The 72,089-nt window shown below is 50.8% G+C and overlaps 1 protein-coding gene across 1 annotated transcript; it reads left to right on the top strand.

The window, feature by feature from the left end:
- Positions 1-19,203: 19,203 nt before the first annotated feature.
- On the top strand, positions 19,204-39,132 carry LOC142783986 (uncharacterized). Its single transcript, XM_075882600.1, has 5 exons — positions 19,204-19,212; positions 38,155-38,368; positions 38,441-38,602; positions 38,675-38,836; positions 38,909-39,132. Exons 1-5 carry the CDS (start codon positions 19,204-19,206, stop codon positions 39,088-39,090), a joined length of 729 nt encoding a protein of 242 aa, XP_075738715.1. The 3' UTR covers positions 39,091-39,132.
- The last annotated feature ends 32,957 nt before the right edge of the window (positions 39,133-72,089 follow it).

Below are 72,089 nucleotides of genomic sequence, written 5' to 3' on the forward strand. Positions count from 1 at the left end.
TCATCAGAACATATCTTCAAAGCTATCGGCGCAAAGAAAAAAGCAACACGCCACTCCCGGGAGGGCTCGAACCTCCAAATTTTCGGTTAACAGCCGATCACGCTAGCCAATTGCGCCACGGAGACAGTCCTGCTCCACTCACACCACCATCAGAACATATCGCCAAAGCTATCAGCCCAAAGAAAAAAAGCGCCGCACCACCTCCGAGTGGACTCGAACCTCCAACCTTTGGTTAACAGCTGATCGCGCTTGCCAATTACGCCACGGAGACAGCCGTGCTCCACACTCACTACCATCGGAACATATCTTCAAAGCTATCAGCGCAAAGAAAAAAGCAACACACCACTCTCGGGAGGGCTCGAAACTCCAACCTTTCGGTTAACAGCCGATTCAGCTTGTCAGTTGCGCCACGGAGACAGTCTTGCTTCACTCTCACCACCATTAAAACATATCTTAAAGCTATCAGCCCAAAGAAAAAAAAGCGCCGCACCACCACCGGGTGGGCTCGAACCTCGAACCTTTCGGTTAACTTCCGATCGCGCTGGCCAATTGCGCCAAGGAGACAGTCGTGCTCCAATCTCACCACCATCAGAACATATCTTCAAAGCTATCAGCGCAAAGAAAAAAACAACACGCTACTCCCGGGAGGGCTCGAACCTCCAACTGTTCAGCCAATCGCGCCACGGGGACAGTCCTGCTCCACTCTCACCACCGTCAGAACATTTCTTCAGAGCTATCAGCCCACAGAAAAAAAAAGCGCCGCACCACCACTGGGTGGGCTCGAACCTCCAACTTTTCGGTTAACAGCCGATCACGCTAGCCAATTGCGCCACGGAGACAGTCCTGCTCCACTCTCACCACCGTCAGAACATTTCTTCAGAGCTATCAGCTCAAAGAAAAAAAGCGCCGCACCACCACCGGGTGGGCTCGAACCTCCAACCTTTCGGTTAACAGCCGATCGCGCTAGCCAATTGCCCCACGGAGACAGTCTTGCTCCACTCTCACCACCTTCAGAACATATCTTCAAAGCTATTACCGCAAAGAAAAAGCAACACACCGCTCCCGGGAGGGCTCGAAACTACAACCTTTCGGTTAACAGCCTATCGCGCTAGCCCATTGCGCCACGGAGACAGTCTTGCTTCACTCTCACCACCATTAGAACATATCTTCAAAGCTATCAGCCCAAAGAAAAAAAAGCGCCGCACCACCACCGGGTGGGCTCGAACCTCGAACCTTTCGGTTAACTTCCGATCGCGCTAGCCAATTGCGCCAAGGAGACAGTCGTGCTCCAATCTCACCACCATCAGAACATATCTTCAAAGCTATCAGCGCAAAGAAAAAAACAACACACTACTCCCGGGTGGGCTCGAACCTCCAACCTTTTGGTTAACAGCCAATCGCGCCAGCCAATTGCGCCACGGAGACAGTCCTGCCCCACTCTCACCACCATCAGAACATATCTTCAAAGCTATCAGCACAAAGAAAAAAAAAGCGCCGCACCACCACTGGGTGGGCTCGAACCTCCAAACTTTCGGTTAACAACCGATCGCGCTAGCCAATTGCGCCACGGAGACAGTCGTGCTCTACTCTCATCACCATCAGAACTTATCTTCAAAGCTATCAGCGCAAAAAAAAAGCAACACACTACTCCCGGGAGAGCTCGAACCTCCAACTGTTCAGCAAATTGCGCCACGGGGACAGTCCTGCTCTGCTCTCACCACCGTCAGAACATTTCTTCAGAGCTATCAGCCCAAAGAAAAAAAAGCGCCGCCCCACCACCGTGTTGGCTCGAACCTCCAACCTTTCGGTTAACAGCCGATCGCGCTAGCCAATTGCGCCAAGAAGACAGTCCTGCTCCACTCTCACCACCTTCAGAACATATATTCAAAGCTATTACCGCAAAGAAAAAAGCAACACACCGCTCCCGGGAGGGCTCGAAACTCCAACCTTTCGGTTAACAGCCAATCGCGCTAGCCAATTGCGCCACGGAGACATTCCTGCTCCACTCTCACCACCATCAGAACATATCTTCAAAGCTATCAGCCCAAAGGAAAAAAAGCGCCGCACCACCACCAAGTGGGCTCGAAACTCCAACCTTTCGGTTAACAGCCGATCGCGCTAGCCAATTGCGCCACGGAGACAGTTCTGCTCCACTCTCACCACCATCAGAACATATCTTCAAAGCCATCAGCCCAAAGAAAAAAAGCGCCGCACCACCACTGGGTGGGCTCGAACCTCCAACTTTTCGGTTAACAGCCAATCGCGCTAGCCAATTGCGCCACGCGACAGTCCTGCTCCACTCTTACCGCCATCAGAACATATCTTCAGAGCTATCACCCCAAAGAAAAAAAAGCCCCACACCACCACCGCGTGGGCTCAAACCTCCAACCTTTCGGTTAACAGCCGGTCGCGCTAGCCAATTGCGCCACAAAGACAGTCCTGCTCCACTCTCACCACCAGCAGAACATATCTTCAAAGCTATTACCGCAAAGAAAAATGCAACACACCACTCTCGGGAGGGCTCGAAACTCCAACCTTTCGGTTAACAGCCGATCCCGCTAGCGTATTGCGCCACGGAGACAGTCTTGCTCCACTCTCACCACCATCAGAACATATCTTCAAAGCTGTCAGCCCAAAAAAAAAGCGCCGCACCACCACCGGGTGGGCTCGAACCTCCGACTTTTCGGTTAACAGCCGATTGCGCTAGCCAATTGCGCCACGGAGACAGTCCTGCTCCACTCTCACCACCATCAGAACATAACTTCAAAGCTATCAGCGCAAAGAAAAAAGCAACACACCTGTCCCAGGAGGGCTCGAAACTCCAACCTTTCGGTTACCAGCCGATCGCGCTAGCCAATTGCGCCACGGAGACAGTTCTGCTCCACTCTCACCACCATCAGAACATATCTTCAAAGCCATCAGAACAGAGAAAGAAAAAGCGCCGCACCACCACTGGGTGGGCTCGAACCTCCAACCTTTCGGTTAACAGCCGATCGCGCTAGCCAATTGCGCCACGGAGACAGTCGTTTTCCACTCTCACCATAATCAGAACATATCTTTAAAGCTATCAGCCCGAAGAAAAAAAAGCAACGCACCAGTCCCGGAGGGCTCGTACCTCCAACCTTTCGGTTAACAGCCGATCGCGCTAGCAAACTGCGCCACGGAGACAGTCGTGCTCCACCCTCACCACCATCAGAACATATCTTCAAAGCTATCAGCGCAAAGAAAAACGCAACACACCACTCCCGGGAGGGCTCGAAACTCCAACCTTTCGGTTAACAGCCGATTCAGCTTGTCAATTGCGCCACGGAGACAGTCTTGCTTCACTCTCACCACCATTAAAACATATCTTAAAGCTATCAGCCCAAAGAAAAAAAAGCGCCGCACCACCACCGGGTGGGCTCGAACCTCGAACCTTTCGGTTAACTTCCGATCGCGCTAGCCAATTGCGCCAAGGAGACAGTCGTGCTCCAATCTCACCACCATCAGAACATATCTTCAAAGCTATCAGCGCAAAGAAAAAAACAACACGCTACTCCCGGGAGGGCTCGAACCTCCAACTGTTCAGCCAATCGCGCCACGGGGACAGTCCTGCTCCACTCTCACCACCGTCAGAACATTTCTTCAGAGCTATCAGCCCACAGAAAAAAAAAGCGCCGCACCACCACCGGGTGGGCTCGAACCTCGAACCTTTCGGTTAACGTCCGATCGCGCTAGCCAATTGCGCCAAGGAGACAGTCGTGCTCCAATCTCACCACCATCAGAACATATCTTCAAAGCTATCAGCGCAAAGAAAAAAACAACACACTACTCCCGGGTGGGCTCGAACCTCCAACCTTTTGGTTAACAGCCAATCGCGCCAGCCAATTGCGCCACGGAGACAGTCCTGCCCCACTCTCACCACCATCAGAACATATCTTCAAAGCTATCAGCACAAAGAAAAAAAAAGCGCCGCACCACCACTGGGTGGGCTCGAACCTCCAACCTTTCGGTTAACAACCGATCGCGCTAGCCAATTGCGCCACGGAGACAGTCGTGCTCTACTCTCATCACCATCAGAACTTATCTTCAAAACTATCAGCGCAAAAAAAAAGCAACACACTACTCCCGGGAGAGCTCGAGCCTCCAACTGTTCAGCAAATTGCGCCACGGGGACAGTCCTGCTCTACTCTCACCACCGTCAGAACATTTCTTCAGAGCTATCAGCCCAAAGAAAAAAAAGCGCCGCCCCACCACCGTGTTGGCTCGAACCTCCAACCTTTCGGTTAACAGCCGATCGCGCTAGCCAATTGCGCCAAGAAGACAGTCCTGCTCCACTCTCACCACCTTCAGAACATATATTCAAAGCTATTACCGCAAAGAAAAAAGCAACACACCGCTCCCGGGAGGGCTCGAAACTCCAACCTTTCGGTTAACAGCCAATTGCGCTAGCCCATTGCGCCACGGAGACAGTCTTGCTCTACTTTCACCACCATCAGAACATATCTTCAAAGCTATCAGCGCAAAAAAGCGCCACACCACCACCAAGTGGGCTCGAACCTCCAACATTTCGGTTAACAGCCGATCGCGCTAGCCAATTGCGCCACGGAGACAGTCGTGCTCCACTCTCATCACCATAAGAACATATCTTCAAAGCTATCAGCGCAAAGAAAAAAACAACACACTACTCCCGGGTGGGCTCGAACCTCCAACCTTTCGGTTAACAGCCAATCGCGCCAGCCAATTGCGCCACGGAGACAGTCCTGCCCCACTCTCACCACCATCAGAACATATCTTCAAAGCTATCAGCACAAAGAAAAAAAAAGCGCCGCACCACCACTGGGTGGGCTCGAACCTCCAACCTTTCGGTTAACACCCGATCGCGCTAGCCAATTGTGCCACGGAGACAGTCGTGCTCTACTCTCATCACCATCAGAACTTATCTTCAAAGTTATCAGCGCAAAGAAAAAAGCAACACACTACTCCCGGGAGAGCTCGAACCTCCAACTGTTCAGCAAATTGCGCCACGGGGACAGTCCTGCTCTACTCTCACCACCGTCAGAACATTTCTTCAGAGCTATCAGCCCAAAGAAAAAAAAGCGCCGCACCACCACCGGGTGGGCTCGAACTTCCAACCTTTCGGTTAACAGCCGATCGCGCTAGCCAATTGCCCCACGGAGACAGTCGTGCTCCACTCTCACCACCGTCAGAACATTTCTTCAGAGCTATCACCCCAAAGAAAAAAAAAGCGCCGCACCACAACCGGGTGGGCTCGAACCTCCAACCTTTCGGTTAACAGCCTTTAGCGCTAGCCAATTGCGCCACGAAGATAGTCCTGCTCCACTCTCACCACCATCAGAACACATCTTCAAAACTATTACCGCAAAGAAAAAAGCAACACACCACTCCCGGGAGGGCTCGAACCTCCAACCTTTCGGGTAACAGCCGATCGCGCTAGCCAATTGCGCCACGGAGACATTCCTGCTCCACTCTCACCACCATCAGAACATATCTTCAAAGCTATCAGCCCAAAGGAAAAAAAGCGCCGCACCACCACCAAGTGGGCTCGAAACTCCAACCTTTCGGTTAACAGCCGATCGCGCTAGCCAATTGCGCCACGGAGACAGTTCTGCTCCACTCTCACCACCATCAGAACATATCTTCAAAGCCATCAGCCCAAAGAAAAAAAGCGCCGCACCACCACTGGGTGGGCTCGAACCTCCAACTTTTCGGTTAACAGCCAATCGCGCTAGCCAATTGCGCCACACGACAGTCCTGCTCCACTCTTACCACCATCAGAACATATCTTCAGAGCTATTACCGCAAAGAAAAATGCAACACACCACTCTCGGGAGGGCTCGAAACTCCAACCTTTCGGTTAACAGCCGATCGCGCTAGCGTATTGCGCCACGGAGACAGTCTTGCTCCACTCTCACCACCATCAGAACATATCTTCAAAGCTGTCAGCCCAAAAAAAAAAGCGCCGCACCACCACCGGGTGGGCTCGAACCTCCGACTTTTCGGTTAACAGCCGATTGCGCTAGCCAATTGTGCCACGGAGACAGTCCTGCTCCACTCTCACCACCATCAGAACATATCTTCAAAGCTATCAGCGCAAAGAAAAAAGCAACACACCTGTCCCAGGAGGGCTCGAAACTCCAACCTTTCGGTTAACAGCCGATCGCGCTAGCGTATTGCGCCACGGAGACAGTCTTACTCCACTCTCACCACCATCAGAACATATCTTCAAAGCTGTCAGCCCAAAAAAAAAGCGCCGCACCACCACCGGGTGGGCTCGAACCTCCGACTTTTCGGTTAACAGCCGATTGCGCTAGCCAATTGTGCCACGGAGACAGTCCTGCTCCACTCTCACCATCATCAGAACATATCTTCAAAGCTATCAGCGCAAAGAAAAAAGCAACACACCTGTCCCAGGAGGGCTCGAAACTCCAACCTTTCGGTTACCAGCCGATCGCGCTAGCCAATTGCGCCACGGAGACAGTTCTGCTCCACTCTCACCACCATCAGAACATATCTTCAAAGCCATCAGAACAGAGAAAAAAAAAGCGCCGAACCACCACTGGGTGGGCTCGAACCTCCAACCTTTCGGTTAACAGCCGATCGCGCTAGCCAATTGCGCCACGGAGACAGTCGTTTTCCACTCTCACCATAATCAGAACATATCTTTAAAGCTGTCAGCCCAAAGAAAAAAAAGCAACGCACCAGGCCCGGAGGGCTCGTACCTCCAACCTTTCGGTTAACAGCCGATCGCGCTAGCAAACTGCGCCACGGAGACAGTCGTGCTCCACCCTCACCACCATCAGAACATATCTTCAAAGCTATCAGCGCAAAGAAAAACGCAACACACCACTCCCGGGAGGGCTCGAAACTCCAAACTTTCGGTTAACAGCCGATCGCGCTAGCCAATTGCGCCACGGAGACAGTCCTGCTCTACTCTCACCACCATCAAAACATATCTTCAAAGCTATCAGCCCAAAGAAAAAAAAGCGCCGCACCACCACCGGGTGGGCTCGAACCTCCAACGTTTCGGTTAACAGCCGATCACGCTATCCAATCGCACCACGGAGACAGTTCTTCTCTCACCACCGTCAGAACATTTGTTCAGAGTTATCAGCCCAAAAAAAAGCGCCGCACCACCACCGGGTGGGCTCGAACCTCCAACCTTTCGGTTAACAGCCGATCGCGCTAGCCAATTCCCCACGGAGGCAGTCGTGCTCCACTCTCACCACTGTCAGAACATTTCTTCAGAGCTATCACCCCAAAGAATAAAAAGCGCCGCACCACCACCGCGTGGGCTCGAACCCCCAACCTTTCGGTTAACAGCCGGTCGCGCTAGCCAATGGCTCCACAAAGACAGTCCTGCTCCACTCTCACCACCAGCAGAACATATCTTCAAAGCTATTACCGCAAAGAAAAATGCAACACACCACTCTCGGGAGGGCTCGAAACTCCAACCTTTCGCTTAACAGCCGATCGCGCTAGCGTATTGCGCCACGGAGACAGTCTTGCTCCACTCTCACCACCATCAGAACATATCTTCAAAGCTATCAGCGCAAAGAAAAAAAGCGCCGCACCACCACCGGGTGGACTCGAAACTCCAGCCTTTCGGTTAACAGGCGATCGCGCTAGCCAATTGCGCCATGGAGACAGTCCTGCTCCACTCTAACCACCATCAGAACATATCTTCAAAGCTATCAGCCCAAAGAAAAAAAAAGCGCCGCACCACCACCGGGTGGGCTCGAACCTCCGACCTTTCAGTTAACAGCCGATCGAGCTAGCCAATTGCGCCACGGAGACAGTCGTGCTCCGCTCTCACCATCATCAGAACATATTTTCAAAGCTATCGGCGCAAAGAAAAAAGCAACACGCCGCTCCCGGGAAGGCTCGAACCTCCAAATTTTCGGTTAACAGCCGATCACGCTAGCCAATTGCGCCACGGAGACAGTCCTGCTCCACTCTCACCACCATCAGAACATATCGCCAAAGCTATCAGCCCAAAGAAAAAAAAGCGCCGCAGCACCACCGAGTGGACTCGAACCTCCAACCTTTCGGTTAACAGCTGATCGCGCTAGCCAATTACGCCACGGAGACAGCCGTGCTCCACACTCACTACCATCAGAACATATCTTCAACGCTATCAGCGCAAAGAAAAAAGCAACACACCACTCTCGGGAGGGCTCGAAACTCCAACCTTTCGGTTAACAGCCGATCGCGCTAGCCAATTGCGCCACGGAGACATTCCTGCTCCACTCTCACCACCATCAGAACATATCTTCAAAGCTATCAGCACAAAGAAAAAAAAGCGCCGCACCACCACTGGGTGGGCTCGAACCTCCAACCTTTCGGTTAACACCCGATCGCGCTAGCCAATTGCGCCACGGAGACAGACGTGCTCCACTCTCATCACCATCAGAACTTATCTTCAAAGCTATCAGCGCAAAGAAAAAAGCAACACACTACTTCCGGGAGAGCTCGAACCTCCAACTGTTCAGCCAATTGCGCCACGGGGACAGTCCTGCTCTACTCTCACCACCGCCAGAAAATTTCTTCAGAGCTATCAGCCCAAAGAAAAAAAAGCGCCGCACCACCACCGGGTGGGCTCGAACCTCCAACCTTTCGGTTAACAGCCGATCGCGCTAGCCAATTGCCCCACGGAGACAGTCGTGCTCCACTCTCACCACCGTCAGAACATTTCTTCAGAGCTATCACCCCAAAGAAAAAAAAAGCGCCGCACCACAACCGGGTGGGCTCGAACCTCCAACCTTTCGGTTAACAGCCTTTAGCGCTAGCCAATTGCGCCACGAAGATAGTCCTGCTCCACTCTCACCACCATCAGAACATATCTTCAAAGCTATTACCGCAAAGAAAAAAGCAACACACCACTCCCGGGAGGGCTCGCACCTCCAACATTTCGGGTAACAGCCGATCGCGCTAGCCAATTGCGCCACGGAGACATTCCTGCTCCACTCTCACCACCATCAGAACATATCTTCAAAGCTATCAGCCCAAAGGAAAAAAAGCGCCGCACCACCACCGGGTGGGCTCGAAACTCCACCCTTTCGGTTAACAGCCGATCGCGCTAGCCAATTGCGCCACGGAGACAGTTCTGCTCCACTCTCACCACCATCAGAACATATCTTCAAAGCCATCAGCCCAAAGAAAAAAAGCGCCTCACCACCACTGGGTGGGCTCGAACCTCCAACCTTTCGGTTAACAGCCAATCGCGCTAGCCAATTGCGCCACGGAGACAGTCCTGCTCCACTCTTACCACCATCAGAACATATCTTCAAAGCCATCAGCCCAAAGAAAAAAAAAGCGCCGCACCACCACTGGGTGGGCTCGAAGCTCCGACCTTTCGGTTAACAGCCGATCGCGCTAGCCAATTGCGCCACAGAGAAGGTCGTGCTCCACTCTCACCACTGTCAGAACATTTTTTCAGAGCTATCACCCCAAATAAAAAAGCGCCGCACCACCACCGCGTGGGCTCGAACCTCCAACCTTTCGGTTAACAGCCGGTCGCGCTAGCCAATTGCGCCACAAAGACAGTCCTGCTCCACTCTCACAACCAGCAGAACATATCTTCAGAGCTATTACCGCAAAGAAAAATGCAACACACCACTCTCGGGAGGGCTCGAAACTCCAACCTTTCGGTTAACAGCCGATCGCGCTAGCGTATTGCGCCACTGAGACAGTCTTGCTCCACTCTCACCACCATCAGAACATATCTTCAAAGCTATCAGCACAAAGAAAAAAAGCGCCGCACCACCACCGGGTGGGCTCGAACCTCCAACCTTTCGGTTAACAGCCGATCGCGCTAGCCAATTGCGCCACGGAGACAGTCCTGCTCCAGTCTCACCACCATCAGAACATATCTTCAAAGCTGTCAGCCCAAAAAAAAGCGCCGCACCACCACCGGGTGGGCTCGAACCTCCGACTTTTCGGTTAACAGCCGATCGCGTAGCCAATTGCGCCATGGAGACAGTCCTGCTCCACTCTCACCACCATCAGAACATATCTTCGAAGCTATCAGCCCAAAAAAAAAAGCGCCGCACCACCACCGGGTGGGCTCGAACCTCCGACCTTTCGGTTAACAGCCGATCGCGCTAGCCAATTGCGCCGCGGAGACAGTCGTGCTCCGCTCTCACCATCATCAGAACATATCTTCAAAGCTATCGGCGCAAAGAAAAAAGCAACACGCCACTCCCGGGAGGGCTCGAACATCCAAATTTTCGGTTAACAGCCGATCACGCTAGCCAATTGCGCCACGGAGACAGTCCTGCTCCACTCTCACCACCATCAGAACATATCGCCAAAGCTATCAGCCCAAAGAAAAAAAGCGCCGCACCACCTCCGAGTGGACTCGAACCTCCAACCTTTCGGTTAACAGCTGATCGCGCTAGCCAATTACGCCACGGAGACAGCCGTGCTCCACACTCACTACCATCAGAACATATCTTCAAAGCTATCAGCGCAAAGAAAAAAGCAACACACCACTCTCGGGAGGGCTCGAAACTCCAACCTTTCGGTTAACAGCCGATTCAGCTTGTCAATTGCGCCACGGAGACAGTCTTGCTTCACTCTCACCACCATTAAAACATATCTTAAAGCTATCAGCCCAAAGAAAAAAAAGCGCCGCACCACCACCGGGTGGGCTCGAACCTCGAACCTTTCGGTTAACTTCCGATCGCGCTAGCCAATTGCGCCAAGGAGACAGTAGTGCTCCAATCTCACCACCATCAGAACATATCTTCAAAGCTATCAGCGCAAAGAAAAAAACAACACGCTACTTCCGGGAGGGCTCGAACCTCCAACTGTTCAGCCAATCGCGCCACGGGGACAGTCCTGCTCCACTCTCACCACCGTGAGAACATTTCTTCAGAGCTATCAGCCCACAGAAAAAAAAAGCGCCGCACCACCACTGGGTGGGCTCGAACCTCCAACTTTTCGGTTAACAGCCGATCACGCTAGCCAATTGCGCCACGGAGACAGTCCTGCTCCACTCTCACCACCGTCAGAACATTTCTTCAGAGCTATCAGCCCAAAGAAAAAAAGCGCCGCACCACCACCGGGTGGGCTCGAACCTCCAACCTTTCGGTTAACAGCCGATCGCGCTAGCCAATTGCCCCACGGAGACAGTCTTGCTCCACTCTCACCACCTTCAGAACATATCTTCAAAGCTATTACCGCAAAGAAAAAAGCAACACACCGCTGCCGGGAGGGCTCGAAACTCCAACCTTTCGGTTAACAGCCTATCGCGCTAGCCCATTGCGCCACGGAGACAGTCTTGCTTCACTCTCACCACCATTAGAACATATCTTCAAAGCTATCAGCCCAAAGAAAAAAAGCGCCGCACCACCACCGGGTGGGCTCGAACCTCGAACCTTTCGGTTAACTTCCGATCGCGCTAGCCAATTGCGCCAAGGAGACAGTCGTGCTCCAATCTCACCACCATCAGAACATATCTTCAAAGCTATCAGCGCAAAAAAAACAACACACTACTCCCGGGTGGGCTCGAACCTCCAACCTTTTGGTTAACAGCCAATCGCGCCAGCCAATTGCGCCACGGAGACAGTCCTGCCCCACTTTCACCACCATCAGAACATATCTTCAAAGCTATCAGCACAAAGAAAAAAAAAAGCGCCGCACCACCACTGGGTGGGCTCGAACCTCCAACCTTTCGGTTAACAACCGATCGCGCTAGCCAATTGCGCCACGGAGACAGTCGTGCTCTATTCTCATCACCATCAGAACTTATCTTCAAAGCTATCAGCGCAAAGAAAAAAGCAACACACTACTCCCGGGAGAGCTCGAACCTCCAACTGTTCAGCAAATTGTGCCACGGGGACAGTCCTGCTCTACTCTCACCACCGTCAGAACATTTCTTCAGAGCTATCAGCCCAAAGAAAAAAAAGCGCCGCCCCACCAGCGTGTTGGCTCGAACCTCCAACCTTTCGGTTAACAGCCGATCGCGCTAGCCAATTGCGCCAAGAAGACAGTCCTGCTCCACTCTCACCACCTTCAGAACATATAATCAAAGCTATTACCGCAAAGAAAAAAGCAACACACCGCTCCCGGGAGGGCTCGAAACTCCAACCTTTCGGTTAACAGCCAATCGCGCTAGCCCATTGCGCCACGGAGACAGTCGTGCTCCACTCTCATCACCATCAGAACATATCTTCAAAGCTATCAGCGCAAAGAAAAAAGCAACACACTACTCCCGGGAGAGCTCGAACCTCCAACTGTTCAGCAAATTGCGCCACGGGGACAGTCCTGCTCCACTCTCACCACCATCAGAACATATCTTCAAAGCTATCAGCACAAAGAAAAAAAAAGCGCCGCACCACCACTGGGTGGGCTCTAACCTCCAACCTTTCGGTTAACACCCGATCGCGCTAGCCAATTGTGCCACGGAGACAGTCGTGCTCTACTCTCATCACCATCAGAACTTATCTTCAAAGCTATCAGCGCAAAGAAAAAAGCAACACAATACTCCCGGGAGAGCTCGAACCTCCAACTGTTCAGCAAATTGCGCCACGGGGACAGTCCTGCTCTACTCTCACCACCGTCAGAACATTTCTTCAGAGCTATCAGCCCAAAGAAAAAAAAGCGCCGCACCACCACCGGGTGGGCTCGAACCTCCAACCTTTCGGTTAACAGTCGATCGCGCTAGCCAATTGCCCCACGGAGACAGTCGTGCTCCACTCTCACCACCGTCAGAACATTTCTTCAGAGCTATCACCCCAAAGAAAAAAAAAGCGCCGCACCACAACCGGGTGGGCTCGAACCTCCAACCTTTCGGTTAACAGCCTTTAGCGCTAGCCAATTGCGCCACGAAGATAGTCCTGCTCCACTCTCACCACCATCAGAACATATCTTCAAAGCTATTACCGCAAAGAAAAAAGCAACACACCACTCCCGGGAGGGCTCGAACCTCCAACCTTTCGGGTAACAGCCGATCGCGCTAGCCAATTGCGCCACGGAGACATTTCCTGCTCCACTCTCACCACCATCAGAACATATCTTCAAAGCTATCAGCCCAAAGGAAAAAAAGCGCGGCACCACCACCAAGTGGGCTCGAAACTCCAACCTTTCGGTTAACAGCCGATCGCGCTAGCCAATTGCGCCACGGAGACAGTTCTGCTCCACTCTCACCACCATCAGAACATATCTTCAAAGCCATCAGCCCAAAGAAAAAAAGCGCCGCACCACCACTGGGTGTGCTCGAACCTCCAACTTTTCGGTTAACAGCCAATCGCGCTAGCCAATTGCGCCACGCGACAGTCCTGCTCCACTCTTACCACCATCAGAACATATCTCCAGAGCTATCACCCCAAAGAAAAAAAAGCGCCACACCACCACCGCGTGGGCTCAAACCTCCAACCTTTCGGTTAACAGCCGGTCGCGCTAGCCAATTGCGCCACGCGACAGTCCTGCTCCACTCTTACCACCATCAGAACATATCTCCAGAGCTATCACCCCAAAGAAAAAAAAGCGCCACACCACCACCGCGTGGGCTCAAACCTCCAACCTTTCGGTTAACAGCCGATCGCGCTAGCGTATTGCGCCACGGAGACAGTCTTGCTCCACTCTCACCACCATCAGAACATATCTTCAAAGCTGTCAGCCCAAAAAAAAAGCGCCGCACCACCACCGGGTGGGCTCGAACCTCCGACGTTTCGGTTAACAGCCGATTGCGCTAGCCAATTGCGCCACGGAGACAGTCCTGCTCCACTCTCACCACCATCAGAACATATCTTCAAAGCTATCAGCGCAAAGAAAAAAGCAACACACCGTTCCCAGGAGGGCTCGAAACTCCAACCTTTCGGTTACCAGCCGATCGCGCTAGCCAATTGCGCCACGGAGACAGTTCTGCTCCACTCTCACCACCATCAGAACATATCTTCAAAGCCATCAGCACAAAGAAAAAAAAAGCGCCGCACCACCACTGGGTGGGCTCGAACCTCCAACCTTTCGGTTAACAGCCGATCGCGCTAGCCAATTGCGCCACGGAGACAGTCGTTTTCCACTCTCACCATAATCAGAACATATCTTTAAAGCTATCAGCCCAAAGAAAAAAAAGCAACGCACCAGTCCCGGAGGGCTCGTACCTCCAACCTTTCGGTTAACAGCCGATCGCGCTAGCCAATTGCGCCACGGAGACAGTCCTGCTCTACTCTCACCACCATCAAAACATATCTTCAAAGCTATCAGCCCAAAGAAAAAAAAGCGCCGCACCACCACCGGGTGGGCTCGAACCTCCAACGTTTCGGTTAACAGCCGATCACGCTATCCAATCGCACAACGGAGACAGTCCTACTCTCACCACCGTCAGAACATTTCTTCAGAGTTATCAGCCCAAAAAAAAAGTGCCGCACCACCACCGGGTGGGCTCGAACCTCCAACCTTTCGGTTAACAGCCGATCGCGCTAGCCAATGGCGCCACAAAGACAGTCCTGCTCCACTCTCACCACCAGCAGAACATATCTTCAAAGCTATTACCGCAAAGAAAAATGCAACACACCACTCTCGGGAGGGCTCGAAACTCCAACCTTTCGGTTAACAGCCGATCGCGCTAGCGTATTGCGCCACGGAGACAGTCTTGCTCCACTCTCACCACCATCAGAACATATCTTCAAAGCTATCAGCGCAAAGAAAAAAAGCGCCGCACCACCACCGGGTGGGCTCGAAACTCCAACCTTTCGGTTAACAGGCGATCGCGCTAGCCAATTGCGCCATGGAGACAGTCCTGCTCCACTCTAACCACCATCAGAACATATCTTCAAAGCTATCAGCCCAAAGAAAAAAAAAGCGCCGCACCACCACCGGGTGGGCTCGAACCTCCGACCTTTCAGTTAACAGCCGATCGCGCTAGCCAATTGCGCCACGGAGACAGTCGTGCTCCGCTCTCACCATCATCAGAACATATTTTCAAAGCTATCGGCGCAAAGAAAAAAGCAACACGCCGCTCCCGGGAGGGCTCGAACCTCCAAATTTTCGGTTAACAGCCGATCACGCTAGCCAATTGCGCCACGGAGACAGTCCTGCTCCACTCTCACCACCATCAGAACATATCGCCAAAGCTATCAACCCAAAGAAAAAAAAGCGCCGCACCACCACCGAGTGGACTCGAACCTCCAACTTTTCGGTTAACAGCTGATCGCGCTAGGCAATTACGCCACGGAGACAGCCGTGCTCCACACTCACTACCATCAGAACATATCTTCAAAGCTATCAGCGCAAAGAAAAAAAAGCGCCGCACCACCACCGGGTAGGCTCAAACCTCCAACCTTTCGGTTAACTTCCGATCGCGCTAGCTAATTGCGCCAAGGAGACAGTCGTGCTCCAATCTCACCACCTTCAGAACATATCTTCAAAGCTATCAGCGCAAAGACAAAAACAACACGCTACTCCCGGGAGGGCTCGAACCTCCAACTGTTCAGCCAATTGCGCCACGGGGACAGTCCTGCTCCACTCTCACCACCGTCAGAACATTTCTTCAGAGCTATCAGCCCAAAGAAAAAAAAGCGCCGCACCACCACTGGGTGGGCTCGAACCTCCAACTTTTCGGTTAACAGCCGATCACGCTAGCCAATTGCGCCACGGAGACAGTCCTGCTCCACTCTCACCACCGTCAGAACATATCTTCAAGGCTATCAGCGCAAAGAAAAAAAGCGCCGCACCACCACCGGGTGGGCTCGAACCTCCAACCTTTCGTTTAACAGCCAATCGCGCTAGCCAACTGCGCCACGGAGACAGTCTTGCTCCACCCTCACCCCCATTAGAACATATCTTCAAAGCTATCAGCGCAAAGAAAAAAGCAACACACCTGTCCCAGGAGGGCTCGAAACTCCAACCTTTCGGTTAACAGCCGATCGCGCTAGCCAATTGCGCCACGGAGACAGTTCTGCTCCACTCTCACCACCATCAGAACATATCTTCAAAGCCATCAGCCCAAAGAAAAAAAAGCGCCGCACCACCACTGGGTGGGCTCGAACCTCCAACCTTTCGGTTAACAACCGATCGCGCTAGCCAATTGCGCCACGGAGACAGTCGTTCTCCACTCTCACCATAATCAGAACATATCTTTAAAGCTATCAGCCCAAAGAAAAAAAAGCAACGCACCAGTCCCGGAGGGCTCGTACCTCCAACCTTTCGGTTAACAGCCGCACGCGCTAGCAAACTCCGCCACGGAGACAGTCGTGCTCCACCCTCACCACCATCAGAACATATCTTCAAAGCTATCAGCGCAAAGAAAAACGCAACACACCACTCCCGGGAGGGCTCGAAACTCAAACCTTTCGGTTAACAGCCGATCGCGCTAGCCAATTGCCCCACGGAGGCAGTCGTGCTCCACTCTCACCACTGCCAGAACATTTCTTCAGAGCTATCACCCCAAAGAATAAAAAGCGCCGCAACCACCACCGCGTGGGCTCGAACCCCCAAACTTTCGGTTAACAGCCGGTCGCGCTAGCCAATGGCGCCACAAAGACAGTCCTGCTCCACTCTCACCACCAGCAGAACATATCTTCAAAGCTATTACCGCAAAAAAAAATGCAACACACCACTCTCGGGAGGGCTCGAAACTCCAACCTTTCGGTTAACAGCCGATCGCGCTAGCGTATTGCGCCACGGAGACAGTCTTGCTCCACTCTCACCACCATCAGAACATATCTTCAAAGCTATCAGCGCAAAGAAAGAAAGCGCCGCACCACCACCGGGTGGGCTCGAAATTCCAACCTTTCGGTTAACAGCCGATCGCGCTAGCCAATTGCGCCATGGAGACAGTCCTGCTCCACTCTCTCCACCATCAGAACATATCTTCAAAGCTATCAGCGCAAAGCAAAAAACAACACGCTACTCCCGGGAGGGCTCGAACCTCCAACTGTTCAGCCAATTGCGCCACGGGGACAGTCCTGCTCCACTCTCACCACCGCCAGAACATTTCTTCAGAGCTATCAGCCCAAAGAAAAAAAAAGCGCCGCACCACCACTGGGTGGGCTCGAACCTCCAACTTTTCGGTTAACAGCCGATTACGCTAGCCAATTGCGCCACGGAGACAGTCCTGCTCCACTCTCACCACCGTCAGAACAATTCTTCAGAGCTATCAGCCCAAAGAAAAAAAGCCACGCACCACCACCGGGTGGGCTCGAACCTCCAAAATCTCGGTTAACAGCCGATTGCGCTAGCCAATTGCCCCACCGAGACAGTCGTGCTCCACTCTCACTACCGTCAGAACATTTCTTCAGAGCTATCACCCCAAAGAAAAAAAGCGCCGCCCCACCACCGGGTTGGCTCGAACCTCCAACCTTTCGGTTAACAGCCGATCGCGCTAGCCAATTGCGCCACGAAGAGAGTCCTGCTCCACTCTCACCACCATCAGAACATAACTTCAAAGCTATTACCGCAAAGAAAAAAGCAACACACCGCTCCCGGGAGGGCTCGAAACTCCAACCTTTCGGTTAACAGCCGATCGCGCTAGCCCATTGCACCACGGAGACAGTCTTGCTCCACTTTCACCACCATCAGAACATATCTTCAAAGCTATCAGCCCAAAGAAAAAAAAAGCGCCGCACCACCACCGCGTGGGCTCGAACCTCCAACCTTTCGGTTAACAGCCGGTCGCGCTAGCCAAATGCGCCACAAAGACAGTCCTGCTCCACTCTCACACCAAGCAGAACATATCTTCAGAGCTATTACCGCAAAGAAAAATGCAACACACCACTCTCGGGAGGGCTCGAAACTCCAACCTTTCGGTTAACAGCCGATCGCGCTAGCCAATTGCGCCACGGAGACAGTCGTGCTCCGCTCTCACCATCATCAGAACATATTTTCAAAGCTATCGGCGCAAAGAAAAAAGCAACACGCCGCTCCCGGGAGGGCTCGAACCTCCAAATTTTCGGTTAACAGCCGATCACGCTAGCCAATTGCGCCACGGAGACAGTCCTGCTCCACTCTCACCACCATCAGAACATATCGCCAAAGCTATCAGCCCAAAGAAAAAAAAGCGCCGCACCACCACCGAGTGGACTCGAACCTCCAACCTTTCGGTTAACAGCTGATCGCGCTAGGCAATTACGCCACGGAGACAGCCGTGCTCCACACTCACCACCATCAGAACATATCTTCAAAGCTATCAGCGCAAAGAAAAAAGCAACACACCACTCTCGGGAGGGCTCGAAACTCCAACCTTTCGGTTAACAGCCGATTCAGCTTGTCAATTGCGCCACGGAGACAGTCTCGCTTCACTCTCACCACCATTAGAACATATCTTCAAAGCTATCAGCCCAAAGAAAAAAAAGCGCCGCACCACCACCGGGTAGGCTCAAACCTCCAACCTTTCGGTTAACTTCCGATCGCGCTAGCCAATTGCGCCAAGGAGACAGTCGTGCTCCAATCTCACCACCATCAGAACATATCTTCAAAGCTATCAGCGCAAAGAAAAAAACAACACGCTACTCCCGGGAGGGCTCGAACCTCCAACTGTTCAGCCAATTGCGCCACGGGGACAGTCCTGCTCCACTCTCACCACCGTCAGAACATTTCTTCAGAGCTATCAGCCCAAAGAAAAAAAAGCGCCGCACCACCACTGGGTGGGCTCGAACCTCCAACTTTTCGGTTAACAGCCGATCACGCTAGCCAATTGCGCCACGGAGACAGTCCTGCTCCACTCTCACCACCGTCAGAACATATCTTCAAAGCTATCTGCGCAAAGAAAAAAAGCGCCGCACCACCACCGGGTGGGCTCGAACCTCCAACCTTTCGGTTAACAGCCGATCGCGCTAGCCAATTGCGCCACGGAGACAGTCCTGCTCCAGTCTCGCCACCATCAGAACATATCTTCAAAGCTGTCAGCCCAAAAAAAAGCGCCACACCACCACCGGGTGGGCTCGAACGTCCGACTTTTCGGTTAACAGCCGATCGCGCTAGCCAATTGCGCCATGGAGACAGTCCTGCTCCACTCTCACCACCATCAGAACATATCTTCAAAGCTATCAGCCCAAAAGAAAAAAAGCACCGCACCACCACCGGGTGGGCACGAAATTCAACCTTTCGGTTAACAGCCAATCGCGCTAGCCATTTGCGCCACGGAGATAGTCCTGCTCCACTCTCACCTCCATCAGAACATATCTTCAAAGCTATCAGCACAAAGAAAAAAAAGCGCCGAACCACCACCGGGTGGGCTCGAACCTCCAACATTTCATGATGAAGAACGTACTCACTCTTCCAACATTTCGTTTAACAGCCAATCGCGCTAGCCAACTGCGCCACGGAGACAGTCTTGCTCCACCCTCACCCCCATTAGAACATATCTTCAAAGCTATCAGCGCAAAGAAAAAAGCAACACACCTGTCCCAGGAGGGCTCGAAACTCCAACCTTTCGGTTAACAGCCGATCGCGCTAGCCAATTGCGCCACGGAGACAGTTCTGCTCCACTCTCACCACCATCAGAACATATCTTCAAAGCCATCAGCCCAAAGAAAAAAAAAGCGCCGCACCACCACTGGGTGGGCTCGAACCTCCAACCTTTCGGTTAACAACCGATCGCGCTAGCCAATTGCGCCACGGAGACAGTCGTTCTCCACTCTCACCATAATCAGAACATATCTTTAACGCTATAAGCCCAAAGAAAAAAAAGCAACGCACCAGTCCCGGAGGGCTCGTACCTCCAACCTTTCGGTTAACAGCCGCTCGCGCTAGCAAACTCCGCCACGGAGACAGTCGTGCTCCACCCTCACCACCATCAGAACATATCTTCAAAGCTATCAGCGCAAAGAAAAACGCAACACACCACTCCCGGGAGGGCTCGAAACTCAAACCTTTCGGTTAACAGCCGATCGCGCTAGCCAATTGCCCCACGGAGGCAGTCGTGCTCCACTCTCACCACTGCCAGAACATTTCTTCAGAGCTATCACCCCAAAGAATAAAAAGCGCCGCACCACCACCGCGTGGGCTCGAACCCCCAACCTTTCGGTTAACAGCCGGTCGCGCTAGCCAATGGCGCCACAAAGACAGTCCTGCTCCACTCTCACCACCAGCAGAACATATCTTCAAAGCTATTACCGCAAAGAAAAATGCAACACACCACTCTCGGGAGGGCTCGAAACTCCAACCTTTCGGTTAACAGCCGATCGCGCTAGCGTATTGCGCCACGGAGACAGTCTTGCTACACTCTCACCACCATCAGAACATATCTTCAAAGCTATCAGCGCAAAGAAAGAAAGCGCCGCACCACCACCGGGTGGGCTCGAAATTCCAACCTTTCGGTTGACAGCCGATCGCGCTAGCCAATTGCGCCATGGAGACAGTCCCGCTCCACACTCTCCACCATCAGAACATATCTTCAAAGCTATCAGCGCAAAGAAAAAAACAACACGCTACTCCCGGGAGGGCTCGAACCTCCAACTGTTCAGCCAATTGCGCCACGGGGACAGTCCTGCTCCACTCTCACCACCGTCAGAACATTTCTTCAGAGCTATCAGCCCAAAGAAAAAAACAACACACTACTCCCGGGTGGGCTCGAACCTCCAACCTCTCGGTTAACAGCCAATCGCGCCAGCCAAATGCGCCACGGAGACAGACGTGCTCCACTCTCATCACCATCAGAACTTATCTTCAAAGCTATCAGCGCAAAGAAAAAAGCAACACACTACTCCCAGGAGAGCTCGAACCTCCAACTGTTCAGCCAATTGCGCCACGGGGACAGTCCTGCTCTACTCTCACCACCGCCAGAAAATTTCTTCAGAGCTATCAGCCCAAAGAAAAAAAAGCGCCGCACCACCACCGGGTGGGCTCGAACCTCCAACCTTTCGGTTAACAGCCGATCGCGCTAGCCAATTGCCCCACGGAGACAGTCGTGCTCCACTCTCACCACCGTCAGAACATTTCTTCAGAGCTATCACCCCAAAGAAAAAAAAAGCGCCGCACCACAACCGGGTGGGCTCGAACCTCCAACCTTTCGGTTAACAGCCTTTAGCGCTAGCCAATTGTGCCACGAAGATAGTCCTGCTCCACTCTCACCACCATCAGAACATATCTTCAAAGCTATTACCGCAAAGAAAAAAGCAACACACCACTCCCGGGAGGGCTCGCACCTCCAACATTTCGGGTAACAGCCGATCGCGCTAGCCAATTGCGCCACGGAGACATTCCTGCTCCACTCTCACCACCATCAGAACATATCTTCAAAGCTATCAGCCCAAAGGAAAAAAAGCGCCGCACCACCACCGGGTGGGCTCGAAACTCCACCCTTTCGGTTAACAGCCGATCGCGCTAGCCAATTGCGCCACGGAGACAGTTCTGCTCCACTCTCACCACCATCAGAACATATCTTCAAAGCCATCAGCCCAAAGAAAAAAAGCGCCTCACCACCACTGGGTGGGCTCGAACCTCCAACCTTTCGGTTAACAGCCAATCGCGCTAGCCAATTGCGCCACGGAGACAGTCCTGCTCCACTCTTACCACCATCAGAACATATCTTCAAAGCCATCAGCCCAAAGAAAAAAAAAGCGCCGCACCACCACTGGGTGGGCTCGAAGCTCCGACCTTTCGGTTAACAGCCGATCGCGCTAGCCAATTGCGCCACAGAGAAGGTCGTGCTCCACTCTCACCACTGTCAGAACATTTTTTCAGAGCTATCACCCCAAATAAAAAAGCGCCGCACCACCACCGCGTGGGCTCGAACCTCCAACCTTTCGGTTAACAGCCGGTCGCGCTAGCCAATTGCGCCACAAAGACAGTCCTGCTCCACTCTCACAACCAGCAGAAGATATCTTCAGAGCTATTACCGCAAAGAAAAATGCAACACACCACTCTCGGGAGGGCTCGAAACTCCAACCTTTCGGTTAACAGCCGATCGCGCTAGCGTATTGCGCCACTGAGACAGTCTTGCTCCACTCTCACCACCATCAGAACATATCTTCAAAGCTATCAGCACAAAGAAAAAAAGCGCCGCACCACCACCGGGTGGGCTCGAACCTCCAACCTTTCGGTTAACAGCCGATCGCGCTAGCCAATTGCGCCACGGAGACAGTCCTGCTCCAGTCTCACCACCATCAGAACATATCTTCAAAGCTGTCAGCCCAAAAAAAAGCGCCGCACCACCACCGGGTGGGCTCGAACCTCCGACTTTTCGGTTAACAGCCGATCGCGTAGCCAATTGCGCCATGGAGACAGTCCTGCTCCACTCTCACCACCATCAGAACATATCTTCGAAGCTATCAGCCCAAAAAAAAAGCGCCGCACCACCACCGGGTGGGCTCGAACCTCCGACCTTTCGGTTAACAGCCGATCGCGCTAGCCAATTGCGCCGCGGAGACAGTCGTGCTCCGCTCTCACCATCATCAGAACATATCTTCAAAGCTATCGGCGCAAAGAAAAAAGCAACACGCCACTCCCGGGAGGGCTCGAACATCCAAATTTTCGGTTAACAGCCGATCACGCTAGCCAATTGCGCCACGGAGACAGTCCTGCTCCACTCTCACCACCATCAGAACATATCGCCAAAGCTATCAGCCCAAAGAAAAAAAGCGCCGCACCACCTCCGAGTGGACTCGAACCTCCAACCTTTCGGTTAACAGCTGATCGCGCTAGCCAATTACGCCACGGAGACAGCCGTGCTCCACACTCACTACCATCAGAACATATCTTCAAAGCTATCAGCGCAAAGAAAAAAGCAACACACCACTCTCGGGAGGGCTCGAAACTCCAACCTTTCGGTTAACAGCCGATTCAGCTTGTCAATTGCGCCACGGAGACAGTCTTGCTTCACTCTCACCACCATTAAAACATATCTTAAAGCTATCAGCCCAAAGAAAAAAAAGCGCCGCACCACCACCGGGTGGGCTCGAACCTCGAACCTTTCGGTTAACTTCCGATCGCGCTAGCCAATTGCGCCAAGGAGACAGTAGTGCTCCAATCTCACCACCATCAGAACATATCTTCAAAGCTATCAGCGCAAAGAAAAAAACAACACGCTACTTCCGGGAGGGCTCGAACCTCCAACTGTTCAGCCAATCGCGCCACGGGGACAGTCCTGCTCCACTCTCACCACCGTCAGAACATTTCTTCAGAGCTATCAGCCCACAGAAAAAAAAAGCACCGCACCACCACTGGGTGGGCTCGAACCTCCAACTTTTCGGTTAACAGCCGATCACGCTAGCCAATTGCGCCACGGAGACAGTCCTGCTCCACTCTCACCACCGTCAGAACATTTCTTCAGAGCTATCAGCCCAAAGAAAAAAAGCGCCGCACCACCACCGGGTGGGCTCGAACCTCCAACCTTTCGGTTAACAGCCGATCGCGCTAGCCAATTGCCCCACAGAGACAGTCTTGCTCCACTCTCACCACCTTCAGAACATATCTTCAAAGCTATTACCGCAAAGAAAAAAGCAACACACCGCTCCCGGGAGGGCTCGAAACTCCAACCTTTCGGTTAACAGCCTATCGCGCTAGCCCATTGCGCCACGGAGACAGTCTTGCTTCACTCTCACCACCATTAGAACATATCTTCAAAGCTATCAGCCCAAAGAAAAAAAAGCGCCGCACCACCACCAGGTGGGCTCGAACCTCGAACCTTTCGGTTAACTTCCGATCGCGCTAGCCAATTGCGCCAAGGAGACAGTCGTGCTCCAATCTCACCACCATCAGAACATATCTTCAAAGCTATCAGCGCAAAAAAAACAACACACTACTCCCGGGTGGGCTCGAACCTCCAACCTTTTGGTTAACAGCTAATCGCGCCAGCCAATTGCGCCACGGAGACAGTCCTGCCCCACTTTCACCACCATCAGAACATATCTTCAAAGCTATCAGCACAAAGAAAAAAAAAGCGCCGCACCACCACTGGGTGGGCTCGAACCTCCAACCTTTCGGTTAACAACCGATCGCGCTAGCCAATTGCGCCACGGAGACAGTCGTGCTCTATTCTCATCACCATCAGAACTTATCTTCAAAGCTATCAGCGCAAAGAAAAAAGCAACACACTACTCCCGGGAGAGCTCGAACCTCCAACTGTTCAGCAAATTGTGCCACGGGGACAGTCCTGCTCTACTCTCACCACCGTCAGAACATTTCTTCAGAGCTATCAGCCCAAAGAAAAAAAAGCGCCGCCCCACCAGCGTGTTGGCTCGAACCTCCAACCTTTCGGTTAACAGCCGATCGCGCTAGCCAATTGCGCCAAGAAGACAGTCCTGCTCCACTCTCACCACCTTCAGAACATATATTCAAAGCTATTACCGCAAAGAAAAAAGCAACACACCGCTCCCGGGAGGGCTCGAAACTCCAACCTTTCGGTTAACAGCCAATCGCGCTAGCCCACTGCGCCACGGAGACAGTCTTGCTCTATTTTCACCACCATCAGAACATATCTTCAAAGCTATCAGCGCAAAAAAAGCGCCACACCACCACCAAGTGGGCTCGAACCTCCAACATTTCGGTTAACAGCCGATCGCGCTAGCCAATTGCGCCACGGAGACAGTCGTGCTCCACTCTCATCACCATCAGAACATATCTTCAAAGCTATCAGCACAAAGAAAAAAAAAGCGCCGCACCACCACTGGGTGGGCTCGAACCTCCAACCTTTCGGTTAACACCCGATCGCGCTAGCCAATTGTGCCACGGAGACAGTCGTGCTCTACTCTCATCACCATCAGAACTTATCTTCAAAGCTATCAGCGCAAAGAAAAAAGCAACACACTACTCCCGGGAGAGCTCGAACCTCCAACTGTTCAGCAAATTGCGCCACGGGGACAGTCCTGCTCTACTCTCACCACCGTCAGAACATTTCTTCAGAGCTATCAGCCCAAAGAAAAAAAAGCGCCACACCACCACCGGGTGGGCCCGAACCTCCAACCTTTCGGTTAACAGCCGATCGCGCTAGCCAATTGCCCCACGGAGACAGTCGTGCTCCACTCTCACCACCATCAGAACATATCTTCAAAGCTATCAGCACAAAGAAAAAAAAAGCGCCGCACCACCACTGGGTGGGCTCGAACCTCCAACCTTTCGGTTAACACCCGATCGCGCTAGCCAATTGTGCCACGGAGACAGTCGTGCTCTACTCTCATCACCATCAGAACTTATCTTCAAAGCTATCAGCGCAAAGAAAAAAGCAACACAATACTCCCGGGAGAGCTCGAACCTCCAACTGTTCAGCAAATTGCGCCACGGGGACAGCCCTGCTCTACTCTCACCACCGTCAGAACATTTCTTCAGAGCTATCAGCCCAAAGAAAAAAAAGCGCCGCACCACCACCGGGTGGGCTCGAACCTCCAACCTTTCGGTTAACAGTCGATCGCGCTAGCCAATTGCCCCACGGAGACAGTCGTGCTCCACTCTCACCACCGTCAGAACATTTCTTCAGAGCTATCACCCCAAAGAAAAAAAAAGCGCCGCACCACAACCGGGTGGGCTCGAACCTCCAACCTTTCGGTTAACAGCCTTTAGCGCTAGCCAATTGCGCCACGAAGATAGTCCTGCTCCACTCTCACCACCATCAGAACATATCTTCAAAGCTATTACCGCAAAGAAAAAAGCAACACACCACTCCCGGGAGGGCTCGAACCTCCAACCTTTCGGGTAACAGCCGATCACGCTAGCCAATTGCGCCACGGAGACATTTCCTGCTCCACTCTCACCACCATCAGAACATATCTTCAAAGCTATCAGCCCAAAGGAAAAAAAGCGCGGCACCACCACCAAGTGGGCTCGAAACTCCAACCTTTCGGTTAACAGCCGATCGCGCTAGCCAATTGCGCCACGGAGACAGTTCTGCTCCACTCTCACCACCATCAGAACATATCTTCAAAGCCATCAGCCCAAAGAAAAAAAGTGCCGCACCACCACTGGGTGGGCTCGAACCTCCAACTTTTCGGTTAACAGCCAATCGCGCTAGCCAATTGCGCCACGCGACAGTCCTGCTCCACTCTTACCACCATCAGAACATATCTCCAGAGCTATCACCCCAAAGAAAAAAAAGCGCCACACCACCACTGCGTGGGCTCAAACCTCCAACCTTTCGGTTAACAGCCGGTCGCGCTAGCCAATTGCGCCACGCGACAGTCCTGCTCCACTCTTACCACCATCAGAACATATCTCCAGAGCTATCACCCCAAAGAAAAAAAAGCGCCGCACCACCACCGGGTGGGCTCGAACCTCCGACGTTTCGGTTAACAGCCGATTGCGCTAGCCAATTGCGCCACGGAGACAGTCCTGCTCCACTCTCACCACCATCAGAACATATCTTCAAAGCTATCAGCGCAAAGAAAAAAGCAACACACCGTTCCCAGGAGGGCTCGAAACTCCAACCGTTCGGTTACCAGCCGATCGCGCTAGACAATTGCGCCACGGAGACAGTTCTGCTCCACTCTCACCACCATCAGAACATATCTTCAAAGCCATCAGCACAAAGAAAAAAAAAGCGCCGCACCACCACTGGGTGGGCTCGAACCTCCAACCTTTCGGTTAACAGCCGATCGCGCTAGCCAATTGCGCCACGGAGACAGTCGTTTTCCACTCTCACCATAATCAGAACATATCTTTAAAGCTATCAGCCCAAAGAAAAAAAAGCAACGCACCAGTCCCGGAGGGCTCGTACCTCCAACCTTTCGGTTAACAGCCGATCGCGCTAGCCAATTGCGCCACGGAGACAGTCCTGCTCTACTCTCACCACCATCAAAACATATCTTCAAAGCTATCAGCCCAAAGAAAAAAAAGCGCCGCACCACCACCGGGTGGGCTCGAACCTCCAACGTTTCGGTTAACAGCCGATCACGCTATCCAATCGCACAACGGAGACAGTCCTACTCTCACCACCGTCAGAACATTTCTTCAGAGTTATCAGCCCAAAAAAAAAGTGCCGCACCACCACCGGGTGGGCTCGAACCTCCAACCTTTCGGTTAACAGCCGATTGCGCTAGCCAATTGCCCCACGGAGGCAGTCGTGCTCCACTCTCACCACTGTCAGAACATTTCTTCAGAGCTATCACCCCAAAGAATAAAAAGCGCCGCACCACCACCGCGTGGGCTCGAACCCCCAACCTTTCGGTTAACAGCCGGTCGCGCTAGCCAATGGCGCCACAAAGACAGTCCTGCTCCACTCTCACCACCAGCAGAACATATCTTCAAAGCTATTACCGCAAAGAAAAATGCAACACACCACTCTCGGGAGGGCTCGAAACTCCAACCTTTCGGTTAACAGCCGATCGCGCTAGCGTATTGCGCCACGGAGACAGTCTTGCTCCACTCTCACCACCATCAGAACATATCTTCAAAGCTATCAGCGCAAAGAAAAAAAGCGCCGCACCACCACCGGGTGGGCTCGAAACTCCAACCTTTCGGTTAACAGGCGATCGCGCTAGCCAATTGCGCCATGGAGACAGTCCTGCTCCACTCTTACCACCATCAGAACATATCTTCAAAGCTATCAGCCCAAAGAAAAAAAAAGCGCCGCACCACCACCGGGTGGGCTCGAACCTCCGATCTTTCAGTTAACAGCCGATCGCGCTAGCCAATTGCGCCACGGAGACAGTCGTGCTCCGCTCTCACCATCATCAGAACATATTTTCAAAGCTATCGGCGCAAAGAAAAAAGCAACACGCCGCTCCCGGGAGGGCTCGAACCTCCAAATTTTCGGTTAACAGCCGATCACGCTAGCCAATTGCGCCACGGAGACAGTCCTGCTCCACTCTCACCACCATCAGAACATATCGCCAAAGCTATCAGCCCAAAGAAAAAAAAGCGCCGCACCACCACCGAGTGGACTCGAACCTCCAACCTTTCGGTTAACAGCTGATCGCGCTAGGCAATTACGCCACGGAGACAGCCGTGCTCCACACTCACTACCATCAGAACATATCTTCAAAGCTATCAGCGCAAAGAAAAAAGCAACACACCACTCTCGGGAGGGCTCGAAACTCCAACCTTTCGGTTAACAGCCAATTCAGCTTGTCAATTGCGCCACGGAGACAGTCTTGCTTCACTCTCACCACCATTAGAACATATCTTCAAAGCTATCAGCCCAAAGAAAAAAAAGCGCCGCACCACCACCGGGTAGGCTCAAACCTCCAACCTTTCGGTTAACTTCCGATCGCGCTAGCTAATTGCGCCAAGGAGACAGTCGTGCTCCAATCTCACCACCTTCAGAACATATCTTCAAAGCTATCAGCGCAAAGACAAAAACAACACGCTACTCCCGGGAGGGCTCGAACCTCCAACTGTTCAGCCAATTGCGCCACGGGGACAGTCCTGCTCCACTCTCACCACCGTCAGAACATTTCTTCAGAGCTATCAGCCCAAAGAAAAAAAAGCGCCGCACCACCACTGGGTGGGCTCGAACCTCCCACTTTTCGGTTAACAGCCGATCACGCTAGCCAATTGCGCCACGGAGACAGTCCTGCTCCACTCTCACCACCGTCAGAACATATCTTCAAGGCTATCAGCGCAAAGAAAAAAAGCGCCGCACCACCACCGGGTGGGCTCGAACCTCCAACCTTTCGGTTAACAGCCGATCGCGCTAGCCAATTGCGCCACGGAGACAGTCCTGCTCCAGTCTCGCCACCATCAGAACATATCTTCAAAGCTGTCAGCCCAAAAAAAAAGCGCCGCACCACCACCGGGTGGGCTCGAACGTCCGACTTTTCGGTTAACAGCCGATCGCGCTAGCCAATTGCGCCACGGAGACAGTCCTGCTCCACTCTCACCACCATCAGAACATATCTTCAAAGCTATCAGCCCAAAAGAAAAAAAGCACCGCACCACCACCGGGTGGGCACGAAATTCAACCTTTCGGTTAACAGCCAATCGCACTAGCCATTTGCGCCACGGAGATAGTCCTGCTCCACTCTCACCTCCATCAGAACATATCTTCAAAGCTATCAGCACAAAGAAAAAAAAGCGCCGAACCACCACCGGGTGGGCTCGAACCTCCAACATTTCGTTTAACAGCCAATCGCGCTAGCCAACTGCGCCACGGAGACAGTCTTGCTCCACCCTCACCCCCATTAGAACATATCTTCAAAGCTATCAGCGCAAAGAAAAAAGCAACACACCTGTCTCAGGAGGGCTCGAAACTCCAACCTTTCGGTTAACAGCCGATCGCGCTAGCCAATTGCGCCACGGAGACAGTTCTGCTCCACTCTCACCACCATCAGAACATATCTTCAAAGCCATCAGCCCAAAGAAAAAAAAGCGCCGCACCACCACTGGGTGGGCTCGAACCTCCAACCTTTCGGTTAACAACCGATCGCGCTAGCCAATTGCGCCACGGAGACAGTCGTTCTCCACTCTCACCATAATCAGAACATATCTTTAAAGCTATCAGCCCAAAGAAAAAAAAGCAACGCACCAGTCCCGGAGGGCTCGTACCTCCAACCTTTCGGTTAACAGCCGCTCGCGCTAGCAAACTCCGCCACGGAGACAGTCGTGCTCCACCCTCACCACCATCAGAACATATCTTCAAAGCTATCAGCGCAAAGAAAAACGCAACACACCACTCCCGGGAGGGCTCGAAACTCAAACCTTTCGGTTAACAGCCGATCGCGCTAGCCAATTGCCCCACGGAGGCAGTCGTGCTCCACTCTCACCACTGCCAGAACATTTCTTCAGAGCTATCACCCCAAAGAATAAAAAGCGCCGCAACCACCACCGCGTGGGCTCGAACCCCCAACCTTTCGGTTAACAGCCGGTCGCGCTAGCCAATGGCGCCACAAAGACAGTCCTGCTCCACTCTCACCACCAGCAGAACATATCTTCAAAGCTATTACCGCAAAGAAAAATGCAACACACCACTCTCGGGAGGGCTCGAAACTCCAACCTTTCGGTTAACAGCCGATCGCGCTAGCGTATTGCGCCACGGAGACAGTCTTGCTCCACTCTCACCACCATCAGAACATATCTTCAAAGCTATCAGCGCAAAGAAAGAAAGCGCCGCACCACCACCGGGTGGGCTCGAAATTCCAACCTTTCGGTTAACAGCCGATCGCGCTAGACAATTGCGCCATGGAGACAGTCCTGCTCCACTCTCTCCACCATCAGAACATATCTTCAAAGCTATCAGCGCAAAGCAAAAAACAACACGCTACTCCCGGGAGGGCTGGAACCTCCAACTGTTCAGCCAATTGCGCCACGGGGACAGTCCTGCTCCACTCTCACCACCGCCAGAACATTTCTTCAGAGCTATCAGCCCAAAGAAAAAAAAAGCGCCGCACCACCACTGGGTGGGCTCGAACCTCCAACTTTTCGGTTAACAGCCGATTACGCTAGCCAATTGCGCCACGGAGACAGTCCTGCTCCACTCTCACCACCGTCAGAACAATTCTTCAGAGCTATCAGCCCAAAGAAAAAAAGCCACGCACCACCACCGGGTGGGCTCGAACCTCCAAAATCTCGGTTAACAGCCGATTGCGCTAGCCAATTGCCCCACCGAGACAGTCGTGCTCCACTCTCACTACCGTCAGAACATTTCTTCAGAGCTATCACCCCAAAGAAAAAAAGCGCCGCCCCACCACCGGGTTGGCTCGAACCTCCAACCTTTCGGTTAACAGCCGATCGCGCTAGCCAATTGCGCCACAAAGACAGTCCTGCTCCACTCTCACACCAAGCAGAACATATCTTCAGAGCTATTACCGCAAAGAAAAATGCAACACACCACTCTCGGGAGGGCTCGAAACTCCAACTTTTCGGTTAACAGCCGATCGCGCTAGCGTATTGCGCCACAGAGACAGTCTTGCTCCACTCTCACCACCATCAGAACATATCTTCAAAGCTATCAGCGCAAAGAAAAAAAGCGCCGCACCACCACCGGGTGGGCTCGAACCTCCAACCTTTCGGTTAACAGCCGATCGCGCTAGCCAATTGCGCCACGGAAACAGTTCTGCTCCACTCTCACCACCATCAGAACATATCTTCAAAGCCATCAGCCCAAAGAAAAAAAGCGCCTCACCACCACCGAGTGGACTCGAACGTCCAACCTTTCGGTTAACAGCCAATCGCGCTAGCCAATTGCGCCACGCAGACAGTCCTGCTCCACTCTTACCACCATCAGAACATATCTTCAAAGCTATCAGCACAAAGAAAAAAAAGCGCCGAACCACCACCGGGTGGGCTCGAACCTCCAACCTTTCGTTTAACAGCCAATCGCGCTAGCCAACTGCGCCACGGAGACAATCATGCTCCACCCTCACCCCCATTAGAACATATCTTCAAAGCTGTCAGCGCAAAAAAAAAGGAACACACCTGTCCCAGGAGGGCTCGAAACTCCAACCTTTCGGTTAACAGCCGATCACGCTAGCCAATTGCGCCACGGAGACAGTTCTGCTCCACTCTCACCACCATCAGAACATATCTTCAAAGCCATCAGCCCAAAGAAAAAAAAGCGCCGCACCACCACTGGGTGGGCTCGAACCTCCAACCTTTCGGTTAATAGCCGATCGCGCTAGCCAATTGCGCCACGGAGACAGTCGTTCTCCACTCTCACCATAATCAGAACATATCTTTAAAGCTATCAGCCCAAAGAAAAAAAAGCAACGCACCAGTCCCGGAGGGCTCGTACCTCCAAACTTTCGGTTAACAGCCGATCGCGCTAGCAAACTGCGCCACGGAGACAGTCGTGCTCCACCCTCACCACCATCAGAACATATCTTCAAAGCTATCAGCGCAAAGAAAAAAGCAACACACCACTCCCGGGAGGGCTCGAAACTCCAACCTTTCGGTTAACAGCCGATCGCGCTAGCCGATTGCCCCACGGAGGCAGTCGTGCTCCACTCTCACCACTGTCAGAACATTTCTTCAGAGCTATCACCCCAAAGAATAAAAAGCGCCGCACCACCACCACGTGTGCTCGAACCCCCAACCTTTCGGTTAACAGCCTGTCGCGCTAGCCAATGGCTCCACAAAGACAGTCCTGCTCCACTCTCACCACCAGCAGAACATATCTTCAAAGCTATTACCGCAAAGAAAAATGCAACACACCACTTTCGGGAAGGCTCGAAACTCCAACCTTTCGGTTAACAGCCGATCGCGCTAGCCAATTGCGCCATGGAGACAGTCCTGCTCCACTCTCACCACCATCAGAACATATCTTCAAAGCTATCAGCCCAAAGAAAAAAAAGCGCCGCACCACCACCGGTGGGCTCGAACCTCCGACCTTTCAGTTAACAGCCAATCGCGCTAGCCAATTGCGCCACGGAGACAGTCCTGCTCCAGTCTCACCACCATCAGAACATATCTTCAAAGCTGTCAGCCCAAAAAAAAGCGCCGCACCACCACCGGGTGGGCTCGAACCTCCGACTTTTCGGTTAACAGCCGATCGCGCTAGCCAATTGCGCCACGGAGACAGTCCTGCTCCACTCTCACCACCATCAGAACATATCTTCAAAGCTATCAGCCCAAAAGAAAAAAAGCACCGCACCACCACCGGGTGGGCACGAAATTCAACCTTTCGGTTAACAGCCAATCGCGCTACCATTTGCGCCACGGAGATAGTCCTGCTCCACTCTCACCTCCATCAGAACATATCTTCAAAGCTATCAGCACAAAGAAAAAAAAGCGCCGAACCACCACCGGGTGGGCTCGAACCTCCAACATTTCGTTTAACAGCCAATCGCGCTAGCCAACTTCGCCACGGAGACAGTCTTGCTCCACCCTCACCCCCATTAGAACATATCTTCAAATCTATCAGCGCAAAGAAAAAAGCAACACACCTGTCCCAGGAGGGCTCGAAACTCCAACCTTTCGGTTAACAGCCGATCGCGCTAGCCAATTGCGCCACGGAGACAGTTCTGCTCCACTCTCACCACCATCAGAACATATCTTCAAAGCCATCAGCCCAAAGAAAAAAAAGCGCCGCACCACCACTGAGTGGGCTCGAACCTCCAACCTTTCGGTTAACAACCGATCGCGCTAGCCAATTGCGCCACGGAGACAGTCGTTCTCCACTCTCACCATAATCAGAACATATCTTTAAAGCTATCAGCTAAAAGAAAAAAAAGCAACGCACCAGTCCCGGAGGGCTCGTACCTCCAACCTTTCGGTTAACAGCCGCTCGCGCTAGCAAACTGCGCCACGGAGACAGTCGTGCTCCACCCTCACCACCATCAGAACATATCTTCAAAGCTATCAGCGCAAAGAAAAACGCAACACACCACTCCCGGGAGGGCTCGAAACTCAAACCTTTCGGTTAACAGCCGATCGCGCTAGCCAATTGCCCCACGGAGGCAGTCGTGCTCCACTCTCACCACTGCCAGAACATTTCTTCAGAGCTATCACCCCAAAGAATAAAAAGCGCCGCACCACCACCGCGTGGGCTTGAACCCCCAACCTTTCGGTTAACAGCCGGTCGCGCTAGCCAATGGCGCCACAAAGACAGTCCTGCTCCGTTCTCACCACCAGCAGAACATATCTTCAAAGCTATTACCGCAAAGAAAAATGCAACACACCACTCTCGGGAGGGCTCGAAACTCCAACCTTTCGGTTAACAGCCGATCGCGCTAGCGTATTGCGCCACGGAGACAGTCTTGCTCCACTCTCACCACCATCAGAACATATCTTCAAAGCTATCAGCGCAAAGAAAGAAAGCGCCGCACCACCACCGGGTGGGCTCGAAATTCCAACCTTTCGGTTAACAGCCGATCGCGCTAGCCAATTGCGCCATGGAGACAGTCCTGCTCCACTCTCTCCACCATCAGAACATATCTTCAAAGCTATCAGCGCAAAGAAAAAAACAACACGCTACTCCCGGGAGGGCTCGAACCTCCAACTGTTCAGCCAATTGCGCCACGGGGACAGTCCTGCTCCACTCTCACCACCGTCAGAACATTTCTTCAGAGCTATCAGCCCAAAGAAAAAAAAGCGCCGCACCACCACTGGGTGGGCTCGAACCTCCAACTTTTCGGTTAACAGCCGATCACGCTAGCCAATTGCGCCACGGAGACAGTCCTGCTCCACTCTCACCACCGTCAGAACACTTCTTCAGAGCTATCAGCCCAAAGAAAAAAAGCGACGCACCACCACCGGGTGGGCTCGAACCTCAAACCTCTCGGTTAACAGCCGATTGCGCTAGCCAATTGCCCCACCGGGACAGTCGTGCTCCACTCTCACTATCGTCAGAACATTTCTTCAGAGCTATCACCCCAAAGAAAAAAAGCGCCGCCCCACCACCGGGTTGGCTCGAACCTCCAACCTTTCGGTTAACAGCCGATCGCGCTAGCCAATTGCGCCACGAAGACAGTCCTGCTCCACTCTCACCACCATCAGAACATAACTTCAAAGCTATTACCGCAAAGAAAAAAGCAACACACCGCTCCCGGGAGGGCTCGAAACTCCAACCTTTCGGTTAACAGCCGATCGCGCTAGCCCATTGCGCCACGGAGACAGTCTTGCTCCACTTTCACCACCATCAGAACATATCTTCAAAGCTATCAGCGCAAAAAAAGCGCCACACCACCACCAAGTGGGCTCGAACCTCCAACATTTCGGTTAACAGCCGAACGCGCTAGCCAATTGCGCCACGGAGACAGTTCTGCTCCACTCTCACCACCATCAGAACATATCTTCAAAGCCATCAGCCCAAAAAAAAAAGCGCTGCACCACCACCGCGTGGGCTCGAACCTCCAACCTTTCGGTTAACAGCCGGTCGCGCTAGCCAAATGCGCCACAAAGACAGTCCGGCTCCACTCTCACACCAAGCAGAACATATCTTCAGAGCTATTACCGCAAAGAAAAATGCAACACACCACTCTCGGGAGGGCTCGAAACTCCAACCTTTCGGTTAACAGCCGATCGCGCTAGTGTATTGCCCCACAGAGACAGTCTTGCTCCACTCTCACCACCATCAGAACATATCTTCAAAGCTATCAGCGCAAAAAAAAAGCGCCGCACCACCACCGGGTGGGCTCGAACCTCCAACCTTTCGGTTAACAGCCAATCGCGCCAGCCAATTGCGCCACGGAGACAGTCCTCCCCACTCTCACCACCATCAGAACATATCTTCAAAGCTAACAGCCCAAAGGAAAAAATGCGCCGCACCACCACCGGGTGGGCTCGAAACTCCAACCTTTCGGTTAACAGCCGATCGCGCTAGCCAATTGCGCCACGGAAACAGTTCTGCTCCACTCTCACCACCATCAGAACACATCTTCAAAGCTATCAGCCCAAAAGAAAAAAAGCACCGCACCACCACCGGGTGGGCACGAAATTCAACCTTTCGGTTAACAGCCAATCGCGCTAGCCATTTGCGCCACAGAGATAGTCCTGCTCCACTCTCACCTCCATCAGAACATATCTTCAAAGCTATCAGCACAAAGAAAAAAAAGCGCCGAACCACCACCGGGTGGGCTCGAACCTCCAACATTTCGTTTAACAGCCAATCGCGCTAGCCAACTGCGCCACGGAGACAGTCTTGCTCCACCCTCACCCCCATTAGAACATATCTTCAAAGCTATCAGCGCAAAGAAAAAAGCAACACACCTGTCCCAGGAGGGCTCGAAACTCCAACCTTTCGGTTAACAGCCGATCGCGCTAGCCAATTGCGCCATGGAGACAGTTCTGCTCCACTCTCACCACCATCAGAACATATCTTCAAAGCCATCAGCCCAAAGAAAAAAAAGCGCCGCACCACCACTGGGTGGGCTCGAACCTCCAACCTTTCGGTTAACAACCGATCGCGCTAGCCAATTGCGCCACGGAGACAGTCGTTCTCCACTCTCACCATAATCAGAACATATCTTTAAAGCTATCAGCCCAAAGAAAAAAAAGCAACGCACCAGTCCCGGAGGGCTCGTACCTCCAACCTTTCGGTTAACAGCCGCTCGCGCTAGCAAACTCCGCCACGGAGACAGTCGAGCTCCACCCTCACCACCATCAGAACATATCTTCAAAGCTATCAGCGCAAAGAAAAACGCAACACACCACTCGCGGGAGGGCTCGAAACTCAAACCTTTCGGTTAACAGCCGATCACGCTAGCCAATTGCCCCACGGAGGCAGTCGTGCTCCACTCTCACCACTGCCAGAACATTTCTTCAGAGCTATCACCCCAAAGAATAAAAAGCGCCGCACCACCACCGCGTGGGCTCGAACCCCCAACCTTTCGGTTAACAGCCGGTCGCGCTAGCCAATGGCGCCACAAAGACAGTCCTGCTCCACTCTCACCACCAGCAGAACATATCTTCAAAGCTATTACCGCAAAGAAAAATGCAACACACCACTTTCGGGAAGGCTCGAAACTCCAACCTTTCGGTTAACAGCCGATCGCGCTAGCCAATTGCGCCATGGAGACAGTCCTGCTCCACTCTCACCACCATCAGAACATATCTTCAAAGCTATCAGCCCAAAGAAAAAAAAAGCGCCGCACCACCACCGGGTGGGCTCGAACCTCCGACCTTTCAGTTAACAGCCGATCGCGCTAGCCAATTGCGCCACGGAGACAGTCCTGCTCCAGTCTCACCACCATCAGACCATATCTTCAAAGCTGTCAGCCCAAAAAAAAGCGCCGCACCACCACCGGGTGGGCTCGAACCTCCGACTTTTCGGTTAACAGCCGATCGCGCTAGCCAATTGCGCCACGGAGATAGTCCTGCTCCACTCTCACCTCCATCAGAACATATCTTCAAAGCTATCAGCACAAAGAAAAAAAAGCGCCGAACCACCACCGGGTGGGCTCGAACCTCCAACATTTCGTTTAACAGCCAATCGCGCTAGCCAACTGCGCCACGGAGACAGTCTTGCTCCACCCTCACCCCCATTAGAACATATCTTCAAAGCTATCAGCGCAAAGAAAAAAGCAACACACCTGTCCCAGGAGGGCTCGAAACTCCAACCTTTCGGTTAACAGCCGATCGCGCTAGCCAATTGGGCCACGGAGACAGTTCTGCTCCACTCTCACCACCATCAGAACATATCTTCAAAGCCATCAGCCCAAAGAAAAAAAAGCGCCGCACCACCACTGGGTGGGCTCGAACCTCCAACCTTTCGGTTAACAACCGATCGCGCTAGCCAATTGCGCCACGGAGACAGTCGTTCTCCACTCTCACCATAATCAGAACATATCTTTAAAGCTATCAGCCCAAAGAAAAAAAAGCAACGCACCAGTCCCGGAGGGCTCGTACCTCCAACCTTTCGGTTAACAGCCGCTCGCGCTAGCAAACTGCGCCACGGAGACAGTCGTGCTCCACCCTCACCACCATCAGGACATATCTTCAAAGCTATCAGCGCAAAGAAAAACGCAACACACCACTCCCGGGAGGGCTCGAAACTCAAACCTTTCGGTTAACAGCCGATCGCGCTAGCCAATTGCCCCACGGAGGCAGTCGTGCTCCACTCTCACCACTGCCAGAACATTTCTTCAGAGCTATCACCCCAAAGAATAAAAAGCGCCGCACCACCACCGCGTGGGCTCGAACCCCCAACCTTTCGGTTAACAGCCGGTCGCGCTAGCCAATGGCGCCACAAAGACAGTCCTGCTCCACTCTCACCACCAGCAGAACATATCTTCAAAGCTATTACCGCAAAGAAAAATGCAACACACCACTCTCGGGAGGGCTCGAAACTCCAACCTTTCGGTTAACAGCCGATCGCGCTAGCGTATTGCGCCACGGAGACAGTCTTGCTCCACTCTCACCACCATCAGAACATATCTTCAAAGCTATCAGCGCAAAGAAAGAAAGCGCCGCACCACCACCGGGTGGGCTCGAAATTCCAACCTTTCGGTTAACAGCCGATCGCGCTAGCCAATTGCGCCATGGAGACAGTCCTGCTCCACTCTCTCCACCATCAGAACATATCTTCAAAGCTATCAGCGCAAAGAAAAAACAACACGCTACTCCCGGGAGGGCTCGAACCTCCAACTGTTCAGCCAATTGCGCCACGGGGACAGTCCTGCTCCACTCTCACCACCGTCAGAACATTTCTTCAGAGCTATCAGCCCAAAGAAAAAAAAAGCGCCGCACCACCACTGGGTGGGCTCGAACCTCCAACTTTTCGGTTAACAGCCGATCACGCTAGCCAATTGCGCCCCGGAGACAGTCCTGCTCCACTCTCACCACCGTCAGAACATTTCTTCAGAGCTATCAGCCCAAAGAAAAAAAGCGACGCACCACCACCGGGTGGGCTCGAACCTCCAACCTCTCGGTTAACAGCCGATTGCGCTAGCCAATTAGACTTAGCAGCAGCGGCAGCAAGCCGTGAACATCGACTCAAAAACTGCTCTTTTTGCAGTGTCGTCTACGTCCGGACCCGCAGTGAACGGAGTGCAAGAAGTGTTTCGCCGGACCGCTTCTGCGAATTTCACGTGGATCTGCCCTTGGGACGAGGATTCACCCGCAAGTCGTCTCTGCACATGCGCATCTAGCCAGCTCGGCACAAGAAAAGCGGAGCACGGTGACCCGCCCACCACTTAGCAGCAGCGGCAGCAAGCCGTGAACATCGACTCAAAAACTGCTCTTTTTGCAGTGTCGTCTACGTCCGGACCCGCAGTGAACGGAGTGCAAGAAGTGTTTCGCCGGACCGCTTCTGCGAATTTCACGTGGATCTGCCCTTGGGACGAGGATTCACCCGCAAGTCGTCTCTGCACATGCGCATCTAGCCAGCTCGGCACAAGAAAAGCGGAGCACGGTGACCCGCCCACCACTTAGCAGCAGCGGCAGCAAGCCGTGAACATCGACTCAAAAACTGCTCTTTTTGCAGTGTCGTCTACGTCCGGACCCGCAGTGAACGGAGTGCAAGAAGTGTTTCGCCGGACCGCTTCTGCGAATTTCACGTGGATCTGCCCTTGGGACGAGGATTCACCCGCAAGTCGTCTCTGCACATGCGCATCTAGCCAGCTCGGCACAAGAAAAGCGGAGCACGGTGACCCGCCCACCACTTAGCAGCAGCGGCAGCAAGCCGTGAACATCGACTCAAAAACTGCTCTTTTTGCAGTGTCGTCTACGTCCGGACCCGCAGTGAACGGAGTGCAAGAAGTGTTTCGCCGGACCGCTTCTGCGAATTTCACGTGGATCTGCCCTTGGGACGAGGATTCACCCGCAAGTCGTCTCTGCACATGCGCATCTAGCCAGCTCGGCACAAGAAAAGCGGAGCACGGTGACCCGCCCACCACTTAGCAGCAGCGGCAGCAAGCCGTGAACATCGACTCAAAAACTGCTCTTTTTGCAGGTTAGTGTTACTGTGTTCAATAATATTCAGTTGCAATAGTATTTCTACTGCTGCTGCTGTCGCTGCTGCTGCTATTGGTTTTGCTTGTGTACCGCTGGGCACCGTATTGTGGTTGCATAGCTACACTTGAAAGAATGTCTCTTTCTTGTAACACATGTAATCTGCTCATCTCTCCTGACGAGCCCTTTGTGGAATGTTGTAAGTGCGAGAACGGTTATCACTTTGGAAAATGCGCTGGCCTAACAGAAAAGTCGTTCAAGGCAAAGAACGAGGCCGCAAAGAAATCATGGCAGTGTCCGTCGTGTAGAAGTGCTAGTGGTGGCAACATGTGCAGTAAAGACAGTAATGATTCTGAAACAGAAATTAAGCTTGCCCTCATGTCAATTAACCAGAAGTTAGAACGGCTGATGCCCCTGACAAAAAAAGTTGAAAGCATTGAAGAGTCTCTTACCTTCATATCTACAAAGTTCGATGAATTTGAGCAAAAGTTCTGCCATCAAGAAGCCGATTTAAAAGACATAAAAAAAAAGGTGTCTGAGCTTGAAAAAAAAGATGACCTAAATCAAGTAACCTGTGCCCAACTTGAAAAAGAGATGCATGACCTTGAATTTAGAAGCAGGCAGCTAAACTTGGAACTGCATGGTATTAGAGAAGTAGCAAATGAGAATCTTATGGTCACATTAAATGACGTAGCTGACAAACTTCAAGTGCCTCACTTAATGGAATCGGATGTTGCGAATGTTCATCGAATTCCTGCAAAACATGGCAAGGTGCCAGGCATCATTGTCCGCTTTACAAAGCAAGCGATAAGGGACCAGTGGATCAGGAATAAAAAGAACCTTAAGGATAGCCACCCATCAATTTTCATGCAAGAAAATCTGACACGCCGCAATAGAGAACTGCTCCAAGCAACGAAAGAATGCGCCAAAGATAAAGGCTACAAGTTTGTTTGGTATCTCAACGGAAAAGTTCTCGTTCGGAAAAGCGAGGGAGTGAATGCTGTGCATGTGAAGGGAAAGAGCGACTTAGAGCACCTATAGTGCTTCACGTTGAATGCTTTGTTTTCTTTTGAAATGTAATCACGATGGAGCACATGAGTTATTTTCTTCCGAGTGATCTTAATAAAATTACTTCATGTACTACTAAGCCAACATCGTTTAAAGCCATTCACTTAAATGTACGCTCTGTAAAAACAAGACCATGTGTTTGGAGGAATTTTTCGGTGAATTTTCATTTACTTTTTCTTTGGTCATGCTCACTGAAACTTGGAGCACCAATGATTCTGACACCTTTACGATGACTCACTATAAAACTTATTCTCTGAACCGCTCCAGCCAGCGAGGAGGTGGAGTTGCTTTGCTGGTGTCTAACAATATAGAATGCGATAAGCTGGACTCGTACTCTCTGATTACTGATGACTTTGAAATCATATCAGTCTGTACTGGTCAGTTCGTGTTTTCGGTGTGCTATCGTCCCCCTAAGGGAAATGCGCTCAAGTTTTTCCAGTTTTACGATAATTTCCTTTCATTTATAACGGACAGTAAATACACATTAATAGCTGGTGGGGATTTTAATATTGATTTGTTGAAGGATAATTATTTTGCTATGAATTTTAACACAACTCTGGCTTCGAACGGATTCGTTAACCTTATAAAAATTCCAACAAGGGTTACACCAGAGGGTGCGTCTCTTCTTGATCTGCTTATTACGAACTCATCTCAACCAATAGCTGCAACAGGTGTAATAACATGCGCAATCAGCGACCACCTTCCGGTGTTCTTAAGTATAAATAAGATTCCAGCGGTAAAGTACTGGCAAGAAAAAGCTGCATATCAGCGTATAACAAACCAAACCCTGAGTTTATTTTACAACTCAATAACACAAGTTCAGTGGGATGGCACCGGCCTTTCAAATGATGCAAATGAGGCCTACGATAAGTTTCTCTACGTATTCAAGCAGCTTTATCATTCCTGCTTCCCACTAAAAGTGCGCGGATTAAAACGCAAAACGCGCAAACCTTGGGTAACTATTGAATTACGCGAAGAAATTAAAACGAAAGATAAGCTGTTCAAAGTATTCTTAAATACGCGTTCAGCTGATGACCTCAAGGTATTTAAGAAATACAGGAATAGGCTAACAAAAAAATTGCGTAAGGCACGAGCGGAATACTACTCTACCTTACTTGAAGTTAAAAACGGTCGCCATGATTTGCTGTGGTCAAGATTAAATCTCTTACTTAGACGGGAGCAACCACAGGCTTCCCTACGTATGTTAAAGCTAAATGATAAAGATATATCTGGAGTAGAACTGGCGGAAGTTTTCAACAACTTTTTTACAACTCTCGCCCATAACAGTCCGTCCGATGATTCTAATAAATACATTAATTTTTTTAATAATGATACAATATTCCTGAGCCCTGTTACAACAGAAGAAGTTATAGCAGTGTTACAAAACCTCAAAAACAGTCATAGCTGTGACATAGATGGCATTCAAGTGAGACCTGTGAAACATGTTGCCGCCGTCATTGCGCCTACTCTTGCAGACATATTTAACCTATGTTTAGATACCGGTACATTTCCTAAACAAATGCAAGTTGCTAAAGTAACGGTTCTATATAAGAAAGGAGATCGCAATGATTTAGGTAATTATAGACCAGTATCCATACTTCCAATATTTTCGAAAGTTTTTGAGAAAGTGTTATATACTAGGTTGTATGATTTTATTAATAAACATAGCCTACTATCACCAAATCAATTTGGGTTTTGTAAAAATAAATCTGCTGAACTAGCACTACTCGAACAAAAGGAATATATATTAACACAGTTTGAAAAGAAAGCCTTCGTTATTGGTATCTTCGTAGATTTCTCGAAGGCGTTTGATCTTGTCAATCACACTATACTCCTGCAAAACTTAGAATGTTATGGTATTCGTGGACAGGCGCAGTTGCTCCTGAAATCATATCTATCGCATAGAAAACAGGCTGTTTGCATTGACAACATAAAATCTGAACTAAAGTCTGTTACCTGTGGCGTTCCACAGGGCAGTATATTAGGACCATTGCTTTTTAATATGTATCTTAACGACATTTGCAATATCAACACCACTGCTAAATTTATCATCTATGCTGATGATACTAGCATCTTTTTTTCTGGAAATAATCTTGATATCCTTGTTCGGGATTGCAATGATACCATGAGTGAGCTACAAAAATGGTCAGAATCCAAGTGCATGCGTATCAATGAGAAGAAAACACAAGCTGTCGTATTCCGCCCTAAAAATAAACCAGTTCCTTTTTCCTTCGGCATTAAACTGAACTCACGATGTATAGATGTGGTTGAACAATTTAAGTGCCTCGGAGTGGTTTTTTCCTCCTCTATGTCTTGGGAACAGCATGTGGATCACATTTCAACGAAACTGGCTCAAATAACTGGGATCGTAGGCAGGCTCAAATACGTTCTCCCGAAACCAATAAAACTACTATTGTACAATTCCCTTTTTTACTCTTATTTAAACTATTGCCACTTAGTCTGGGGCACGACTACTCCTGGCTGTCTTCAGCGTATCTACATTCTGCAAAAGAGATTCCTTCGTCATGTTCATAATGTACCTTGGCACTCGCCCAGTGCAGATCTCTTTTTGCAAAGTAATGTAATAAAGATCGAGAACTTGTACAAATTCCGTTTGAGTGTCAGGTTTCAACTCGAAACTCTAAAAAATATAAACCATCTACGATACCTTGCCGATTTGCATGCACGAAAAATGACATTTATGACAAGGCATGGAGAGTCTTGGGTTGTGCCGACACCCAGAATAAACTTAGGTCGACAACGCCTGCAATTTACTCTTCCTTCCCTTCTAAATTCATATTTACATAGTGGTTTTGATCTCTTCAGTTCGTCAAAGAATACTTTGCGTGCCATGTACGTTAATATGTAAGCTTAGTTTTTTTTTTTTTTTTTATAATATCTTTTAGAGTCTCTTTTGTATTTGTCGATTATTGTGTATTTGCCATTACACTATGTTAATACTGTTGTTTAATGAACATTGCTGTGAAGCTGCTGCTAAGCAAAAGGGTGTCGCGGCTTTGTCAAGCTGTCTCTGACAGCTTTTTCTGCGCCTCCACTGTCTGTACCCCTACAAGGCAGAAATAAAGAATTTGAATTTGAATTGCCCCACCGAGACAGTCGTGCTCCACTCTCACTACCGTCAGAACATTTCTTCAGAGCTATCACCCCAAAGAAAAAAAGCACCGCCCCACCACAGGGTTGGCTCGAACCTCCAACCTTTCGGTTAACAGCCGATCGCGCTAGCCAATTGCGCCACGAAGACAGTCCTGCTCCACTCTCACCACCATCAGAACATAACTTCAAAGCTATTACCGCAAAGAAAAAAGCAACACACCGCTCCCGGGAGGGCTCGAAACTCCAACCTTTCGGTTAACAGCCGATCGCGCTAGCCCATTGCGCCACGGAGACAGTCTTGCTCCACTTTCACCACCATCAGAACATATCTTCAAAGCTATCAGCGCAAAAAAAGCGCCACACCACCACCAAGTGGGCTCGAACCTCCAACATTTCGGTTAACAGCCGATCGCGCTAGCCAATTGCGCCACGGAGACAGTTCTGCTCCACTCTCACCACCATCAGAACATATCTTCAAAGCCATCAGCCCAAAGAAAAAAAAAGCGCCGCACCACCACCGCGTGGGCTCGAACCTCCAACCTTTCGGTTAACAGCCGGTCGCGCTAGCCAAATGCGCCACAAAGACAGTCCTGCTCCACTCTCACACCAAGCAGAACATATCTTCAGAGCTATTACCGCAGAGAAAAATGCAACACACCACTCTCGGGAGGGCTCGAAACTCCAACCTTTCGGTTAACAGCCGATCGCGCTAGTGTATTGCGCCACAAAGACAGTCTTGCTCCACTCTCACCAGCATCAGAACATATCTTCAAAGCTATCAGCGCAAAGAAAAAAAGCGCCGCACCACCACCGGGTGGGCTCGAAACTCCAACCTTTCGGTTAACAGCCGATCGCGCTAGCCAATTGCGCCAAGGAAACAGTTCTGCTCCACTCTCACCACCATCAGAACATATCTTCAAAGCCATCAGCCCAAAGAAAAAAAGCGCCTCACCACCACTGGGCGGGCTCGAACCTCCAACCTTTCGGTTAACAGCCGATCGCGCTAGCCGATTGCCCCACGGAGGCAGTCGTGCTCCACTCTCACCACTGTCAGAACATTTCTTCAGAGCTATCACCCCAAAGAATAAAAAGCGCCGCACCACCACCACGTGTGCTCGAACCCCCAACCTTTCGGTTAACAGCCTGTCGCGCTAGCCAATGGCTCCACAAAGACAGTCCTGCTCCACTCTCACCACCAGCAGAACATATCTTCAAAGCTATTACCGCAAAGAAAAATGCAACACACCACTCTCGGGAAGGCTCGAAACTCCAACCTTTCGGTTAACAGCCGATCGCGCTAGCCAATTGCGCCATGGAGACAGTCCTGCTCCACTCTCACCACCATCAGAACATATCTTCAAAGCTATCAGCCCAAAGAAAAAAAAGCGCCGCACCACCACCGGGTGGGCTCGAACCTCCAACCTTTCGGTTAACAGCCAATCGCGCCAGCCAATTGCGCCACGGAGACAGTCCTCCCCACTCTCACCATCATTAGAACATATTTTCAAAGCTATCGGCGCAAAGTAAGAAGCAACACGCCACTCCCGGGAGGGCTCGAACCTCCAAATTTTCGGTTAACAACCAATCACGCTAGCCAATAGCGCCACGGAGACAGTCCTGCTCCACTCTCACCACCATCAGAACATATCGCCAAAGCTATCAGCCCAAAGAAAAAAAAGCGCCGCACCACCACCGAGTGGACTCGAACCTCCAACCTTTCGGTTAACAGCTGATCGCGCTAGCCAATTACGCCACGGAGACAGCCGTGCTCAACACTCACTACCGTCAGAACATTTCTTCAGAGCTATCACCCCAAAGAAAAAAAAAGCGCCGCCCCACCACCGGGTTGGCTCGAACCTCCAACCTTTCGGTTAACAGCCGATCGCGCTAGCCAATTGCGCCACCAAGACAGTCTTGCTCCACTCTCACCACCATCAGAACATAACTTCAAAGCTATTACCGCAAAGAAAAAAGCAACACACCGCTCCCGGGAGGGCTCGGAACTCCAACCTTTCGGTTAACAGCCGATCGCGCTAGTCCATTGCGCCACGCAGACAGTCTTGCTTCACTTCCACCACCATCAGAACATATCTTCAAAGCTATCAGCGCAAAAAAAGCGCCACACCACCACCAAGTGGGCTCGAACCTCCAAGATTTCGGTTAACAGCCGATCGGGCTAGCCAATTGCGCCACGGAGACAGTCGTGCTCCACGCTCATCACCATAAGAACATATCTTCAAAGCTATCAGCGCAAAGAAAAAAACAACACACTACTCCCGGGTGGGCTCGAACCTCCAACCTTTCGGTTAACAGCCGCTCGCGCTAGCAAACTCCGCCACGGAGACAGTCGAGCTCCACCCTCACCACCATCAGAACATATCTTCAAAGCTATCAGCGCAAAGAAAAACGCAACACACCACTCGCGGGAGGGCTCGAAACTCAAACCTTTCGGTTAACAGCCGATCGCGCTAGCCAATTGCCCCACGGAGGCAGTCGTGCTCCACTCTCACCACTGCCAGAACATTTCTTCAGAGCTATCACCCCAAAGAATAAAAAGCGCCGCACCACCACCGCGTGGGCTCGAACCCCCAACCTTTCGGTTAACAGCCGGTCGCGCTAGCCAATGGCGCCACAAAGACAGTCCTGCTCCACTCTCACCACCAGCAGAACATATCTTCAAAGCTATTACCGCAAAGAAAAATGCAACACACCACTTTCGGGAAGGCTCGAAACTCCAACCTTTCGGTTAACAGCCGATCGCGCTAGCCAATTGCGCCATGGAGACAGTCCTGCTCCACTCTCACCACCATCAGAACATATCTTCAAAGCTATCAGCCCAAAGAAAAAAAAAGCGCCGCACCACAACCGGGTGGGCTCGAACCTCCGACCTTTCAGTTAACAGCCGATCGCGCTAGCCAATTGCGCCACGGAGACAGTCCTGCTCCAGTCTCACCACCATCAGACCATATCTTCAAAGCTGTCAGCCCAAAAAAAAGCACCGCACCACCACCGGGTGGGCTCGAACCTCCGACTTTTCGGTTAACAGCCGATCGCGCTAGCCAATTGCGCCACGGAGACAGTCCTGCTCCACTCTCACCACCACCAGAACATATCTTCAAAGCTATCAGCCCAAAAGAAAAAAAGCACCGCACCACCACCGGGTGGGCACGAAATTCAACCTTTCGGTTAACAGCCAATCGCGCTAGCCATTTGCGCCACGGAGATAGTCCTGCTCCACTCTCACCTCCATCAGAACATATCTTCAAAGCTATCAGCACAAAGAAAAAAAAGCGCCGAACCACCACCGGGTGGGCTCGAACCTCCAACATTTCGTTTAACAGCCAATCGCGCTAGCCAACTGCGCCACGGAGACAGTCTTGCTCCACCCTCACCCCCATTAGAACATATCTTCAAAGCTATCAGCGCAAAGAAAAAAGCAACACACCTGTCCCAGGAGGGCTCGAAACTCCAACCTTTCGGTTAACAGCCGATCGCGCTAGCCAATTGCGCCACGGAGACAGTTCTGCTCCACTCTCACCACCATCAGAACATATCTTCAAAGCCATCAGCCCAAAGAAAAAAAAGCGCCGCACCACCACTGGGTGGGCTCGAACCTCCAACCTTTCGGTTAACAACCGATCGCGCTAGCCAATTGCGCCACGGAGACAGTCGTTCTCCACTCTCACCATAATCAGAACATATCTTTAAAGCTATCAGCCCAAAGAAAAAAAAGCAACGCACCAGTCCCGGAGGGCTCGTACCTCCAACCTTTCGGTTAACAGCCGCTCGCGCTAGCAAACTGCGCCACGGAGACAGTCGTGCTCCACCCTCACCACCATCAGAACATATCTTCAAAGCTATCAGCGCAAAGAAAAACGCAACACACCACTCCCGGGAGGGCTCGAAACTCAAACCTTTCGGTTAACAGCCGATCGCGCTAGCCAATTGCCCCACGGAGGCAGTCGTGCTCCACTCTCACCACTGCCAGAACATTTCTTCAGAGCTATCACCCCAAAGAATAAAAAGCGCCGCACCACCACCGCGTGGGCTCGAACCCCCAACCTTTCGGTTAACAGCCGGTCGCGCTAGCCAATGGCGCCACAAAGACAGTCCTGCTCCACTCTCACCACCAGCAGAACATATCTTCAAAGCTATTACCGCAAAGAAAAATGCAACACACCACTCTCGGGAGGGCTCGAAACTCCAACCTTTCGGTTAACAGCCGATCGCGCTAGCGTATTGCGCCACGGAGACAGTCTTGCTCCACTCTCACCACCATCAGAACATATCTTCAAAGCTATCAGCGCAAAGAAAGAAAGCGCCGCACCACCACCGGGTGGGCTCGAAATTCCAACCTTTCGGTTAACAGCCGATCGCGCTAGCCAATTGCGCCATGGAGACAGTCCTGCTCCACTCTCTCCACCATCAGAACATATCTTCAAAGCTATCAGCGCAAAGAAAAAACAACACGCTACTCCCGGGAGGGCTCGAACCTCCAACTGTTCAGCCAATTGCGCCACGGGGACAGTCCTGCTCCACTCTCACCACCGTCAGAACATTTCTTCAGAGCTATCAGCCCAAAGAAAAAAAAAGCGCCGCACCACCACTGGGTGGGCTCGAACCTCCAACTTTTCGGTTAACAGCCGATCACGCTAGCCAATTGCGCCCCGGAGACAGTCCTGCTCCACTCTCACCACCGTCAGAACATTTCTTCAGAGCTATCAGCCCAAAGAAAAAAAGCGACGCACCACCACCGGGTGGGCTCGAACCTCCAACCTCTCGGTTAACAGCCGATTGCGCTAGCCAATTGCCCCACCGAGACAGTCGTGCTCCACTCTCACTACCGTCAGAACATTTCTTCAGAGCTATCACCCCAAAGAAAAAAAGCACCGCCCCACCACAGGGTTGGCTCGAACCTCCAACCTTTCGGTTAACAGCCGATCGCGCTAGCCAATTGCGCCACGAAGACAGTCCTGCTCCACTCTCACCACCATCAGAACATAACTTCAAAGCTATTACCGCAAAGAAAAAAGCAACACACCGCTCCCGGGAGGGCTCGAAACTCCAACCTTTCGGTTAACAGCCGATCGCGCTAGCCCATTGCGCCACGGAGACAGTCTTGCTCCACTTTCACCACCATCAGAACATATCTTCAAAGCTATCAGCGCAAAAAAAGCGCCACACCACCACCAAGTGGGCTCGAACCTCCAACATTTCGGTTAACAGCCGATCGCGCTAGCCAATTGCGCCACGGAGACAGTTCTGCTCCACTCTCACCACCATCAGAACATATCTTCAAAGCCATCAGCCCAAAGAAAAAAAAAGCGCCGCACCACCACCGCGTGGGCTCGAACCTCCAACCTTTCGGTTAACAGCCGGTCGCGCTAGCCAAATGCGCCACAAAGACAGTCCTGCTCCACTCTCACACCAAGCAGAACATATCTTCAGAGCTATTACCGCAGAGAAAAATGCAACACACCACTCTCGGGAGGGCTCGAAACTCCAACCTTTCGGTTAACAGCCGATCGCGCTAGTGTATTGCGCCACAAAGACAGTCTTGCTCCACTCTCACCAGCATCAGAACATATCTTCAAAGCTATCAGCGCAAAGAAAAAAAGCGCCGCACCACCACCGGGTGGGCTCGAAACTCCAACCTTTCGGTTAACAGCCGATCGCGCTAGCCAATTGCGCCACGGAAACAGTTCTGCTCCACTCTCACCACCATCAGAACATATCTTCAAAGCCATCAGCCCAAAGAAAAAAAGCGCCTCACCACCACTGGGCGGGCTCGAACCTCCAACCTTTCGGTTAACAGCCGATCGCGCTAGCCGATTGCCCCACGGAGGCAGTCGTGCTCCACTCTCACCACTGTCAGAACATTTCTTCAGAGCTATCACCCCAAAGAATAAAAAGCGCCGCACCACCACCACGTGTGCTCGAACCCCCAACCTTTCGGTTAACAGCCTGTCGCGCTAGCCAATGGCTCCACAAAGACAGTCCTGCTCCACTCTCACCACCAGCAGAACATATCTTCAAAGCTATTACCGCAAAGAAAAATGCAACACACCACTCTCGGGAAGGCTCGAAACTCCAACCTTTCGGTTAACAGCCGATCGCGCTAGCCAATTGCGCCATGGAGACAGTCCTGCTCCACTCTCACCACCATCAGAACATATCTTCAAAGCTATCAGCCCAAAGAAAAAAAAGCGCCGCACCACCACCGGGTGGGCTCGAACCTCCAACCTTTCGGTTAACAGCCAATCGCGCCAGCCAATTGCGCCACGGAGACAGTCCTCCCCACTCTCACCATCATCAGAACATATTTTCAAAGCTATCGGCGCAAAGTAAAAAGCAACACGCCACTCCCGGGAGGGCTCGAACCTCCAAATTTTCGGTTAACAACCAATCACGCTAGCCAATTGCGCCACGGAGACAGTCCTGCTCCACTCTCACCACCATCAGAACATATCGCCAAAGCTATCAGCCCAAAGAAAAAAAAGCGCCGCACCACCACCGAGTGGACTCGAACCTCCAACCTTTCGGTTAACAGCTGATCGCGCTAGCCAATTACGCCACGGAGACAGCCGTGCTCAACACTCACTACCGTCAGAACATTTCTTCAGAGCTATCACCCCAAAGAAAAAAAAAGCGCCGCCCCACCACCGGGTTGGCTCGAACCTCCAACCTTTCGGTTAACAGCCGCTCGCGCTAGCCAATTGCGCCACCAAGACAGTCTTGCTCCACTCTCACCACCATCAGAACATAACTTCAAAGCTATTACCGCAAAGAAAAAAGCAACACACCGCTCCCGGGAGGGCTCGAAACTCCAACCTTTCGGTTAACAGCCGATCGCGCTAGCCCATTGCGCCACGCAGACAGTCTTGCTTCACTTCCACCACCATCAGAACATATCTTCAAAGCTATCAGCGCAAAAAAAGCGCCACACCACCACCAAGTGGGCTCGAACCTCCAACATTTCGGTTAACAGCCGATCGGGCTAGCCAATTGCGCCACGGAGACAGTCGTGCTCCACTCTCATCACCATAAGAACATATCTTCAAAGCTATCAGCGCAAAGAAAAAAACAACACACTACTCCCGGGTGGGCTCGAACCTCCAACCTTTCGGTTAACAGCCAATCGCGCCAGCCAATTGCGCCACGGAGACAGTCCTGCCCCACTCTCACCACCATCGGAACATATCGTCAAAGCTATCAGCACAAAGAAAAAAAAAGCGCCGCACCACCACTGGGTGGGCTCGAACCTCCAACCTTTCGGTTAACACCCGATCGCGCTAGCCAATTGCGCCACGGAGGCAGCCGTGCTCCACTCTCATCACCATCAGAACTTATCTTCAAAGCTATCAGCGCAAAGAAAAAAGCAACACACTACTCCCGGGAGAGCTCGAACCTCCAACTGTTCAGCCAATTGCGCCACGGGGACAGTCCTGCTCTACTCTCACCACCGTCAGAACATTTCTTCAGAGCTATCAGCCGAAAGAAAAAAAAGCGCCTCACCACCACCGGGTGGGCTCGAACCTCCAACCTTTCGGTTAACAGCCGATCGCGCTAGCCAATTGGCCCATGGAGACAGTCGTGCTCCACTCTCACCACCGTCAGAACATTTCTTCAGACCTATCACCCCAAAGAAAAAAAAAGCACCGCACCACAACCGGGTGGGCTCGAACCTCCAACCTTTCGGTCAACAGCCTTCAGCGCTAGCGAAATGCGCCACGGAGACAGTTCTGCTCACTCTCACCACCATCAGTACATATCTTCAAAGCCATCAGCCCAAAGAAAAAAAAAGCGCCGCACCACCACCGCGTGGGCTCGAACCTCCAACCTTTCGGTTAACAGCCGGTCGCGCTAGCCAATTGCGCCACAAAGACAGTCCTGCTCCACTCTCACACCAAGCAGAACATATCTTCAGAGCTATTACCGCAAAGAAAAATGCAACACACCACTCTCGGGAGGCCTCGAAACTCCAACCTTTTGGTTAACAGCCGATCGCGCTAGCGTGTTGCGCCACAGAGACAGTCCTGCTCCACTCTCACCACCATCAGAACATATCTTCAAAGCTATCAGCGCAAAGAAAAAAAGCGCCGCACCACCACCGGGTGGGCTCGAACCTCCAACCTTTCGGTTAACAGCCAATCGCGCCAGCCAATTGCGCCACGGAGACAGTCCTCCCCACTCTCACCACCATCAGAACATATCTTCAAAGCTATCAGCACAAAGAAAAAAAAGCGCCGCACCACCACCGGGTGGGCTCGAACCTCCAACCTTTCGGTTAACAGCCGATCGCGCTAGCCAATTGCGCCACGAAGATAGTCCTGCTCCACTCTCACCACCATCAGAACATATCTTCAAAGCTATTACCGCAAAGAAAAAAAAGCGCCGCACCACCACCGGGTGGGCTCGAAACTCCAACCTTTCGGTTAACAGCCGATCGCGCTAGCCAATTGCGCCACGGAAACAGTTCTGCTCCACTCTCACCACCATCAGAACATATCTTCAAAGCCATCAGCCCAAAGAAAAAAAGCGCCTCACCACCACTGGGTGGGCTCGAACCTCCAACCTTTCGGTTAACAGCCAATCGCGCTAGCCAATTGAGCCACGGAGACAGTCCTGCTCCACTCTTACCACCATCAGAACATATCTTCAAAGCTATCAGCACAAAAAAAAAGCGCCGAACCACCACCGGGTGGGCTCGAACCTCCAACCTTTCGTTTAACAGCCAATCGCGCTAGCCAACTGCGCCACGGAGACAGTCATGCTTCACCCTCACCCCCATTATTGAATTGAATTGAATTGAATTGTTTATTTTTCAACATAATACATGTCGAGGGATGGTATGGCTAAAGGCAGAATTAACTGCCTGACAATGGCCCTACCACCCAAGCACTGTCCAACAGGGTTGTGGCTATCAGTAAGAAATTATACATTAGAAAGCGGAAGCTCAGCACGGAAAAAAAAAAAAACATGACATAGCGCTACTTGCAAGGGACGACGACATACATATAGGAATAGTAGAATTGAGTTCTTTAATGTAACAGGTCTTAAGCCACATGTTGTTAGAGGTCTACTCATACTATGAAGGGCACGCAAGACAGCAAATATAATTTAACAACACGCTTAAACAGGGATTTAGATGAAACTTCATACACATTGCTAAGTAATTGTGGATGCTGGTTTAGGAAACTAGGGATCATGTATTTTAGCTGTTTAGTACCATATTTTGTTCTGCAAAACGGAACTTCGAGGTGGCTGTGTCGCAAAATATATGGATTGCGGTTAGTCAAGTACATGTGTGTAAACATAGATTCATTTTGACGCATTTTACTGTGTATGTATGTAGCAAGTTTGAGGGAGTATAGCTGATCCACTTTTAATATCTCATTTTTTAAAAAAAACGGTGCTGTATGGTCAAGATAAGCAAGGTTTTCTATGTGTCGAACAGCTTGTTTTTGGAGGAGTGTCAGCCTGATTAAGTTTGTTTTGCTTGTAGTACCCCAGACTAAGAGGCAGTAGTATAGTTGAGAATGTATGAGTGTATAGTACAGCTGACGTTTTAGCCAAGTCGGAACCAGATGCCGGATATTGTAAAACACTCGATTGGACCTGGAAATGCTAGTATGTAATTTGTTTACGTGATGAGTCCAGCTCAAATGTTCTTCGAACAATACTCCCAGAAACTTAAATACAGATACCCGTTCAATAGCGCAAGCATCAAAACGAAGAGAAATGTCAGTGACATCGGGTTTATTCTTAGGTTTAAAAACAATGAATTTCGTTTTAGTAACATTTAACTGGAGCTGGTTGAGGGACAACCAAATCAGCAGCTGGTGCAACCAATTGTTTGTTACTATTGCCAAGTCAGCTAAATTATGACCAGAGAAAAATAAACTGGTATCATCGGCGTAGAGAACCATTTTAGGCGTAAGTGGTATATTCACAATGTCGTTGATATAAATTATAAAAAATAGAGGACCCAAAATGGACCCCTGAGGTACGCCGCACATTATTTGCTTCATCTCTGAGCTTATGTTATTAAGACTTACAGATTGAAATCTATCTGAAAAATAACTCTTTATCAGTTCTAAGGTAACGCCTCTAATTCCATATTCGGGAAGTTTTTGAAACAAAATGTGATGCTTTATAGAGTCGAAAGCTTTCCTGAAGTCAAGAAAAACTCCAACAGTAAATAACCTGTTTTCAAAATTTTCAATTATTTCTTCTTTAACACTCAGCAGTGCCTCCTCGGTAGATTTATTCTTGCGAAAGCCGAATTGATTGTCAACAAGTGCCCGCTTTTCATCCAAGAATTGGGTTAACCTAAACTTTACAACTAATTCTAATACTTTAGAAAAAAGAGGTAGCACAGATATGGGCCTGTAGTTATTCAGATCATTCAAGGATCCACCTTTATGCAAGACTACAACTTTGGCTATTTTCATACTAGCAGGAAAGATCCCGGTAGATAGCGCGCTATTACATATATGACAAAGCGGGGCACATAGTATATCAGCAACATGAATAATTGGTCTCGCTTTGATTTCATCATATCCGGCTGCGCTATCTGTTTTCAAAGATTTGATTAATTTACAAATTTCATCTGCAGTGCACGGAGACAGAAATATGGAGTTAGTACTGTGAGATGATATATATCCACATAGATCATTTGTAAGATTGTTAGTACCAGGATTATTTGCAATACCAGCATGCAAAAAGTGATCATTAAATTTGTTCACCAGTGGAGTACTGGTATATTCCACATCATCAAACATAAGTGTGCTAGGGATCATAATATTTGAGCTGCCTTTGAGTTTACGAATTGTAGCCCATATTTTTTTGGGGTCACCTGATATCGACGCAAACACATCTTGGTAATATTGAGTGCGAGCTTTCCGAAGATCCGAATTGAGCTTGTTCCTGAGCTTTTTATATTCCCGGAGAATTGTTTCGTCTTTTACACGAATGAAAGTGTCAAATAATCTGTCCCTCATTCTAATTCTATGGTATAACTCACGAGTAACCCATGGTTTTCTAGATTTTCGATTACCTTTAACTGAATGTAGTGGAAAAGCAGAGTCATACGAGTGCTTAACTTTCTGCAAAAATAAATTGTAGGATAAATTCGGATCTTTCTCGTTGTATACATCTGTCCAATCAATATTTTCGACCAATGACCTAAATGCATTCAGTGCATCATTATTAAAATTTCTTCTAAAAAATGGAGCACTGCGTGCATGACAGTTTTTACTTTTGGGGCGCGGAACGAAAACAAAGATTGGCAGATGATCACTAATATCGAAAGTGAGAATTCCTGAAAATACATCAGCGCTATCATGATTTGTTATGCACAAGTCAATTAAGCTTTCTGTATCTGGTGTTATTCTAGTGGCCCGGTTTATAGTGTTAGAACAATGAAATGACTCTATGACATCATTAAAACGTTGTGTTTGAGAATTGGATAATAATAAATTTATATTAAAATCACCAATCAGAACAACCGACAGACCTGTCATGGTAGCGTACTCAAGAATCTTGCTAACAGACAAACTAAATTCATGAAAATCACCAGAAGGGGGGCGATAGATAGCCGCAATCACGGTACTACAACATTTGACAGCAATTGACTCATAATCATCGTTAACGGCTGAAAATTCAGCGAGAACAAAGTAGTTCAGGTTATTTCTGATATAAAGTGAACAACCACCTCCTCGACGACCTTTCCTGTAGACACTTTCACACTTGTATCCATCAAGAAAATTGACATCAGAAACCGACGAAAACCACGTCTCTGTAAATGCCAGAATGTCAAATTTATGGTCTAGTGCCTCCAGAGCTGTTTCTAATTCCATGACCTTACCACTCAAGCTTCTGCTATTTACATGAAAAATAGACAAATGATCACTCGGCTTTAAAGAATGACTCCGCAAGGTAGAATTGAAAATAGAGCTGTTATAATAGCTTATGCTAGATGATTCTTTCATCATAGAAAAAAAGAAAAAAAAAAGTACGCGAACACAGAAAGACACGTCACAAACTGATCAGTAGCTTATTGTATCTTATCTAAGTCGGTTTGACATTCAATGCGGATCGCTCGCTCGCCCTGTGCCTTACGCACAAACATCTTTCCTTCTTTCTGCCAAACAAACTGATAGTGCTTTTCTTGCGCCCTAGCCCTCATTAGAACAAAAGATTAGAACATATCTTCAAAGCTATCAGCGCAAAAAAAAGCAACACACCTGTCCCAGGAGGGCTCGAAACTCCAACCTTTCGGTTAACAGCCGATCGCGCTAGCCAATTGCGCCACGGAGACAGTCTTGCTGCACTCTCACCACCATCAGAACATATCTTCAAAGCTATCAGCGCAAAGAAAGAAAGCGCCGCACCACCACCGGGTGGGCTCGAAATTCCAACCTTTCGGTTAACAGCCAATCGCGCTAGCCAACTGCGCCACGGAGACAGTAATGCTTCACCCTCACCCCCATTAGAACATATCTTCAAAGCTATCAGCGCAAAAAAAAGCAACACACCTGTCCCAGGGGGGCTCGAAACTCCAACCTTTCGGTTAACAGCCGATCGCGCTAGCCAATTGCGCCATGGAGACAGTCCTGCTCCACTGTCTCCACCATCAGAACATATCTTCAAAGCTATCAGCGCAAAGAAAAAAACAACACGCTACTCCCGGGAGGGCTCGAACCTCCAACTGTTCAGCCAATTGCGCCACGGGGACAGTCCTGCTCCACTCTCACCACCGTCAGAACATTTCTTCAGAGCTATCAGCCCAAAGAAAAAAAAAGCGCCGCACCACCACTGGGTGGGCTCGAACCTCCAACTTTTCGGTTAACAGCCGATCACGCTAGCCAATTGCGCCACGGAGACTGTCCTGCTCCACTCTCACCACCGTCAGAACATTTCTTCAGAGCTATCAGCCCAAAGAAAAAAAGCGACGCACCACCACCGGGTGGGCTCGAACCTCCAACCTCTCGGTTAACAGCCGATTGCGCTAGCCAATTGCCCCACCGAGACAGTCGTGCTCCACTCTCACTACCGTCAGAACATTTCTTCAGAGCTATCACCCCAAAGAAAAAAAGCGCCGCCCCACCACCGGGTTGGCTCGAACCTCCAACCTTTCGGTTAACAGCCGATCGCGCTAGCCAATTGCGCCACGAAGACAGTCCTGCTCCACTCTCACCACCATCAGAACATAACTTCAAAGCTATTACCGCAAAGAAAAAAGCAACACACCGCTCCCGGGAGGGCTCGAAACTCCAACCTTTCGGTTAACAGCCGATCGCGCTAGCCCATTGCACCACGGAGACAGTCTTGCTCCACTTTCACCACCATCAGAACATATCTTCAAAGCTATCAGCGCAAAAAAAGCGCCACACCACCACCAAGTGGGCTCGAACCTCCAACATTTCGGTTAACAGCCGATCGCGCTAGCCAATTGCGCCACGGAGACAGTTCTGCTCCACTCTCACCACCATCAGAACATATCTTCAAAGCCATCAGCCCAAAGAAAAAAAAAGCGCCGCACCACCACCGCGTGGGCTCGAACCTCCAACCTTTCGGTTAACAGCCGGTCGCGCTAGCCAAATGCGCCACAAAGACAGTCCTGCTCCACTCTCACACCAAGCAGAACATATCTTCAGAGCTATTACCGCAGAGAAAAATGCAACACACCACTCTCGGGAGGGCTCGAAACTCCAACCTTTCGGTTAACAGCCGATCGCGCTAGTGTATTGCGCCACAAAGACAGTCTTGCTCCACTCTCACCAGCATCAGAACATATCTTCAAAGCTATCAGCGCAAAGAAAAAAAGCGCCGCACCACCACCGGGTGGGCTCGAAACTCCAACCTTTCGGTTAACAGCCGATCGCGCTAGCCAATTGCGCCACGGAAACAGTTCTGCTCCACTCTCACCACCATCAGAACATATCTTCAAAGCCATCAGCCCAAAGAAAAAAAGCGCCTCACCACCACTGGGCGGGCTCGAACCTCCAACCTTTCGGTTAACAGCCGATCGCGCTAGCCGATTGCCCCACGGAGGCAGTCGTGCTCCACTCTCACCACTGTCAGAACATTTCTTCAGAGCTATCACCCCAAAGAATAAAAAGCGCCGCACCACCACCACGTGTGCTCGAACCCCCAACCTTTCGGTTAACAGCCTGTCGCGCTAGCCAATGGCTCCACAAAGACAGTCCTGCTCCACTCTCACCACCAGCAGAACATATCTTCAAAGCTATTACCGCAAAGAAAAATGCAACACACCACTCTCGGGAAGGCTCGAAACTCCAACCTTTCGGTTAACAGCCGATCGCGCTAGCCAATTGCGCCATGGAGACAGTCCTGCTCCACTCTCACCACCATCAGAACATATCTTCAAAGCTATCAGCCCAAAGAAAAAAAAGCGCCGCACCACCACCGGGTGGGCTCGAACCTCCAACCTTTCGGTTAACAGCCAATCGCGCCAGCCAATTGCGCCACGGAGACAGTCCTCCCCACTCTCACCATCATCAGAACATATTTTCAAAGCTATCGGCGCAAAGTAAAAAGCAACACGCCACTCCCGGGAGGGCTCGAACCTCCAAATTTTCGGTTAACAACCAATCACGCTAGCCAATTGCGCCACGGAGACAGTCCTGCTCCACTCTCACCACCATCAGAACATATCGCCAAAGCTATCAGCCCAAAGAAAAAAAAGCGCCGCACCACCACCGAGTGGACTCGAACCTCCAACCTTTCGGTTAACAGCTGATCGCGCTAGCCAATTACGCCACGGAGACAGCCGTGCTCAACACTCACTACCGTCAGAACATTTCTTCAGAGCTATCACCCCAAAGAAAAAAAAAGCGCCGCCCCACCACCGGGTTGGCTCGAACTTCCAACCTTTCGGTTAACAGCCGATCGCGCTAGCCAATTGCGCCACCAAGACAGTCTTGCTCCACTCTCACCACCATCAGAACATAACTTCAAAGCTATTACCGCAAAGAAAAAAGCAACACACCGCTCCCGGGAGGGCTCGAAACTCCAACCTTTCGGTTAACAGCCGATCGCGCTAGCCCATTGCGCCACGCAGACAGTCTTGCTTCACTTCCACCACCATCAGAACATATCTTCAAAGCTATCAGCGCAAAAAAAGCGCCACACCACCACCAAGTGGGCTCGAACCTCCAACATTTCGGTTAACAGCCGATCGGGCTAGCCAATTGCGCCACGGAGACAGTCGTGCTCCACTCTCATCACCATAAGAACATATCTTCAAAGCTATCAGCGCAAAGAAAAAAACAACACACTACTCCCGGGTGGGCTCGAACCTCCAACCTTTCGGTTAACAGCCAATCGCGCCAGCCAATTGCGCCACGGAGACAGTCCTGCCCCACTCTCACCACCATCAGAACATATCGTCAAAGCTATCAGCACAAAGAAAAAAAAAGCGCCGCACCACCACTGGGTGGGCTCGAACCTCCAACCTTTCGGTTAACACCCGATCGCGCTAGCCAATTGCGCCACGGAGGCAGTCGTGCTCCACTCTCATCACCATCAGAACTTATCTTCAAAGCTATCAGCGCAAAGAAAAAAGCAACACACTACTCCCGGGAGAGCTCGAACCTCCAACTGTTCAGCCAATTGCGCCACGGGGACAGTCCTGCTCTACTCTCACCACCGTCAGAACATTTCTTCAGAGCTATCAGCCGAAAGAAAAAAAAGCGCCTCACCACCACCGGGTGGGCTCGAACCTCCAACCTTTCGGTTAACCGCCGATCGCGCTAGCCAATTGGCCCATGGAGACAGTCGTGCTCCACTCTCACCACCGTCAGAACATTTCTTCAGACCTATCACCCCAAAGAAAAAAAAAGCGCCGCACCACAACCGGGTGGGCTCGAACCTCCAACCTTTCGGTCAACAGCCTTCAGCGCTAGCGAAATGCGCCACGGAGACAGTTCTGCTCACTCTCACCACCATCAGTACATATCTTCAAAGCCATCAGCCCAAAGAAAAAAAAAGCGCCGCACCACCACCGCGTGGGCTCGAACCTCCAACCTTTCGGTTAAGAGCCGGTCGCGCTAGCCAATTGCGCCACAAAGACAGTCCTGCTCCACTCTCACACCAAGCAGAACATATCTTCAGAGCTATTACCGCAAAGAAAAATGCAACACACCACTCTCGGGAGGGCTCGAAACTCCAACCTTTTGGTTAACAGCCGATCGCGCTAGCGTGTTGCGCCACAGAGACAGTCCTGCTCCACTCTCACCACCATCAGAACATATCTTCAAAGCTATCAGCGCAAAGAAAAAAAGCGCCGCACCACCACCGGGTGGGCTCGAACCTCCAACCTTTCGGTTAACAGCCAATCGCGCCAGCCAATTGCGCCACGGAGACAGTCCTCCCCACTCTCACCACCATCAGAACATATCTTCAAAGCTATCAGCACAAAGAAAAAAAAGCGCCGCACCACCACCGGGTGGGCTCGAACCTCCAACCTTTCGGTTAACAGCCGATCGCGCTAGCCAATTGCGCCACGAAGATAGTCCTGCTCCACTCTCACCACCATCAGAACATATCTTCAAAGCTATTACCGCAAAGAAAAAAAAGCGCCGCACCACCACCGGGTGGGCTCGAAACTCCAACCTTTCGGTTAACAGCCGATCGCGCTAGCCAATTGCGCCACGGAAACAGTTCTGCTCCACTCTCACCACCATCAGAACATATCTTCAAAGCCATCAGCCCAAAGAAAAAAAGCGCCTCACCACCACTGGGTGGGCTCGAACCTCCAACCTTTCGGTTAACAGCCAATCGCGCTAGCCAATTGAGCCACGGAGACAGTCCTGCTCCACTCTTACCACCATCAGAACATATCTTCAAAGCTATCAGCACAAAGAAAAAAAAGCGCCGAACCACCACCGGGTGGGCTCGAACCTCCAACCTTTCGTTTAACAGCCAATCGCGCTAGCCAACTGCGCCACGGAGACAGTCATGCTTCACCCTCACCCCCATTAGAACATATCTTCAAAGCTATCAGCGCAAAAAAAAGCAACACACCTGTCCCAGGAGGGCTCGAAACTCCAACCTTTCGGTTAACAGCCGATCGCGCTAGCCAATTGCGCCACGGAGACAGTCTTGCTGCACTCTCACCACCATCAGAACATATCTTCAAAGCTATCAGCGCAAAGAAAGAAAGCGCCGCACCACCACCGGGTGGGCTCGAAATTCCAACCTTTCGGTTAACAGCCAATCGCGCTAGCCAACTGCGCCACGGAGACAGTAATGCTTCACCCTCACCCCCATTAGAACATATCTTCAAAGCTATCAGCGCAAAAAAAAGCAACACACCTGTCCCAGGAGGGCTCGAAACTCCAACCTTTCGGTTAACAGCCGATCGCGCTAGCCAATTGCGCCATGGAGACAGTCCTGCTCCACTGTCTCCACCATCAGAACATATCTTCAAAGCTATCAGCGCAAAGAAAAAAACAACACGCTACTCCCGGGAGGGCTCGAACCTCCAACTGTTCAGCCAATTGCGCCACGGGGACAGTCCTGCTCCACTCTCACCACCGTCAGAACATTTCTTCAGAGCTATCAGCCCAAAGAAAAAAAAAGCGCCGCACCACCACTGGGTGGGCTCGAACCTCCAACTTTTCGGTTAACAGCCGATCACGCTAGCCAATTGCGCCACGGAGACAGTCCTGCTCCACTCTCACCACCGTCAGAACATTTCTTCAGAGCTATCAGCCCAAAGAAAAAAAGCGACGCACCACCACCGGGTGGGCTCGAACCTCCAACCTCTCGGTTAACAGCCGATTGCGCTAGCCAATTGCCCCACCGAGACAGTCGTGCTCCACTCTCACTACCGTCAGAACATTTCTTCAGAGCTATCACCCCAAAGAAAAAAAGCGCCGCCCCACCACCGGGTTGGCTCGAACCTCCAACCTTTCGGTTAACAGCCGATCGCGCTAGCCAATTGCGCCACGAAGACAGTCCTGCTCCACTCTCACCACCATCAGAACATAACTTCAAAGCTATTACCGCAAAGAAAAAAGCAACACACCGCTCCCGGGAGGGCTCGAAACTCCAACCTTTCGGTTAACAGCCGATCGCGCTAGCCCATGGCACCACGGAGACAGTCTTGCTCCACTTTCACCACCATCAGAACATATTGCCACAAGGCAGTAGTGGGATTGGGGCATAAAGCGGTAGAGGGTCCCTGGCTAAAAGGGAAGACTACGAAGTGGATAGAGACTGGTTCCAGCCCGCCAGTGCGCCAGGCATTGTGATCGCGTGTAATCGTTGTAAATATCTGTAAATATACGTTTTCTTGTAAGATTATTGGTGGAGGTGCTGGGTACGCCTACCTGGCTTTTCCGGCAAACCAACACGGAATTTCGGAGTGGTCGCCACCTTCATTTTTCTGCAATGGCTCAACAGGCCCACCCACATGAGCAACAGCAGCCGCAGCAGCAGCAGCAGCAGCAGCAGCAGCAGCAGCAGCAGCAGCAGCAGCAGCAGCAGCAGCAGCAGCAGCAGCAGCAGCAGCAGCAGCAGCAGCAGCAGCACCAGCACCAGCAGCACCAGCACCAGCAGCAGCAGCTGCCTCCTCTGATTCTCCTGCCTCCACGAGACCCCGGAACCTTTTCGGGCACAGGCAAGGACAAGGTGAATGTTGAAGATTGGGTCGCTTTGTACGAGCGCGTGAGCGAATACTATAGGTGGGACCCTACGTTGATGCTGGCCAACGTTGTATTTTACTTGCGGGATACGGCGCTCACCTGGTATGAGACGCATGAGTCGGAGTTGACCAGCTGGGACGTTTGCAAACTGAAGCTTCTCAAGTTATTCAGCAGGCCTTTGGGCGACAGCAGGCCGCGAGGAAAGACCTGGAATGCCGCGTGCAGACATCGACAGAATCGTATGTATCTTACATACAGGACGTATTGGGCCTCTGTCGAAAGGTGGACGAGAACATGAGCGAAACTGACAAAATCGCTCACATATTGAAGGGAATTGCCGATGACGCGTTCAATCTGTTGATCGTTAAAGATTGCGCCACCGTCGACGCGGTTGTGAAGGAGTGTCAGCGCTTCGAGCACGCCAAGAACCGTCGCATACCCCGCCAGTTTGCGCGTCTGCCTAATACTGCAGCCACTTCGACCTGTGAAGACAGCCCCAAGTTCACGCAAGCTACATCGTCCGAAAATGTCACCCGAATCGTTCGTCGCGAACTCGAAGCAATGGCTCCTGCAGCCATCGCCTCTGACGGTCCTCAAGACAACGCATCCACCGTCTCCCTCATCCAAGCCGTCATTCGCCAAGAAATAGCAAATCTCGGCATCACACCTGTTTGCGCTGTTCGCACCACCGAGAGCTCGGCTTCTGTTAACCAGATTCCGGTGTACCCTTCACGCTACCCTTCCCGCTACCGGAACCCTGCTGAATGGAGAACGTCAGATGATAGACCAATCTGCTTTCACTGCTCTCGCGCCGGCCACATTGCACGCTACTGTCGCAATCGTTGGTCATCCAATTCATCTTGGAACACTGGGACATGGCGTCGCTTTGAAGGCAGTTCTCGCCGCTTTTCTACTCCGTACGATCCACAGCCTGCTCCTACTAACGTTCAGGGCCGAAGGTTCAGCCGGTCGCCATCACCCCAAGGCCGCCGATCTCTCTCGCCGATGATTTCTCGATCCAGGTCCCCTGCACGACCTGGGCCCTCAACCTCGGGAAACTAGACCATGCAGCTCCCGGAGGTGACGCTGCATTAACGACCCATTCTGCAAATCCTCTGTTGACGATTCCTACACGCCGCAATATTTTGGACCTTTTGGTGGATGACGTTACCGTTACAGCCCTGATAGACACTGGTGCACAAATTTCAGTCATGAGCGCTGCTCTCTGTACTAAACTGCGAAAAGTGATCACGCCTCCTATTAAGTGTGCAGTAATGCTTGCCGATGGGAGCACATCTGCCGTTCTCGGCATGTGTACCTCTCGCGTACGTATAGCTGGGCGCCAGACCGTCGTATTGTTCACCGTGCTTGAGCAGTGCCCACATGACGTGATTCTTGGCCTCGACTTTCTCTCTGCGCACTCCGCCCTTATCGACTGCTCGACAGGTCTTCTTCAGTTGGAACTGCCTTTTGACGCCGCTGTTGCCCATGACGCTCAAAGTCGCCTTTGTGCCACCGAGTTCCTGCATCTTCCGCCGCAAGCCGCGACTTACGTGCAGCTCGTGTGTGATCCGCCTGTGCGCGATGGTGAATATGTCGTTTCACCTATTACCGACGTCGTGCTAAAGCACTCCATTGCTGTCCCGCACACCGTGGTGAGAGTATGCCACAATCAGACCCATCTGTCTCTTTTGAACTTTGGTTTCTCCACGCATGTGCTGCCTGCTGGTATTAAACTAGGCGTCATGTTGTCGCTGCAAGAGTGTGATATTTCTGAACTGTCGGCTCAGCAACCTACTCCGCATGTCAACTTGCTCACTGCGCCCAACCTGTCAAGCATTGACATTGCCAAAATGATAGCGCCAGATCTTTCGCCCTCCGAAGCACAAGACCTCCACTGTCTGTTGACATCCTATGCGGACATATTCGATCTTGACAACCGCCCTTTAGGCCAGACATCAGTTGTGACCCATCACATCAACACCGGCGATGCCAACCCAATTCATCGCCGCCCTTACCGCGTCTCCGCCGCCGAACGCTCTGTCATCCAGAAAGAGGTCGAGAAAATGCTCGCCAAAGGCGTCGTCGAACACTCATCTAGTCCGTGGGCATCCCCGGTAGTGCTTGTCAAGAAGGACAACACATGGTGGTTTTGCGTCGACTATAGACATCTCAACAAGGTCACTAAAAAGGACGTTTACCCTTTACCAAGAATAGATGACGCCCTTGACTGCCTTCATGGCGCAAAGTTTTTCTCGTCCATTGACCTTCGATCTGGTTATTGGCAGATCGCTGTTGACCCACGGGACCGAGAAAAAACAGCATTTGTAACCCCCGATGGGTTATATCAATTTAAAGTAATGCCGTTTGGGCTTTGTAATGCGCCAGCCACCTTTGAGCGCATGATGGACTCCCTTCTGCGCGGCTTCAAATGGTCCACTTGCTTATGCTACTTGGATGCTATAATTGTTTTTTCACCGACGTTCGCAAGCCATCTAGAGCGACTGTCCAGTATTCTCCAAGTATTTCGCAACGCTGGTCTCCAGCTGAACTCTTCCAAATGCCGTTTCGGCCGTCGCGAAACAGCTGTACTTGGTCACCTCGTTAACGCATCTGGGGTACAGCCCGATCCGGACAAAATTCGCGCATTGACTCAATTTCCCGTGCCCTCTTCTCATAAGGATGTCCGGAGCTTCCTTGGTTTGTGCTCCTATTTTCGCCGCTTCATCCGAAATTTCACCGATATTGCGCGGCCTCCCACCGAGCTTCTTAAAAAAGACGTCCCATTTACTTGGAATTCGCCTCAGAGTGCTGCATTTTCGGCGCTCATTGCAGCCCTCACGACTACGCCATTATTAGCCCACTTCGATCAGACTGCCCCGACAGAAGTTCGTACGGACGCGAGTGGCCACGGAATTGGTGCTGTTTTAGCTCAGCGTCAGCATGGACGTGACTGTGTCATCGCCTACGCCAGCCGCCTTTTATCCCCTGCCGAGAGGAATTATTCAATCACCGAAATAGAGTGTCTTGCTCTTGTTTGGGCTGTCGCTAAATTTCGCCCGTACCTCTTCGGCCGCAGTTTTACTGTTGTAACTGATCACCATGCACTCTGCTGGCTTTCCTCGCTAAAGGATCCCACGGGACGTCTCGGTCGTTGGTCTCTACGCCTCCAAGAATACACCTTCTCGGTCGTGTATAAATCTGGTCACCTCCATCAAGACGCCGACTGCCTGTCACGGTATCCAGTGGATCCACCAGACGCCACAGAGAGAGCTACGGAGGCTTGCGTCTTATCAATATCAGACTTTCTTCATATCGCTTGTGAGCAACGCCGTGACCCCGATTTACTTCCCCTCATAGAAAGCCTGAGTTCCGCTACTCCACCCACTTCTCTGAACTTGTATTTCCTTCATGAAGGAGTTCTCTACCGCCACAACATGCGCCCTAACGGCCCTGACCGCCTTCTCGTCGTGCCTTCCCATTTGCGTGTAGATGTTCTCCGACAGCTTCACGATGAACCTGCCGCTGGTCACTTGGGAGTCACTCGCACTTATGATCGCGTCCGGCGCCGTTTTTTCTGGCCACGCCTATATCGCTCGGTGCAAAAGTATGTTGCCAGCTGCGACCTTTGTCAACGTCGAAAACGACCAACATCGCTTCCAGCTGGCCTTCTTAACCCTATTGAGATCCCTGCTGAACCATTCTACCGCGTCGGGCTCGACCTTCTCGGGCCATTTCCCACTTCTGCATCCGGGAACAAATGGGTTGCCGTGGCGACCGACAACGCGACACGTTATGCGATCACCCGCGCTCTTCCAACCAGCTGCGCTACCGATGTCGCCGACTTTCTGCTACATGACATCATATTGCATCACGGCGCTCCTCGACAGCTCGTTACTGACCAAGGCCGATACTTTTTATCTCGCGTCGTTCAGGATATCGTACGTTCCTGTTCCACGAACCACAAGTTCACAACGGCATACCATCCACAAACTAATGGACTTACAGAGCGCCTGAATCGCACTATCACGGACATGTTGTCAATGTATGTTTCTCCAGACCACCGTGACTGGGACGCAACGTTACCCTACGTCACCTTCGCTTACAACTCCTCCAGACATGACACCGCAGGCTATTCCCCGTTCTACCTTCTTTATGGACGGGAACCCTCTCTGCCTCTTGATACACTCCTTCCCGCTGGTTCAAGCTCCCCTGTCACATACGTCCGCGATGCCATAGAGCGAGCCGACGCAGCATGACAGATTGCCTGAGAACGACTCATGCTTTCTCAAGCCTCTCAGAAGGATCGATACGATCGTCACCACCGTGAAGTTTCGTATGCACCAGGTTCTCTCGTACTCTTGTGGACCCCATCTCGTCACATCGGCCTCTCCGAAAAACTTTTATTTCGCTATGACGGACCATACAAAGTCCTTCGCAAGATCAGCAACCTCACCTACGAGATACAGCGAGTCGTCGACGAAGCGCACTCAATGCCACCACCATCCACTGTTGTGCACGTCGTAAGACTGAAGCCTTATGTGTCACCCAACACTCCCCTTTCGTGACAAGCGCCGCGTCGGCGCTTTAACGCTGCGGGGTAGTGCCACAAGGCAGTAGTGGGATTGGGGCATAAAGCGGTAGAGGGTCCCTGGCTGAAAGGGAAGACTACGAAGTGGATAGAGACTGGTTCCAGCCCGCCAGTGCGCCAGGCATTGTGATCGCGTGTAATCGTTGTAAATATCTGTAAATATACGTTTTCTTGTAAGATTATCTTCAAAGCTATCAGCGCAAAAAAAGCGCCACACCACCACCAAGTGGGCTCGAACCTCCAACATTTCGGTTAACAGCCGATGGCGCTAGCCAATTGCGCCACGGAGACAGTTCTGCTCCACTCTCACCACCATCAGAACATATCTTCAAAGCCATCAGCCCAAAGAAAAAAAAAGCGCCGCACCACCACCGCGTGGGCTCGAACCTCCAACCTTTCGGTTAACAGCCGGTCGCGCTAGCCAAATGCGCCACAAAGACAGTCCTGCTCCACTCTCACACCAAGCAGAACATATCTTCAGAGCTATTACCGCAAAGAAAAATGCAACACACCACTCTCGGGAGGGCTCGAACCTCCAACGGTTCGGTTAACAGCCAATCGCGCCAGCCAATTGCGCCACGGAGAAAGTCCTCCCCACTCTCACCACCATCAGAACATATCTTCAAAGCTATCAGCACAAAGAAAAAAAAGCGCCGCACCACCACCGGGTGGGCTTGAACCTCCAACCTTTCGGTTAACAGCCGATCGCGCTAGCCAATTGCCCCACGGAGACAGTCGTGCTCCACTCTCACCACCGTCAGAACATTTCTTCAGAGTTATCACCCCAAAGAAAAAAAAGCGCCGCACCACAACCGGGAGGGGCACGACACCGGTTCCGGAATGGAGCGCTTACCCTGTCTGCTCTTACAGGCTTTCCTGCTGATTTCTACTCCAGACGTGCTGCCTGATGCCGCCTTTCTGTGCGGCGTCACTTCATGCTCCGTGGAAATACCAGTGCATTCGACGCTACCGCCAGGAGTGGATAATCATCAGTTCCTACACCAGCAACCATGGTCATCGACTACGATAATCAACGCCACTATCTTCGGGGGAGGCACCGCATATAAGCATTTTCCCGGAGAGGCTTGCTTGGGGCACGACACCGGTTCCGGAATGGAGCGCTTACCCTGTCTGCTCTTACAGGCTTTCCTGCTGATTTCTACTCCAGACGTGCTGCCTGATGCCGCCTTTCTGTGCGGCGTCACTTCATGCTCCGTGGAAATACCAGTGCATTCGACGCTACCGCCAGGAGTGGATAATCATCAGTTCCTACACCAGCAACCATGGTCATCGACTACGATAATCAACGCCACTATCTTCGGGGGAGGCACCGCATATAAGCATTTTCCCGGAGAGGCTTGCTTGGGGCACGACACCGGTTCCGGAATGGAGCGCTTACCCTGTCTGCTCTTACAGGTTAGTTATTTAGACCGCTCTTGCTGTCCCCGCAGCAGCAATCGTTGCTTTCTTATGGTGTCGTGCCCAAGTGAACTGTTCCTTATGTTTGAACGCTGTAAGAATTGGTTTCGCATGTATACCAATAGCCTGCTTTTATTGCTATCCGGTGACGTTGAATCTAATCCCGGTCCTAACACAAACGAAGTTCTAACTACCGTCCTGGCCACTGTCCAGAGGATAGATTCCAGACAAGAAGAAATACTGAATGATCTGCGCGCCCTGAAACTTTGGCAGACATCTGTTGATGACGAACTAAAGCAGATATCCTCCCGGATGCATGCCGTGGAGGTGGACGTTATGGCTTTAAAGCAAAATGATGGTTCATCGACTTCCTTGTCACAAACTTCCGGCGTCAACATATGCGAAAAAATAAAGGCTATTGAATCGCGATGTGAAGATGCCGAGAACAGGTTACGACGTTCTAACCTGCTTTTCTTTGGCCTACCTGACGAACCGTCTGAGTCCTGGTTCTCATCCGAACAGAAAGTTATTCAATTATGTTCGCAGCACCTGGGCATAACACTTCAATCCTCGCAAGTTGAAAGAGCCCACAGGCTTGGAAGATACAACTCTGATAAGTGCAGACCGATCATCACAAAGTTCGTTTTCTTTAAAGACAAGCACAGCATCATGGAAATGGGCCACAAACTGAAGGGCACGCTCTTTGCCATCCGTGAGGATTTTGCTCCGCAAACACGGTTTGCTAGGAAAAAGTTGTTAGAATTTGGAAAAGCTAAAAAAGTGCCTTTCAAGCTTTCAGTCGATAAACTGCGAATCGATAACGTTACTTACGTGTACGACGCAATCAATGACAAAATAACACCTGCATCGCAATAGCTCGCGCGTAGGTCGGCTACGCACACACTTGCAAACAATTTCCTGCCACATGCTGATCCCATTCAGTACAAGAACTTCACTTTATCATACACCAACATACGCAGTATTATTTCAAAGCGTACTGAGTTGTGCTCTTATCTTGAAAACAGCAACTGCGATATCTTGCTGCTTACGGAAACTTGGCTAAACCCTAATATCTCAGATAGTGAAGTTTTGCTTGACTCACCTGATTTCCATATTTTCAGGAAAGATAGGATAGGTAGAGCTGGTGGGGGGGTACTTATTGCCATAAAAAGTCATATCACATCTTTTGTGATTGACATTCCGTCACGGTTGGAAATTGTTTGGGTGTGCTCCTCATCACATGCATCCAAAACAATTTTCGGAGTATGTTACAGGCCGCCAGATTCCTCGGAAAGTTTTGTTACAGATTTGCACGACAACTTGACAAATTTGCGCTCTAAGTTTCCTAAAGCTGACGTTTTCCTCTTGGGCGATTTCAACTACCCTGAAATTGACTGGTCCAATCTAACTTCCCTCTCACGCAATTCCAGAGAGTTCCTCGATCTAACCCTTGACTTCTCTTTTGTTCAATTAATTGACCAACCCACGCGCCAACACAACATTCTTGACCTGCTTCTATCGTCAGCTCCTGAAAAAGCTACATCAACCTTATATCTAGATGGTCTCAGTGACCACCGTCTCATTCAGGTATCTATTAGCTTACCTGCATCCAAGCCTTATGTCTCTCCAAGGCCAATACTTGATTATAAAAGAGGTGATTATCAATCCATAAATCAGAGTTTAGTTGACTTCTCTCACTCATTTATGGCCTCTTTCTTCAACCGCTCAGTCAACGAAAATTGGTGCCTTTATAAAGAAAAATTGTTGAGCCTGGTGCATGAACATATCCCTCGCTTGACAATTCGCGTAAATACATCTAAACCATGGTTTACCCGTACACTTCGCACCCTTCGAAATAAAAAGAAGCGTCTTTTCAGTAAGGCAAAGTTATTGCAATCTTCGGTAGCATGGGCGAAGCATCGTGATTCTGATAAGGTTTATTGTCATGCTGTGCGTCAGGCGAAACACAAGTTCTTTTCACATGACCTACAGTCACTTTTAAAAAACGACCCTAAGAAATTCTGGAAATCAATCGCCCCCACACGCTCTAACACTCGTATCACGATTTTGAACAGCGCCGGTGTTACGGTCTCTCCTGAATCTTGCCCAGTGGTGTTTAATAATTACTTCACTTCAGTTTTTACGAAAGAAAATTACACTAACATGCCTCTGCCACCTACATTTCAGTATCGTTTTATGGATCCTATAGAGATTAATTCTGCAGGTATCCCTTCCCTAATTACAAATCTCAAGACGTCCACATGTTCAGGTGTCGACGGCATAAACTCTAAAATCTTAAAGCATACCGTAGTTCCGTCTAGTACCATTCTCGGTCACATCTTTCAGCAATCGTTACAAACTGGCGAGATTCCATATGACTGGAAAATCGCTAAGGTCATTCCGGTCTTCAAATCCGGGGACAAATGCCTGCCCAGTAATTATCGTCCCATATCCTTAACGAGCATCCCATGTAAGCTACTTGAGCACATTATTTCTTCACATGTTGCATCACACTTAGAACAAAACCAATACTTTTTTAAAAATCAGCACGGCTTCCGCAAAGGACTTTCCTGTGATACACAGCTTATCGAATTCACGCATGAGATCTTTAACAATATGGATGAAAATTTACCAACAGACAGCATATTCATCGACTTTTCTAAGGCATTTGACCGCGTTGCACATTGTCGTTTAATAGCTAAAGTATCATCTCTGAACTTAGATTCACTTACAGTCTCTTGGATTAGGAACTTCCTGTGTTTTCGCAAACAGTGTACTGTAATTGATAACATGTCTTCCCCTCTCTCGGAGGTGACATCTGGTGTCCCTCAGGGGAGCGTTATTGGCCCTTTGTTATTTAGTTTTTATCAATGATCTTCCCTCAGAAATCACGTCATCAATTCGCCTCTTCGCGGACGACTGCATAATCTATCGCAAAATCACTTCACCATCAGATCATACAGCTCTGCAGCAAGACCTTGATCGTGTAACCACATGGTGCTCAGATTGGCAAATGTCATTAAACGTTGATAAGTGCAATCAAATGACCTTCACTCGAAAGCGCTCACTCTCAACATTTCAGTATTTCCTTGATGGTAGCCCTCTAAGACCTACTTCATCTTATAAGTATCTAGGCATCCATCTGGCATCGAACCTTTCTTGGGCCAGTCATATCAACAAGATTACTGCTGACGCGTCACGAACGCTTGGTTACCTAAAACGCAACCTTCGTGATGCACCTCCTACCACACGCAAGCTCGCTTACCAAACACTGGTGCGCCCTAAACTCGAATACGCTTCTTCTATATGGTCACCTGACCAAGATTATCTATCCCGAAGCCTGGAATCGGTTCAAAACCGCGCTGCTCGCTTTATCACCGGTAACTACAGCAGGCATTCTAGTGTAACTAAAATCAAGCAGTCGCTCTCTCTTTCCTCTCTCGCCTCCCGCAGAAACATTTCTCTTTTATGTCTGTTGCACAGAATCATCAACAGCAAGCACAGTTTTTCCTTGCCACTTCTCAAACCTCATCGATATTCCCGTCGTTTGCAGCATAACCTCAGTTTTCAGCGTCTATACGGGCACACTAACGCCTATAATTCATCTTCATTACCACGTGCCATTGTACTCTGGAACAATCTTCCTGAAAATATAGCAAACGTGAAAGAAACCGAGATCTTTAGAGGCTTGCTTGAAAAACTGCCTCTTGAACTCTAGTTGTGTGCGCCGTACCTATTGTACTCCTGCTAGTTTCTGATTCTTAACGCGGTAGCCTCTAACACTGTAACGCTTCTTGTATTATATAGTTATGTAGTATCGTTTGGAATTGTATAACGTTATTGTTTGCTATTTTCTTTCATCTGTATCTTTTTTGCGCAGCCAAGTGCTTTTTGGCTTTTATAGAAAAATATTTCACAATTTTGTATTGTATACTTGCGTATTATCGTTCCGAATTATATAATGTTATTGTTTGCTGCTTCTTTCGTTCTTTTCTATTTTTACGCAGCCAGACTTTTGCATATGTATATATTTTCATCGCTCTTTGAAAATCAAAATGTACCCCCCCCTCACGCAATGT

The sequence above is a fragment of the Rhipicephalus microplus genome, unplaced genomic scaffold (assembly GCF_043290135.1).
Source record: "Rhipicephalus microplus isolate Deutch F79 unplaced genomic scaffold, USDA_Rmic scaffold_13, whole genome shotgun sequence".
NCBI lineage: Eukaryota > Metazoa > Arthropoda > Arachnida > Ixodida > Ixodidae > Rhipicephalus > Rhipicephalus microplus.

Excerpts from the sequence above, each read along its gene's own strand:
- LOC142783986 (XM_075882600.1), top strand. Across the intron at positions 38,369-38,440 it reads CACAAGAAAAGCGGAGCACG|TGTCGTCTACGTCCGGACCC; the intron begins GTGACCCGCCCA and ends CTCTTTTTGCAG. Across the intron at positions 38,603-38,674 it reads CACAAGAAAAGCGGAGCACG|TGTCGTCTACGTCCGGACCC; the intron begins GTGACCCGCCCA and ends CTCTTTTTGCAG.